Consider the following 72,089-nt stretch of genomic DNA (forward strand, 5'->3'; position numbering starts at 1 on the left):
ATGTGAAATTGTTCACTTTGGAAAGTAGAATAAGAGATTTAAAAAGGAAGGCATACATGTTTGTAACACTCCAGACGTGTAGGTTTGTAGGTTAATTGGCTTGGTAAATGTAAAAAATGTCCCTAGTGGGTGTAGGATAATGTACGGGGATCGCTGGTCGACGTGGACCCGGTGGACCAAAGGGTCTGTTTCCGCACTGTATCTCTATCTGTAAATAACTTGCCTACAACAGTAGCATAAAGAGGTTATGGAATCCTTGTACATGCAACACAGAATGTTAACATGCAAATATCACAGGCGTTTGACTTTTATCTCAAATGGGTTGGGATAAAATAAGGACATTTTATTACAACTGTACACAGCATTACTGAGATCATATCTAGAGTACTGTGAGCAGTTTATCTAAAGTTTATCCAGAGGAGGTTTACACGAATAATTCTGGGAATGAGTGTGTTAACATATGATGAGCGTTTGACGGACTGGGTCTGTACTCACTGGGGTTTACAAGAATGAGGGAGGACCTCATTGAAATGTACAGAATAGGCTTGGATAGAATGGATTTGGAGATGATGTTTCCACAAGTGGAAGAGCATCTAGGTCTCAGAATTAAAGGACATTCCTTTAGGAAGCTGAGGAATTTCTTTAGCCAGAGGGTTGCAAATCTGTGGAATTCTTTGTCACAGAATGCTAGGGAGGCCAAGTCAATGGGTCTATTTAAGGCAGATAGATTTTTGATTAGTAAGAGTGTGAGGGGTGAGGGGTTATGGGGAGAAAGGTGAGGAGATATAGATCAGCCATGGTTGAATGGCAGAGTAGACGATGGGCCAAAGGGCCTAATTCTGCTCCTATCACTTATGACCATATGCATTCAAAGGAGTTTAAAAGAATGAGATGAGTTTAAAAGAAAGAGCCCAGCACTAGCAATCAGTCTCAGAATAAAGGGAGCAGAAGTAGCAACTATTTTACATTGGAATGGGGAAGAATTTCATCTCTTCAAAGTAGTTTATGGAATTGCCTCAGAAAGCTATGGAGGTAGAACCATATTCAAAGTCGATATTGTATTTTAAACGGCAAGGGAATCAGTTATGCCAACTACAATCTTATTAAATTATGTAGATGATCCAGGGGCTCAAAAAGGCAAACTGCAAGTCTGGTACTTCCCAAACTGGGGAGCTACAATATCAAATTCAGTGGTCAGCTGTTTAAGACTGATCGATCTCCTCACCTGGAGGGCAATAAATTCTAAACTAAAGAGGGCAGTGGAGGCTCAGTCGGTGAGAGTTAAGATTCCCGAGTATTAAGAGAATGGATTTAAGAAAGCAGTGTACGGATGACTTGACCATGATCAAATTGAATGGAGAAATAGGCACGAGTTGACATATAGTCCAAGTCTACTTCTCCTACTTACAGATGAGCCAGGTCTAACATATTACCTTCCCTTTCTCCCCTAGTAGAAATTACACCAGTTTTGTTTTTACAACAGCCAATTTACAGTATATCTGCTGTACTGTAGTCAAATGGTTCTTAAGTGGCACCAACCAAATGAAGGAACTTTCTTTCCTCTCAAAATTATCTTCAGCTTTAGCAGCCTGCTTCCAAAATGGAATAAACAATTTCAATGTTTGTCCCCCTCGGTAAATATATACATTTCATTTCAGATATTATATGTCGTTACTCTTATTCTTTTTAAACAGCAAGACTAATGATTATAACATGTCCTAATTCACCTTTGCCAATTGAGTTGAGCTCAAAACATCGAAATTCAAGGATATTTAAATTTAACATCTTTCATTCCCAACCAATTATACATTAACTTTGTGAAATATTCCAATTTTTATAGGCTACATAGCAAGTGCATGCATTCATATTCCAGACCACCAGTGAAAATTCCAGAATGCCATAAAGCAGAATTTGACATTGTGTCATACCCTTATATTTTATCTTACATATCACGAACACAGTGGCCCAGAGCTCCCTCAGTTAGTTTGGCAGAGGAGCAATCCCATATGTGGCTAATTCATTAATTGCAAAAAATAAGTTAGATATCCTATTCCTGACTTGCATCTAGAAACTGTGCTGCACCAGGTATTTTAGAGTGTCTATCCTCCAAGTTATCATAATCCACCGCTCTCCATGTTATCAATGACTTGTATGCACATGCTCTCTACAAAAATTTCATGTTGCAATTTCTTGATCAAACTTTATCTCAATATCTTAATGTTACCTAATTTTTAAACTTTCACTCGTGACCTAGTCTTTTTTTTATTAAATCAGCAAGTGGTAGGGGTAACATAAACATTTGGCTGGTAGACAAAAAGCTGGAGAAAATCAGTGGGTGAGGCAGCATCTATGGAGTGAAGGAATGGGTGACGTTTCTGGTAGAAACCTTTCTTCAGAATGAAGGTCTACCGTAGATTTTTCCAGTATCTGTAGTTCTTTCTTAAACTTAACATTTTAGCTGGTAAGGTCAAATACTTAATGTTGTCTGTTATGGCTCTGGTAACGGTGATGCTGAACAGGCTTGAACCACTGCTGCTTGTATGTTGATGTACAGCAGCATTGCTGGGTAGGGAGTGGCAATATTTGGCCTCAGTAGAAACAATATTTCCAAATCTGGAAGATTTGCAACTTGGATGAGAGTTTGCAGTCCTTACTCTAAGATAAAAATTACTTAACCGAGTGGGATTGTTGAAGAACTGTTGTCTGCATATCTTGTAGGCATCTGGGATACCCATTTTGCAACAGTTCCAATGGTTGCTAATTATGCAACCCATTTGATCTTGAAAAATGGTGCTGTGATTTGTGTAGCATTGTACCGATCCACAGGTGGAAGCATTCCGTAACTCCCCTTCTGTGCTGAGTGGAAGGTGGAAAATATAAAAGCATCATGAAAAGGCCATTAATCAAAGAATCAAAGTGGGGGGGAAGCATCATCAGTTATCATGGCCCAAGACTGAATACAGGTTCAAGTGCTCCAGCATGTGAGACTACACTGTTTCACGATTTGAGGTATTGCAAACAGAACTGAGCACAGAAAGTCCCCAATTCTGATGAAGTGGCAACAACTATTAATTGATGGCAATCCCATTGACATCAGCCCATGAATAAGCTTGCTGAAAATGTCTGGTACTGGGATATTGCTTGGATGACTTGTTTCCAGCAATCTTTTCCCGAGCACTTAGTTGGACTTTAGCTTATAATGTATTCTTCAAATCTTCAATGACTTCAATTGTAGTCAGCCTTTTTAGATCCACCTTTTAAAATAGGGTTGCAAATAAACCAGACTGTTCACATTCTAAGTACATGATGATTTCTGCCGTGGGGGCACAACATTTTTTTTAGAATATTGGCCAAAGACAGTAACATGAAAGTGGTCTTCTATCAGTAGAAATTGATTCAAATGTCATTATGTAAATATTCTGTTTATCTAAATGCAATGAGCAAACAATTTAGTATGTCAATTAATTGTACAGTACAAATCTAATTCACATGGAAATCCAAGTTAACAATTACTTCCATTTTCCCTGTTAGAGCACAGGCATCAATAAGCGCATATATCACAGGCATACAAAAATACAAGAGACTTCTTTGAAATAATTAGTCTTGCGAATGGCACCATGAAACTTTGTGGAACATCAGTTGATCTGTTTTCATTGGAGGACCATGCCATTCTTACCATTCCATGCTTTTGATAGGCAGTGCATTTCCTTCCATGCAGGCCAATTCTGATCAGCTGCAATAGCCAATTTTTATTTCCTTTAAAAATAAATGGTGTGCCTAGGCTTTGTTTATCCCAGGCAAATAAAACTGAAACTCATCCATCGAAATACATTTCAACAAAGAAGCTTTGACACTTTGATCTTAATGAAGTGCTCATAAACCAAGCTGACCTTGCACCTGAAAGTTTCAAAACAATCAAAAACACATTTTCATCGAGTAGATTCAGACGTTTTCCTGAAATTACAGATTTACATTTGAAAGTTACAAGTTTTCTATGAAAAACGTCTACTAACTCAACTACATTTTAGCAACACAAGCACTTGGTCTTTGCGGTACATAATTGTCTTATCCCACCTTAATTTCAAAAGGAAAGGCGATTTCCAAGATATGGCATAAAAGTAATTCCATCTATTGGCAATTGGAATGAAAACAGAACATCTAAGCAAGAATGCTGACAGATTTTGAAGTGACTATTTACATGACAGATGCACTCTGTCGTTCAACATAACCCTTTGAGACCAAGGAAGCCTTGCTGCACAAAATAAACAACAACCATGAAAGTTAAGATTACATTTATTATGTGAATAGTGTAAATTGGTATGTTACAATTGTGTACATCCATCTACTTCAACTTTGTAGAGAACTGGAAATTTACAAAACAAAACATAATTGGTCTATAAAACAGAAAAAAAAAATGCTATTCAAAAGTGCTTTCCAATACTCAAAGGATTATGTTCAAGTAAATTTGGATTCTAATTTATGCGCTGTATAATTTGAAATTTTTGCTTGCAGATTACATGAAATTGCAATGATAAAAGATGACATTGTTTGAAGTTCAATGGAATATTCTTGTTTCAAACAGGTGGTAATCGCAGCGAGTGAGGATTGATACTCAACCTAGGAACAGGAGTTTGGCTGGAAATATGGATGCTGAGCCAATGATCAGATTCACTGCTAGAGTGCAGCATGCTTTCTAATGACAAGCCTCATTTTTTTTGAACATCCAATTTATTGAACTAAAATCTTGTTCTCATTATAAATAAAATCTGATGAAATACTGGCAATGTCATACTTTATTATGCAGAGCAGTGCCAAACTAACTGCTAAATTTTCTGGTAGAAACTGTGGACGGACATTAACTAAGGTACGATTTTTTTTTTTTTAAAAGCAACATTTGCTGAAAAGTTGCGTTAGGAACTTCAGAACAATGCTATGCATCATAAAGCATTTCTTTTCAAGTAAAACTGGGCGTAGAAAAAAATCTCGCTGGTAATAGTTGCAGCAATTCTTTTTGGAGTATGAAAGATTCATAACTCAAAGGTTACACTGATCAGTTTGTAGCAAATTATAAATGATAAACGCCTGGAACTCACCAATAGTGAGATTCTCTTTATTGAAAAGGCATGAGGCTCCTGGTATAAGTTTAAATTAACTTCTGCAGCATTATGGGCTATATAGTTTATTCCCAATTTTTTTCTATTACAGAAAACGTTTCCTAAGTTACTACTTTAAAATCTTAATGCAATACTTGTTTTTATGTTTTGATATATTCCCAATGGTTGATATACAGTATGCATCACACCATGTAACTATTTTAATAAAACTAATTTACAGTGCCTTTTAGGATCCATTTGATGATGCTGTATATGAAGTTTTTTTTTAGCTTTAGCTGATCAATTTTAAAAATTAAGATCAACAAGCAGCCATGCAAATATTTAAGTGATTTTCAATACCCTAAAATCCAGGAAAGGTTTGATGCACTAGCTTTTCTAATTAATAGGATGTGATTTGATTCCAAATTTAGGAACCCTCCATTTTCATAAGCTCACCAAATATGCATTCTTTTAAAAAATAAACATCAAATTCACATTTACCTGAATTTAAAATAATTTGGCCATCCACATTACTTGGGAGGACCCGTTAAAGTCAAAATAGCTTTCACAAATAATATTTTGAATTCACCAATGAATGTAAATTGTAACATTTGTAAATTCTTCAATAAATTATGACATAGCAGGGTTCTTACTTAAAATTAAATACACATCTATTAATTGTATTTAAACACTATAACCAAATGAACAACATTGGTGGCATCTTTGGTTTTCATATACAGCATAACTTTTTTTTTTTTTTTTAAAAAGACCTTACAATAAAACACTAAGCTCAACCAGAAAAAATGGTTCAACTTTAAATGTAGTGCACATTTTACAATCCTGTTCCCTTACTGCAGAGACTATAAGGAGGGCTCTCCTAAGAAAAACAGCAGCATCATGTCATGTAAACAGTTCACAATAAAACAATATTAACATCCCAATATGAATACATTTGCCTTGTGTTCATATATTCTCACAGTCTTTCATTTGCTGTATGTCCATTCCTGGAATAGTTATATGGTAAACTTCGCCTCTGTAGCCATCCATTCAGAGCCACTAAGATGGTCCCGTAATAGGAATGGTTATTTGATCGTCTTTCTAGACTCAAAAATCAATGGATAGGCTTGTTCCACTGCTGTAGCAACAAACTGTATACAGGGTGCTAGGAATCAGGGAAAATAAAAGTTAAAGATAAATTAGACTTCAGTTATCAGAATGTAATGTTATCAAGGATTAAGATGTTTTCTTTTAAATATATTGGTTTAATGCTGCTGATTATGACATTTCCATGAATATATCATATGTTTAGAATATCACCAGGCAGATAATCTCACGGATATAGTCTAAGTATCTCGTTTATTGGGGACTTCCAATACTGCTCAATATACCAAACAAGTACATAGCAATATGTAGTCTAAACCAGATAACGATGGTTCTGTTTATATGCCTTTAAATCCTTAAAAAACAAAAAAAACTGGACCAAAAGCAAAAAGGGTGGTGAATCTGTGGAATTCATTGTCACAGATGGCTGTGGAGGCCAAGTCAATGCATATTTTTTAAGGCGGATATTGACAGATTCTTGATTAGTACAGGTGTCAGGGATTATGGGGCAAAGGCAGGAGAATGGGGTTGAGAGAGAAAGATAAATTAGCCATGATTAACTGGCAGAGTAGACGTGATGGGCCAAATGGCCTTATGCTGCTCCGAGAACTTATGAACATTGGGTAAATGAGTGGGTGTTCCAATTAAACTGTTTAACCACACCATACCAACAAAAAGCCCAAAAATTAAATTAACCTAATTTTTCAATCATACTATAACAAAACAATTCCTATTTCTATTAAAGAATGGTGAAAACAATTGTAAGTAATAATTTATTTTGCCACACCTTTGTTTCAACATTTTGAGTGACCGCTGTTATTTATTTTAATGCTTTATACTCAGTGAAATTAGGCAACTATCAATTTCGACCTCAAGATTTCTCTGTGTAGGTTACGTTATTTTAGTGATTAGTTTAAAGATAGAGCGCAGAAACAGACCCTTCGGCCCACTGAGTCTGCATTGACCAGTGATCCATGCACGCTAACACTGCCCAACACACATCAGGGACAATCTTACATCTATATCAAGCCAATAAAACTACAAACCTGTACGTCTTTGAAGTGTAGGAGGAAACTGAAAGTTTGGGAGAAAACCCACGCAGGTCACAGGGAGAACGCACAAACTCCATGCTGACAAGCACCCGCAGTCAGGATCAAGCCTAGGTCTCCGGCTCAGTAAGGCAGCTCCTCTACCGCTACCCCGCCCACACTGCAGCCTTACCGTAATGGCAGCAGGGAATGTAGCCGGAGGTAGACAGGACGATAGGGGATGGTCAGGCAACCCAAACCACCCCCTCCCCATGTCGTTTCCTCTGCATCGCCAAAGATGCAACACCTGCTCCTTTAGACCCTCCCTCGACTCTGTCCAAGGATCTCGATAGTCCTTTCAACTGCATCTACACAATGTCCCAGATCCCAGTTGCTAAACATTAACTCCCCTCCCATACTGACCTTTCTGTCCTGGGCCTCCTCCACTGTTACGAGTGTGGCCCAATGCAAATTGGAGGAACAGATTGTATCACAGCAGTATAAATATTAATTTCTCTAGCTTCAAGTAACCTTTGCTTTCCTCCCCTATCTCCATTAGAATGATCCCAGGAATGAGTGGGTTAATATATGATGAGCATTTGACGGCACTAGGCCTGCAGTCGCTGAAGAACGAGGTGAGACCTCATTGAAACTTACCGGATATTGAAAGGCTTGGATTGTGTGAATGTGGAGAGGATGTTTCCACTAGTGGGAGAGTCTTGGACTAGAGGTCATAGCCTCAGAATTAAAGGAATTTCCTTTAGGAAGGTGTTGAGGAATTTTTTTAGTCAGTGGGTGGTGAATCAGTAGAATTCTTTGCCACAGAAGGCTGTGGAGGCAAAGGCAATGGATATTTTTAAGGCAGAGGTAGACTCTTAATTAGTACTGGTATCAGGGGTTATGGGGAGAAGGTAGGAGAATAGGATAGATCAGTCAAGATTGAATGGCGGAGTAGACTTGATGGGCTGAATGGCCTAATTCTGCTCCTATCACATGGAGAAAAATTGAGGCTCTGGTCAGGTGAAAGGAGGCGGCATGGACCACATACAGGCAGCTGGGTTCCAGTGCCTGATTAATTTTACTGATGGTATGCCTCCTCGTCACCTTCCCAATAGCTAACAATGAACCATTCTAATTTCCTTTTCATCGTCGCTTTGATCTGTCGTTTTCACACCTTACCCTTCCATAGCTCTAGACTCCCCCTCCCCTGACTGTCTGAAAAAGGATCTCGACCCAAAATGTCACCCATTCCTTCTCTCCAGAGATGCTGCCAGTCAGGCCGAGTTACTCCAGCATTTTGTGCCTGACTTCAATGTCAGTTTGAAGAAGGATCCGGGCCCTAAACATTTTCTGTCCATTTCCTCCACCCAATTCTTCCAACACTTAACAAGGGACGAGGACAACCCGGTGGACGCCGAGAACAAAGACCCAATGGACGTGCAGCGGCAGCTGGAAGCCCTGAAGACTAGAACCGAGGAGGGAACCGATGGCAGCGACGACTGAGCTAATCTCTCGTCCTCCAGGAACTCACCTGTAGCTACATTAATGACTTTATGAATCCAATTGCAAGTTTTGAAAAGGCAGTTTGCACAATAAAATAATGATTACCTGAGGGAGAGGAAGATGTAAAAGTTGGTAACAACTGTTGCTGACATAACTGTGGGATGTGCAGACATACCTGTTATTGTTATACTCCCCGTTGAAAAGATTTGAAGTGTAGCTTTTAATGCTTTAATTCTGTAAGATGCTGCCGGATGAAGTTCTGGTTCATAGCTATAAGAAAAACAAGAACTTGCATATAACTAATTAAAATTACAATGGATTAAAATGAAATCGGAACACTCAAGACCAGGAATCCTTTTTTAAAAAAAGCTTCAAAGTTTAAATATAAACAAAATCTGGAAATGTAAAATATGTCTGCCATCATTTGAATAGAAAATTGTTAATTTTGGGCGTAAAAATATTCCATCTAATTGATAAACTGAGTTGGACAGGTGGGGCCGCAGCTGGGGAGACAGGGAATGCGGCCAGAGGCCTTTATCGAGGCGCCGATGCTTCCCGAATTGCCACCTCGCGGGTCGGAGTCCAGCTCGGCAGAGCAGCCGACGGAGTCCGCAGCCCGGTTCGGCACCACGGGGGAGTAAAATGGGGCGTCGACAGCAGCGAGGCCTCACGACGATGGGACCTCAGTAGCGGCAAAGCCTCGCGGCAGCAGCGGTGCCTCGTGGGTCGACCCGCGGAAGACCACCGTGTGGGAGGGAGGGGAAGAACAATGCAGGACCCGGCGTTGGGGAAGAAACAAGGAGCTGGCATACTTTGTAACTTTGTCAGTGCCGTAGGTGGCCACCATTTATATACATTGTGTTTGCAAGCAAAGAATTTGACTTGCTGCATAGAAACATAGAAATTAGGTGCAGGAGTAGGCCATTCGGCCCTTCGAGCCTGCACCGCCATTCAATATGATCATGGCTGATCATCCAACTCAGTATCCCGTACCTGCCTTCTCTCCATACCCTCTGATCCCCTTAGCCACAAGGGCCACATCTAACTCCCTCTTAAATATAGCCAATGAACTGGCCTCGACTACCCTCTGCGGCAGAGTTCCAGAGATTCACCACTCTCTGTGTGAAAAAAGTTCTTCATCTCAGTTTTAAAGGATTTCCCCTTTATCCTTAAGCTGTGACCCCTTGTCCTGGACTTCCCCAACATCGGGAGCAATCTTCCTGCATCTAGCCTGTCCAACCCCTTAAGAATTTTGTAAGTTTCTATAAGATCCCCTCTTAATCTCCTAAATTCTAGAGAGTATAAACCAAGTCTATCCAGTCTTTCTTCATAAGACAGTCCTGACATCCCAGGAACCAGTCTGGTGAACCTTCTCTGCACTCCCTCTATGTCAATAATGTCCTTCCTCAGATTTGGAGACCAAAACTGTATGCAATACTCCAGGTGTGGTCTCACCAAGACCCTGTACAACTGCAAGTAGAACCTCCCTGCTCCTATACTCAAATCCTTTTGCTATGAAAGCTAACATACCATTCGCTTTCTTCACTGCCTGCTGCACCTGCATGTCTACTTTCAATGACTGGTGTACCATGACACCCAGGTCTCGCTGCATCCCCCCCTTTTCCTAGTCGGCCACCATTTAGATAATAGTCTGCTTTCCTGTTTTTGCCACCAAAATGGATAACCTCACATTTATCCACATTATACTGCATCTGCCAAACATTTGCCCACTCACCCAGCCTACCCAAGTCACCTTGCAGTCTCCTAGCATCCTCCTCACATGTGACAATAAAGTATTCCTATTCATATTTACTTCCTATAATTTTTTTTCTTGGTGGTTATTTTTTTTAATAACTTTTATATTCATACCTTGCAATTGGACGATTCTTTTTGGTGAATTCTGGTAGCCTTATTTCAAATGGCATTGTACATACAGCCAGAACGTTGACTACTTTATATCCAGCAAACTTTACCTTTGGAATGAAGACAAGTTTTATATTTTCATATGTTTCTCTTACATTCATGCTTGGCAATAAATTATCCAGCTACAAATGCAGTTAGTATATTTGTCATTTAGACACTGGTTTTCCACCTTTGTTCTATGCGTTAATACACAATGTGTTCTGATGAGACAGAAATCTTTTCTAATTGGAATAGGCCTGCATAACAATCATAAGGAGTGGGTCAGAGTGCACATCACAAAATTAACTTTAGTTATCTTACAAATAACAGTGATTCACCAATGATAAGAAGATTTCTTTAATATAACAAATGACTCCGAATAAATTAGCAAAAGACAGTTAAGGTTTTGGCGCAAATGTCACAGAGCGTAGACTATTGCCCCAGTGCCAGAGACCCAGGTTCGATCCTGACCTCGGGTGCTGTTTGTGGAGTTACAATGTCTCAGTGACTGCATAGGTTTCCTCCGGGTGCTCTGGTTTCTTTTGGAGGCGAAAGAAGGATAACATCGAACTAATGCGAGTGGGTGATCTATGGTCGGTGGCCTGAAGGGCCAGTTTCTATGCTGCACCTTTCAAATCAGGGTTGGACAAAATTATTCTTAGTGCAGAAATAGATGATTTGAAGGTAATTTGCTCAAATTATCCATTATCAAATCAATTTTGATGAAATCAAAATCTGTAGAAAAATGAGAAAGCTCATTTTGAAGAATATTCCCACCATCCTTGGTCCTCCACTCTTCCAATGGTGGTCCCCACCTTCAAGGTTTAGGGTCCCCATATTTATTTTAATTTCTTTAATTCTACTTCCCTCCGTGCACCCTCCAATTATCAGACATATTTTGCTAGAATCACTTTTAAATTCACGCGGCTACATCCGCATAACATTCCTCCCTTTACCAAAACTTCCATAAGACTTGAACTTAAATAATTAGTATGAAACAAAATTTTAAAATGCTGTTATTAGTATCTGTATTATTCTGAAGAGAGCTTTTTGGCAAGCAATTCCTCAGAACAGCCAAGCTGAGAACCACAAAAAACTTTACCCAAGCTGACCAGACATGATCCAAAGGCACACACTAGTTGGCAACATCCATCTGAGCTCACAGGTAGTTATACTATTACAAGAATATGAGTAGTGACAAAACAACATCGATTAGTGATTGAATATTTGATACAAGAACTAATCTAGGAAAAGTGAATAAAAGAAAGGCAGACTGAATGCAGTCAAGGTTTCTCTTCCCCACCTCATTTGGAGGATTGCATGCAAATCATCCCCTCAACTCGTTATATCCTTTGAGGTCATTATGATTGGTCTTTCCACCTTACTGTATAATTGGTCAAGACATAATAAATTTCTAGGTTATAGCAGGGTACACCACCCCCTCATCAGCATGCAAGAGGTGAGCTAACTCAGCCCTAGTGGACAGCATTGAAGAGCCCTGACAGAAGACGACAAAGTCTGCATGGACCACAGCCAGCAAAGCCCTACTTTGAGCACACTGTCCTGCGGGACACCAGTATTGAGAGTCAAGGTGGAGGAAATGTTAGGATAAATTCAAACCTTTTAATGTGTGCCGGACAGGCAATCTAGAAGCCAATTGCTGATGGGGGTTCCAATCGAAAGTTCCAGTTCAGGGAGGAGCTCATTTACTATCTGTGTTAGAGGCTCAGCTGCAGTCAATAAATTGCACCCAAGCATATATTGTCTTACTCTCAGTGATCCAGAACTGAATGAAGTACAAGTGAGATGGCATTCTCCATGGATCTATCTTTCCTACACACAAATTACAAGGGATCTAGATGGTTCAGAGGACTGGCACACGTGTGCCATTACCAATCTTTCAAAGCACTTCATTATGGTTGACGTTAGTCAGTTGTAGTCACTGTGACAAGTCATCATATTTTTCTTGGGGAATGGAATGACAAAGGTTTCCTTGAAACAGAAGAAGAAATCAATAGAATTTTGCATGGAAGAGAGACACAAAATGCTGGAGTAACTCAGCAGGACAGGCACCATCTCTGGATAGAAGGGATGGGTGACGTTTTGGGTCTCAACCCAAAACTTCACCCTTTCCTTCTATCCAGAGATGCTGCCTGACCTGCTGAGTTACTCCATCATGTTGTGTCTATCTTTGGTTTAAATCAGCATCTGCAGTTCCTTTCTACATATGTAGAATTTTGCATGTTCTAGTTTCTACCCACATCCCAAAGACATGCACGTTAGTAGGGAAATTGGCCACTGTAAGTTGCCCTTCTGTGTAGGTGAGCAGTAGAATCTTGGAACAGTTGATGAGTGGGGGTAGGGTGGGGAAGAAATTAAAAAATGACATTAATGTAGGATTACCTTATCGTTGGTTGATAATTAGTGTAGTCGAGGTGGTTAATACTCAGTTGGCTAAGAACCTGATTCTCTCTCTCTCTCTCTCTCTCTCTCTCTCTGTGACTCCAGTATCTTGCTGTCAAAAAATGTATTTCCTTTTATGCATCCAACAAATATTTGGCATGTACATACTTTTCTTAAAAAATATGTACATGTCTGTATCTTCCAAGTTCTTTATGTACTGTAGAGCAGTGATTTATTTATATCATTTTGCTGAATGAGGACTTTGCTGGTAAGGCCAGCATTCATTACCTATTCCTAATAAGGGATATATCATAAAATGAAAACCAACCAAACCTCAAGGTCTTATTTTTGTACTTCAAGGTGAAAATAAATGATAGCCAATGCTGTAACTTAACATAGAAAAACATTCGGCCGTACAAGCCAGCAAATGGATGATCACCTAAAATCTGTGACCCGTTCCTGCTTTTTTCCCCATATCCCTTAATTCCTTTAGCCCCAAGAGCTGAATCTAACTTGAAAACACCCAGTGAATTGGCCTCCACAGCCTCTGTGGCAGAGAATTCCACGGATTCACAACTCTCTGGGTGAAGATGTTTTCCCTCGTCCCAGTCCTAAATGGTTTACCCCTTATTCTTAAACTGACTCTTGGTTCTGGACTCCCCCAACATCAGGAAAATGTTTCCTGCATCTAGCCTGTCCAATCCCTTAATAATTTTATATATTTCGAAAGAATCCCCTCTCATTCTTCTGAATTCCAGCAAATACAAGCACAGTCGAACCATTCTTTCATCATAATATTGGCCAATTTAGTATGTGACAAAATGGAGGATCTCTGCCTTTGCAGAACTTGCTTGCCATCTTTCTACAAAAACTGCCAAGCCATGAGTCTCATGGCTCCAGAATGTCTGGATCCTGGGAGGAAGTTAAGCACAGGGTGATGTCCAGATGTCCCCTCAATTGTTAATATGTATGAGGGTTTAGCAGAAAGAGCTGAGCCTGGCTGCAAATGCATGATCAGGATTGGTTATAGAATGGGGGGTTGTAAAAGTATTGTTAACTATGTTGCATGGTCTGTGCACTGTTGAATATGATTGGTCAAGGAGCAGAGCCTTGCCCAAATTGTTTATGCTACCTGGGGAAATGCTTCTTTACTTTGGTGAACTGTCTTCCAACTAGAACTTTCTGTAGAAACAATGTAATGGGGTATTTTGTGATTGGGTTAGGAAGCTGTCATTAAATGTATTATATGATCTTTATTTGTGCTCCCCACACCCCACCCCATGTATTTCGCACCACGGGTCCGATACTGTATAAAAGAGGGGACACCACATGAGTCAATGTCGATCTTCTGGGGTAGCACTTGGAACTGTGCTGACTTGCTGGAGGCGTCTATTCGCATGAGGCTGAAGGGCTTGGACGAGTAGAGACAAGAATCGGACCCGCGGTGTTGGTTGGGTATTGTATAACAAGTTTGTTTATGATCGAGAATAAAGAAGTTTAGTTGATCCAGTGCTTGACTAACAGGGTGAGATTAGGAGCAGAATTACACTGCCATCCCAGGATTTAACCTGGTGAACCTACGTTGCACTCCCTCAATAGCAATAATGTCCTTCCTCAAAATTCGGAGACCAAAATTGCACACAATACGTCAGGTGCAGTCACACCAGGGCCCTATACAACTGCAGTAGGACCTCCTTGCTCTCAAACTCAAATCCTCTCACAATGAAGGCCAACATGCCATTAGCTTTCTTCACTGCCTGCTGTACATGCATGCTTACTTTCAGTGACTGATGTACAAGCACGCCCAGGTTGTGTTGCACCTCCCTTTTTCCTAATCTGACACCATTCAGATAATAATTTGCCTTCCTGTTCATGCCACCAAAGTGGATAACCTCACATTTATCCACATTATACTGCATCTGCCATGTATCTCCCCACCCACCCCACCTATCCAAGTCACCCTGCAGCCTCATCGCATCCTCATCAGAGCTCATACTTTCCATCCTAATGCAGAATTCCACCATATTATGGTCACTGTTGCCCAAGAGGCTTTGCACAACAAGATCGCCAACTAATCCTTCCTCATTACACAATACCCAGTCTAGGATGGCCTGTCCTCTAGTCGGCTCTTCTACATATTGGCTTAAAAAAACACCCCATATACATTCAAGGAAATCCTCCTCCCCAGCACTGCTACCAATTTTGTTGGCCCAATCTATATGTAAATTAAAGTCACCCATGATAGCTGATAAACATAGACAAAACATTAGAATTAGACACAAAAAGCTGAAGTAACTCAGCGGGTCAGGCCGCATCTCTTGAGAAAAGGAACAGGTGACGTTTCATAAAATGATAAGTGATAGGAGCAGTATTAGGCCATTCAGCCCACAATTCAATCATAGATAGATAAATACTTTATTAATCCCCTTTTCAGGGAAATTCAGATGTCATTGTAGCACACCGATAAAAATACAACATAACATTAAAGAAGAAATTTAACATCTATCTATATTATTAAAAGTCTGATCTTGACCGCTTTTGGCTCGCTGTGGCGTGATTTCCGAGAAAACGCCGCCACCTACGGCTGTCATTTTTGGCCACCTCGCTCAGAGCCCCACTCAGCCTTCCGGGGCCAGAGGATCTTTCCCATCGATGAAAAATCAGAGAGATATTAATGTTTTTTTTTAAAATTGCCATTCTCTCTGCTGCCCCTGCTGGTGGGATGGGGGAGGGACTATAAAACCTGGAAGTGGCGTGCCTCACAGTCTCTGCAAGATGGAGGAACTAAGAGGGGCATGTCTCTGAGCTCTGAATAACACTGAACACATGTCTACTCAGCTGTGAGTGCCCTTATTGTGATTTGAAAATGAAAATATGGTTTGTTTGAAGTAAAAATACACTGCTAATGAAGTAAAAATTCACTGCTAATGAAGTAAAAATGCACTGCTAATGAAGTAAAAATGCACTGCTAATGAAGTAAAAATGCACTGCTAATGAAGTAAAAATGCACTGCTAATGGTTGTTTGGGTTGAAGTAAAAATGCACTGCTAATGGTTGTTTGGGTTGAAGTAAAAATGCACTGCTAATGGTTGTTGGTGTTTAAAAAATGTTGAGAATCTCTCTCCTGTCAATCACACCATGAAGGCCACACCTTTTCCGGTGGAAGTGGGGAGTGATTATAAAACCGAGAAGTGTGGGTGTGGCTCAGTCTCTATATGATGGAGAGGGAGAGGTCACAACTCTGACTGAGCTGTGAATCAACTGAACACACTGAATGTCTACTGAACTGTGCGTGGTGTTTTGTGTGGCCTTGCACTCTGCTTGAAATGGAATTTCAAGGAATAGCCGTGAGTCAGCTGCCAGCCCACCAGCCGTGAGTGAGCTACCAGCACATCAGGCTTGAGTGACTGAGCTGCCACCCCAAAGAAACCATTTGGCCCACAATGTCCATACTAGCCCTCTGGAGACCAGTAGTCCCTGCAGCCAACAACACCCATACCAACTCTCCAGGAAGCACCCCCCGCCCGCCACCAATATTGGAATTGTGGGAGAGGTGGAATATTGCATTGTGGGACCAGCCCTCCCGTGTGAACATGGGACCCAACGGGTCCCACTTAGTCTAGTTAAAACATAAAAACATCCCTCCACAATGGTTCCCACTGTGGGGGAAGGCACAAAGTCCAGTCCTCTTCCACTTGTCCACCCATGATCGGGCCTGTTGAGGCATCCGCAGCCCGATGTTTTAGGCCCTCTCACCAGACGATGGTGCTCCGGCTTCGGGTGAACACTCTCAGCAGCTTGGGATACCTGGAACGGCCATTTCCTTACAGAGACCGCTGCTCCTGAAGCCAACTGGCCGCGCTGGTCAGAGCTCCAACACTGGCGATCTCGGCGAGAGATCCCAGGCTCCCAATGTTAAAGTCAGCGCCGCCGCCCAAGGCTGGCTGCTCCACAAACCCGCAGCTCCGCGATGTTCCATCGGCGGACTCAGCATTCCGAAGCTCCGCTCCGTGAAGGTGTTCCAGACCTGTGCCGCCACTGAAGCCGTAGTTCTGGCCGGTCCCCTCATGAAATGCCGCTCAAGTCCTGATGGTAGGCCGCGAGGACGGGGCGAAGATGCGGCTCGGAGGGAAGCCGCCTCTCCGCCTGGTAGGGACTGAGAAAAGCAGTTTCCCCCTTCCCCCCACCACATAAAAAGACTAGACCTCCAACAACACACTTAACGTACTAAAAATGTTTTAAAGTGAAAAGGCGGACAGCTGCAGGACAGACAGCCATATAGGATGGCGCCCCCATGGCTGATCAATCTCTACTTCCTATCTCTGCTTTAAAAATATCCATTGGCTTGGCGCCCACAGCCTTCTGTGCCGAGGAATTCCACAGATCCTCCACCTTCAGACTAAAGAAATTCCTTCTCCATCTCCTTCCTGGACCTCCAGTCCTACTCTCCCACTAGCGGAAACAGAGTTTCGTGTCGAGACCCTTCTTCAGATTGAGAGTCAGGGGAAGTGAACGAGAGATGTAGAGAGATATAGAACAAATGAATGAAAGATATGCATAAAAATAACGATGATAAAGGAAACAGGCCATTATTAGCTGTGTGTCAGGTGAGAACGAGTAAAGACAATGACACTCAACAAGATAACTTTGAAGTTAGTACGACTTGGGTGGGGGAGGGATGGAGAGGGAATGCAAGGATTACTTGAAGTTAGAGAAATTACAAAATATGTGATGCTGTTCCTCCAATTTGCGTTTGGCCTCACTCTGACAACAGAGGAGGCCTAGGACAAAAAGGTCAGTATGGTAATGGGAAGGGGAATTAAAGTGTTTGGCAATCGGGAGATCAGGTATGTCCATGCGGACTGGGAGATGGTATTCAATTAAACAATAGCCGGGTCTACTGCAGTTCCTTCTTAAACGCCGGGTCTACGTTTGGTCTCGCCGATGTACAAGAGTCCACACCTTGAACAATGGATACAATAGATGAGGTTGCAGGAGGTGCAAGTGAATCTCTGCCTAACCTTAAAGGACTATTGGGGTCTCATGACAGTGTTCAGTGAGATGGTATAGTGACAGCTGTTGCATCCCCTGTGGTTGCAGGAGAAGGTACCCGGGGAGTGGGTGGTTTGGGTGGAAAGGGATAAGTTCACTAGGGAGTTGCAAAGGGAACGGTCTCTACAGAAGGGGGAAAGGGGTGGAGATGGGAAGATGTGATTAATGGTGGGATCCTGTTGCAGCGAAAATGTCAGAGGATTATGTTGTTTTCGACGGTTGATGGGGCGAAAGGCAAGGACTAGGGGACTCTGCCCCTGTTGCGACTAAGGCGAGGGGGAGCAAGGGCAGAGCTGTGGGGTACCGAGGTGATGGCCTCATCTATGATGGATGAGGGGCACCCCTCTTGGATGTCCTGGTATGGAGCACCTCATCTTGGGTACCGATGCGGCATAGACAGAGGAATTGGGAATAGTGGATAAAGTCTTTGCGGGAGGTAGGATGGGAAGCGGTGTAGTCAAGATAGTTGTGGGAGTCAGTAGGTTTATAATAGACGTCAGTCAATAGTCTCTCGCCTGTGATAGAGACAGTGGGATCAAGAAAGGGGAGGGGGGGTGTGTGCCTTTGATTTGTAGAAAATGGGAGGAGTCAAAGGAGAAGAATGGGCAACTAGCAGCCCAGTGGTATGAATATTGATTTCTCTAACCTTGCATTCACTCTCTCCATCCCTCTCCCACCCAAGTCATACCAGCTTCAAAGTAGTCTCGAGTCTCGTTTTTTGTACTCGTTCTCGCCTAGCACACAGCTAACAATGGCCTGTTTCCTTTATCATTGTTACTTGTTTGCATATCTTATAACCACATAACAATTACAGCACGGAAACAGGCCATCTCGGCCCTACAAGTCCGTGCCGAATCTTTAATTCATTTGTTATTAATCTCTCATCACCATCTATATCTCTCATTTCCCTCTACCCTAAAGGGCCTGTCCCACTTACGTGCCCTTGGCACGCAAATTACGCGACCTCGTGGTCACGTTGAGTCGCGACGGTCCCGCGAAGTTAGCGCGCGACTTAATTCGACTACACAGCCGTCTGGAGCGCGTGACGTAATTTGAAGATGGACACAAAGCAGGAGCAACTCAGCGGGACCGACAGCATCTCTGGAGAGAATCAATGGGTGATGTTTCGGGTCGAGACCCTGCTTCAGTCAGAAAAGAAAGGTCTTGACCCGAAACATCACCCATTGCTTCTCTCCAGAGATGCTGCCGGTCCCGCTGAGTTACTCCAACATTTTGTGTCTATCTTCAATTTTCTTGGCCCTGCTCTGGGAGTAGAAGTGGGCGCGGATCCGAACCGCAACGGCCGTGAGCCCCAGGCCAAGCTCGGCGATCGTTTGCCTGCTTCTGCAGCTGTTGGAGGTGAGACGTTGCGTCGTGCCAGGGTCTTGGACCTATCCCACTTTGGTCGGCAGTTCCACGACAGGCCATTGGCGCGCGAAGATTTTGTTTGCTTCAAAAAATTCGGAGCCCCGCGCAATGTCACGCATAACTACATGCCCCTCCGTGCTTCTCAGTGGGACCGGCCCCGCGAGACTATACGATGCCCGTGCGTCTCAACGCGACCACAAGGTCGCATAATTTGCATGCAAAGGACACGCAAGTGGGACAGGCCCTTAATCACTCTGGAGGGTCTTGACCCAAAACATCACCTATTACTTTTCTCCAGAGATGTTGTCTGACCCGCTTACTTCAGATTTTAGTGCCTTTCTTCAGTTTAAACCAGCATCCGAAATTCCTTCCTACAGATTATAATTAGTTACTTCCATTTATTAGAAAGGTTTGAATTCCAGTTGAATGGAAGTGTAGATGCCAACTCATTCAAAAAACAAAAACCCAAATCCTTAACTGAAGTGACCAATAGTGATCTACAATCAGCTCAGCACTTAATATTCTACAGAAATAGCAGCAAATAAAGAGTTACCTGAAAACCCAGTTTCTGCAGAACACGGGCTAATCTTCGAGCACCAGTTTTTGCATCTTCTTCACTAAATTGTAATTTACAGAAAAAGATTGTATCACATATTAGAGCCCCAATGTACATCACTTGGGAATTCTTTGACAATAGAATGTACAAAGACACTATATTGCTGAAATCTTATGATCAAACAAAAAAAAAGACATCGTCAAATGAAACAATGGGACAGAGTCTTGTTAGGGTTCCGTTGGTCACCCATTATGAATTATTTCATAAGGAAATATGTACAAAATGCATTTTTGTCTTCACCTGCTCTATATCCTCACCAACAATGAACTTCACCCACTGTTCTTAACACCAGGAGACTGCAGACAGGAAGTATGGCGTGAACATAGCAACTAAATACCCACATCAATTACTTCATGTTAGAGCCAAAACACATATCTAACACACAATGTACCCTGTAACACTTAATGCTCCCTTGTGACTAAGTTGCTTTCACCAGAATATTAACATACACAAATTCCTGGCAAAAATGTTAGTACTCCGACAATTACTTACATATATTTGGGAGGGGCAGGTAGTAGTTCCTCTGCCCATGATGTTGAAAAAATGTAATTCAGTCAATTACAAAATTTGGGATTTTTGATACAAATGATCAAAATGAAACTACTAGATTGTTAGGGATGAAAATCTGGTATCCCATATGCAACTTCAGCAATGTTTTTTTTGTTGGTATTTATGCGATATGAGCATCACTGACAAGGACAGCTTTTGAAGCCCGAACCCAATTGCCTTTGAGGTGTTAGTTTCTTCTTGAACCAAAGGACTTTTGTACATAATATTTCCATCTAAATGAATTCAATAGCAAAATTCAGTTGTACGTAACTGTACCCCAACACGACTCTGTTCCCCTGTCTCATTTGACAATGTCGACTTTTTCAAGTAATCATTAGATGTCAGCGATTTGTTGGGTCTAGATAATTCCAAGATTTGGTCAAGGACAATGGAGGATCAGTGATATCCTAAGTCAGTACAATGAGTGACTAATGGGGTACTTATGGCATTCCAAGACCTTGCTATTCTAGTCCATGATTGTATAGGTGACAGATTTGAAAGGTGTTGCCAAAAAATAGATTAACTGATTAACTGCAATGACGTTGTTGAGCAGCAACATTAACAGTGAGTAAATATTCAGGATGGTGGCTGGGATGTTTATCACGAAGGTTGCTTTGCACTAGATCGGGTCAAGTTACTTGAGTAATGTTGGCAGGTGCAGTTCAAAGGCAAGTATTCCATCTCGCCATCGATATTGCATGCGAACGATAGAATGACTTTGAAAAGTCAGGAGATTACTACAGGATACTCAACCTCTTTTGCAGCCACAGTATTTGGTGGATGCTCCAAGTAAATTTCTGGTCAATGGGAACCTGAGTGTATCAATGGAGGACTCACGGACGGTGACACAATAAAGTTAAGGACAGGTAGATTTGATTCTTTCTTACGGGAAATGTTAATTTGCTGGAAATTGGGGAACAACACTACTTATCTGTCCATGCAACCATTCCATTTTCTAAGGATTTGCAAATGCAATTGAACATCAGCAACATCTGCTGTAGCCTTATTGAGGACAGATGAAGCAGTTAAAACTTGCTGGCTCGAACGCACACTTTGATAAGCAAGTACAGTAACGTCCTGGGATTGGGACGATAGATGTCCAACAACCACTACCATCTTTAGTAGCCGGTGTATAGTTTGACAATAGGATGTAATTAGGCTAGAGAATGCAAAAAATGTTCAAGGACAAGTTGTAAGAAGAGACTGAATAGACTGGGACTGTTCCCTGGAGCAAAGGAGGCCGAGGGTTAACCTAATAGAGGTTTATAAAATCATGAGGGCCTGAGATATGATGAATTGTTACATCTCCTTTCAAGGGTGGCAGTGTCTAAAACTGGATGACTTGGGTGAGGGGAATTATTTAAAAAGAACTCGAGGGGCAGGTTTTACCATTTAGAGGGAAGTGGGTATATAATAATAATAAATTTTATTTTCGGGCGCCTTTCAAATCTCAAGGTCACCAAGATTAAACAGAAGAGAAAAAAAAACATATAGTCGGAGAAAAATAAATAATAAGGACATCATCAATACACAAATTAAAGACAGAAATCGCTCCAAAGACACAAAAATCAAAAAAAAAACACAATGTGAATATATGGAACCAGCTTGCACAGGAAGAGATAGAGGTGGGTATCGACACCATCATATTAAATCAGACGGATATCAAATGATGAGACAGAGTACAGGGAGAAATGTCCTGGTGTTGAGACAACAACCTTTCAATGTTAGCAAGACAAAGGAGATAAAGATCAACTTCAGGAAGCGAAGCAGTACACAAACCAGTTTGTATTGATGGTGTTGAAGTAGAGATAGTAGAAAACTTCAAATTCCTAGGAGTAAATATCATCAATTATGAAAAGCTTCTTGCATGATTAGTTAACCAAAGTTTTTACCTTGTAGCTCCAGTGCATATAATTTTCCCTGAAGACCAAATTGTTGCCGTTATTCTGGGTTTCCTCAGTTTCATTAACACCTTCTGCAAACAATTATAACAAAATATTAGCGATATGGTGCCCCAGTCAAAGAATTCCTGTTAAGTTTAACGCAAACATAAATTTACACTTTAATTTAATCTGGGTCACGAGTGCACAAAACTGACATCTGCCAGTCTTGCAAGTTCTTGTGTATAACAATTCTCTAAATGTGATCTGTTTTTAACTCTGCTGAACATTTCTCATTTTATATTAAATTACCATAAATTAGTGTAATTCTGATTTATTCAATAATTTTACGCACTTAGCTATTGCCTTATTCTCAAAATGTTATTCATCTAATCATTTTTGCTGGATGCAAATTTTGCCTAATTGAGGATGGGGATTAAGGTTTCAGATTTTAATATTTTTTATTGATTCTGTTACTACAATGGACACAATTGCTAATTAAAAACAGTTAAATCAATATTTTGCATGCAAGAATCAAAACTACATGCAAAACACCTACTAAAATAATGAATACTGTAAATAATTTTTCAAAAGCTATTGAGGATCCGTGTCTGCAAAATAAACAAACAGTTCAATAGAATGAAATGGAGAAGATACTCTTGTATTGAAAAGGAAATTGAAGTAGACCACTGATCCACTCAGCCTTCAATGAAATATTTGACCCTACTTTCCAATTTATATTGCATGGCATTCTTACCATTTTAAAATGTATTCATCCATGAAACTTTCAATAGACTCAGCATGCTGAACTTCAGAGGGGTTAACAATTACAGATTACTATCATCCATGACTGAAAAATTGCTTGCCCATATTCTTCCAAAAAGCTTCAGTTGAAATTTAAAATTATATTCTCTTGTTCATGGACTTGGAGAAATCACCCATTTAATACATCAAACTCTTTATAATTTAAAAAATACAAATTAGATTATTTTCCAATCCTTAAAACGTAGAAGTTAAATATTTCCTCATAACGTAACCTTAAACCACAAGAACATTCGGATGAATTTGCCAATGTATTTTCCTGCAGCATGCTAAGATGACTGACATCGGTGGTAGGGAAAATGCCGAAGTCAATTATAAAAGATGAAATAGCCGCACATTTGGATAACAGTAACACAATCAGTCCGTCAGCATGGATTTACAAAGGGGAAATCAAGCTTGACTAACCATCTGAAATTTTTTGAGGATGTAACTAGGAAAATGGACAAGAGAGATGTAGTGTATCTGGACTTTCAGAAAGCATTTGATAAGGTCCTATATAAGAGATTAGTGGGCAAAATTAGGGCACATGATATTGGGGGTAGAGTGCCGACATGGATAGAAATTTGGTTGGCATACAGGAAACAAAAAGTAGGGATTAACGGGTAACTTTCAGAATGGCAGGCAGTGACTAGTGGGGTGCCGCAATGCTCGGTGTTGGGACCGCAGCTATTTACAATATACATCAATGATTTGGATGAAGGGATTCAAAGTAACATTAGCAAATTTGCAGATAACAAAGCTGGGTGGCAGTGTGAACTGTGAGGAGGATGCTATGAGAATTCAGGGTGACTTGGACAGGTTGGGGGAGTGAGCAGATGCATGGCAGATGAAGTTTAATGTGGATAAATGTGAGGTTATCCACTTTGGTAACAAAAAACAGAAAGGCAGATTACTATCTAAATGCGTCAAGTTTGGAAAAGGATAAGTTTACAATGGGATCTGGGGGTCCTTGTTCATCAGTCTATAAAAGTAAGCATGCAGGTACAGCAGGCAGTGAAGAAATCGAATGGCATGTTGGCCGTTATAACACGAGGAGTCGAGTATAGGAGTAAAGAGGTCCTTCTGCAGTTGTTCAGAGCCCTAGTGAGGCCGCACCTGGAGTATTGTGTGCAGTTTTGGTCCCCTAATTTGAGAAAGAACATTATTGCTATTGAGGGAGTGCAGCATAGGTTTACAAGGTTAATTCCCAGGATGGCGGGACTGTCATTTGCTGAGAGAATGGAGCGGCTGGGCTTGTACACTTGGAGTTTAGAAGGACGAGAGGGGATCTTATTGAAACATATAAGATTGTTAAGGGTTTAGACACGCTAGAGGCAGGAAACATGTTCCCGATGTTGGGGGAGTCCAGAACCAGGGGCAACAGTTTAAGAATAAGGGGTAAGCCATTTAGAACAGAGACGAGGAAACACTTTTTCTCACAGAGGGTTGCGAGTCTGGAATTCTGCCTCAGAGGGCGGTGGAGGCCAGTTCTCTGGGATACTTTCAAAAGAGAGCTAGATAGGGCTCTTGAAGATAGCAGAGTCAGGGGTATGGGGAGAAGGCAGGAACGGGGTACTGATAGGGAATGATCAGCCATGATCACATAGAATGGCGGTGCTGGCTCGAAGGGCTGAATGGCCTACTCCTGTACCTATTGTCTAAAGTAAACGTAGTTTAGATTTTCAAACTTTCTTGCTCCCTGTCTGCCCATGGGCTTGCTTGCTTTACCCTCTATAACTGATCTCCTAGAGCATCCTTTAAGAGTTTCAACATTGACACACTGGGAATAAGCACAGGATCATCCTTTTGGTGTACCTGCATAAAAGGTGTTCATTTATGATGTGGCTAGAATAGAGGAAGCAAAGAATAACTCAAATATTAAGAACCACTGATGCTACAGCATCTCTACATCTTTGTCACCTGTGTGAAGGAAGTTTCAAGTTCAGATTGGTGTAATCAGTTGCCGCTGTACACATTGCAACATGACAAACTACATGTCAGTCTTACTTGAGAACGAGTAACAAACAAAAAAAAAATCTGGTTACTAACACCCCAATCAGCCAACTCTCAATCACGCCATTTGGATTTTTCCCCAAAATGTTGCCAAGTGATATTCTGAAGAAGGGTTTCGGCCTGAAACGTTGCCTATTTCCTTCGCTCCATAGATGCTGCTGCATCCGCTGAGTTTCTCCAGCACTTTTATCTACCTTCGATTTTCCAGCATCTGCAGTTCCTTCTTATTCACATATCAGCTGTCAGGCTTATCTTTCAGCACTTCTCCCCACAACTACTAGTCTGAAGAAGAGTCTCGACCCAAAACGTCACCTATCCATGTCCTCCAGAGATGCTGCCTGGCTTGAGTTACTCCAACTCTTTGTTTTAATAAAAAAGGAATCAAGAAGCACTGGGCTAAATTTGAAGTCAATGCGCACTGCAGAAAACACTCAAATGGCTGGAGTCATAGCTCACACAATGGAAGATGACAGTGATTGTTAGAGATCAATCAATCTAGATCCAGGAGATCACAGTAGGAATTCCTCAGGGCAATGTCTGGGGACCAACCATGCTCATCCATGACCTTCCTTCCATCTCAAGGTCAGAATTTGAGATGTTTACCAAGATTACAATGTCCAACTTCATATGCAATGGTTGCAGTTTGCTTGATGCTTTTAAACACATTTTGGTCCCCGTTTTGTGGGCTGCTCTCAAATACAATGGGCCCTGTTTTGTGTGATTCCTTTAAACGCATTAGATTAACTGGAAAATGGATTGCATGTGAATTAAAAGAGTGTTGGGAGCCAAGTGATATCCAATATTCAGCGAATTAAGCAATAAATACAACCTTTACTGAAGTGATCAGTGAATTACTATGGCATTTAGAAACTTTGAAAAATAACATTAAAATATATATCAAATCCTTGTAAAGTAATATACCGCTGGTTATTGTAACATTAAGAATATCAGATGGTTTCCAGCAAGGAATACAATTGAGGATAGGCACAAACTACAACTTACCCCTACATCTCTTTTGTAGATCACGTTTGTTCCTTCCAGTGCAATCTTGCGCAGATTTAAATGGCATCTTGTTTTAAAGACACAGACCACATTTGTTATCAAAATATCCAGTGCAACATCATTGTCTGGTTCCATGGGTATGGCTTGTTATCCAACTGACCAACAGACTGCATACCATCTAGATAGTGCTGCACTAAAGTAGAACAACATGTTAATTTGACACGTTTATCAAAATGATGCACATCAAAGTAATAAACATTCACTTCTCAAAAGGCAAGAGAAATGAGGTGTTGCATTTTGGAAAGTCTAACATGGGCAGGAACTACACAGTGAATGGGTAGGGCCCTGGAGAGTGTTGTAGAACAGAGGGAACTAGGAGTGTAGGTGCATGGTTCCTTGAAAGTGGAGTCGCAGGTAGATACAGTGGTCAAAAAGGGTAGGGCAGCACATTCGCCTTCATCAGTCAAGAGTATTGAGTATTGGTCATGTTGCAGTTGTATAAGACATTGGCAAGACTGCATTTAGAATATTGTGTTCAGTTCTGGGCACGTTTTGGGAAAAATGTTGTTAAGCTGGAGAGGGTACAGAGAAGATTTACGAGGATGTTGCCAGGAGAGGTTAGGTAGGCTGGGACTATTCCTTAGAGCACAGGACAATGGGGGGGTGATATGATAGAGGTGTATAAATCATGCGAGGAATAGATTCGGTAGATACAGAGTCTCTTGCCCAGAGAAGGTGAATCAAGGACCAGAGGAAATAGATGTAAGGTGAAAGGGAAAAGATTTAATAGGAATCGGAGGGGTAACTTATTCACACAAAGGGTGGTGGGTGTATGGAACAAGCTGTCAGAGGACATGGTTGAGGCAGGGACTATCTCAACGATTAAGAAACAGTTAGACAAGCACATGGATGGGACAGGTTAGGAGGGATATGGACCACACGCTAGTATAGCTGGGACATGTTCACAGCAGCGCAAATCAAAATGATAATTTTCTGGTAATGCACTCGAGACAATGAAGAGAAAAATACTCACCATGGTCAGTTGGGCAGCCAATTCTTGATATCAGAGTGAAAGGCAAATGTAAACAATGTCCAGCAGAAAGCAAACCTGTAAATGAAATGAAGTTTTATGTCAGATAAATAAAAATGCATTCAAACTACGAAATATAAATAATGTGGCCACTTGCAGAAATCATTATAAAAATAATTTTGTTGCAATAGAGGCTTGAATACCAGTTTGAGTACCAAAAATTGTGTCCTATTGCTACGTTTAAGAAACAGGTACATGGATAGGACAGGTTTAGAGGGGTATTGGCCAAACGCAAGCATGTGGGACAAGTGCAAATGGGACATGTTGGTCGGTATGGGCAATTTAGGCCGAAGGGCCTGCTTCCACCTTGTATGACTGAGTATTAGAAATAGACATATCTTTAAACTAGCAGCGAAAAAGAAAATCAGTTAGGTAAATGCATAGAAACTAGAATAATTTGCGTTTTTTGGTAAATCATGTACTCATTTCTTGGTCCCACCCATAGGAAAAGCTGGACTAGAAAGATAGAAAATAAGTGCAGGAATAGGCCATTTGGCAATTCGAGCCAGCATCGCCATTCATTATGATCATTCAAAATCAGTATCCCTTTCCTGCTTTCTCCCCATATCCCTTGATTCCGTTAGCCTGAAGAACTATATCTAACTCTCTTGAAAACATCCAGTCAATTGGCCTCCACTGCCTTCTGTGGCGGAGAATTCCACAGATTCACAACCTTCTGGGTGAAAAAGTTTTTCCTCATCTCAGTCCTAAATGGCCTATCCCCTTATTCTTAAACTGTGACTCCTGGTTCTGGACTCCCCCCAACATTGATAATATATTTCCTGCATCTAGCCCATCCAATCGCTTAATTTTATATTGATGAAGCCGAATTTTAGTTAAAAATATAAGAAGATATTAAATTGGCTTCTGGGCTAGCTTACAGCTTATATTTAGAGTCAAATTAGGCTTGCCTTAGGTTGCGGTGGGTGAGATAATAAATCCTATAACATTGTCTCCCAAGTGAGGAAGTGACAGAGAGGAAGAGAGACATAGCTAGTCACATCTTTGTAAACAAATGGTCTATGTTTATGAGGGACCAAGTGACAGAGAGGAAGCAGCGAAAAGAGCTAGGGTGATCTCTTTGGAGATAAAATGACCTAAAGCAAATGGCCAATGTTTTTAGTATATCTTGTACCATGTAAACAAAAGGCCTTTGATGTGATGCATTCTGTGGAAACCTTTTCCTGTACCTCTGACCATGACTAATGTCTGTGGAATGTGCTAAAGGGACAAAAAAAACCCTATTTAAGGCAATGTAATTCTGTTGTTCAGAGAAGGTGGACCGAGGACAGTTGAGTGTCTACATTGGTCACTTAGCTGGAATACTCGCTCCCTTCCATCGGCCAATGTTAAGTAAAGTTTTGAACTGGTCTACCAAACAGTTTGTGTGGTGTCTGTTTATTAAGAAGCGAACCTGGTTTAGTAGTTATAAAAGTAACTTTTTCAATATGTTTCTATAAGATCCTCTCTCATCCTTCTAAATTCCGATGAATACAAGCCCAGTCGACCCATTCTACCATCATATGTCAGTCCCACCATCTCAGGAATTAACCTGGCGAACCTACGCTGGACTCCCTCAATAGCAAGAATGTTCTTCCTCAAATTAAGAGACCAAAACTGCACACAAAACTCCAGATGTGGTCTCACCAGAGCCCTGTACATCTGCAGTAGGACCTCCTTGCTCCTATACTCAAATCCTCACTATGAAGGCGAACATGCCATTTGCTTTCTTCACTGCTGGCTGTCATTGCACCTCCCCTTTTCCTAATCTGATACCATTCTGATAATAATCTGCCTTCTTATTCTTGCCACCAAAGTGGATAACCTCACATTTATCCACATTATACTGCATCTGCTATACATCTGCCCACACATCCAACCTATCCAAGTTACCCTGCAGCTTAATTGCATCCTCCTCACAGCTAACACTGCCACCCAGCTTTGCGTCAGCAGCAATCTTGGAGTCAAGTCAAGTTTATTCGTCACATACACATACGAGATGTGCAATGAAATGAAAAATGGCAATGCCTGCGGATTGTGCAAAAAACAAACAAACTACAAAACAGAATGGAACAGAAACACATATTCACATATTACATATTTGTGGGAGGAAAAAAAGAAAAAACGGCAATTAAAAAAAAACACCACACAATAAAATTGTACAGTAAAGTTAGTCCTTGGTGAGATAGCAGTTTACAATCCTAATGGCCTCTTCTCATCCTCTCCGTTTTTTCACAGCATGGCAAAGGAGGCATTTGCCTGACCGTAGCAGCTGGAATAGTCCGTTGCTGGGGCGGAAGGGGTCTCCCATGATCTTGTTGGCTCTGGAGTTGCACTACTCTCTGCAGAGCCTTCTTGTCCTGGGCAAAGCAGTTCCCAAACCAAATCGTGATGTTTCCGGACAAGATGCTTTCCACAGCAGCTGAGTAAAGCACTGGAGGATCCTCGGAGACACTCTGAATTTCCTCAATTGCCCGAGGTGGAAAAGGCGCTGCCTTGCCTTACTCACCAGTGCTGCAGCATGTGATGTCCATGTCAGATCCTCTGAGATGTGGACTCCCAGGTATTTAAAGCAGTTCACCTTATCCACAGTATCCCCTTTTATCTTCAATGGTGTGTACGTCCTCAGATGATGTGCCCTCCTAAAGTCCACGCTCAACTCCTTGGTTTTTTTGATATTCAAGAGGAGATCAGGCCCACCACCACAGTGTCATCAGCAAACTTGATTGAGTTGGAGCTGAACCTAGCTACACAGTCGCGTGTGTACAGGGAGTACAGTAGGGGGCTGAGGACGCAACCTTGGGGGAATCCTGTGTTCAGGGTGAGGGACTTCGATGTATTTCCTCCCATCTTGACTACCTGGGGCCTGGCGGTGAGAAAGTCCAGGACCCAGGCACACAGGGGGGTGTTGAGCCCCAATTCCAGCTGCTTCTCGGCAAGTCTGGTGGGGACTATCGTGTTGAAGGCTGAACTGAAGTCTATGAACAGCATCCTCACGTACCCCCCCCCTTCTGGCTGTCAAGATGATAGAGAGCGGTGTGCAGAACCTGGGAGACCGTATCGCGGGTGGATCTGTTCGGACGATATGCGAATTGTAACGGGTCCATGTTGCGAGGGAGGAAGGTGCAGATGTGTTTCTTGACCAACCTCTCAAAGCATTTCATGACTACCGAGGTGAGGGCCACCAGACGGTAGTCATTCAGACAAGCTGGGGAGGCAATTTTAGGTACAGGTACAATGATGGATCTTTTGAAGCAGGCAGGGACCACGGACGGCCAGGGAGAGGTTGAATATTGTAGTGAGCACCGGGGCTGGCTGCGTAGCACAAGACTTAAGTAAACCCCCCAAGATGCCATCTGGGCCTACAGCTTTCCTCGTGTTCACCCGTGTCAGAGCCCTCCTCACGTCGTGCTCGAACAACGAGAATGTGTGCACATCCCCAGCAATGGACCTCCCTTCAGCTTCGATAGCCAGCACGATGGCGTTGTCGTTAGTTGGCAGACCTGGGGTAACGTTTCCCGCCTCGAAACGAGCATAGGAGTTCAGGTCATCACTTCGGGAGGTGCTGGCACTTCCGGATGGGGGGGGGGGGGGGGGGGGGGGGGGGTGCTCCAGTAGTTGGTTCCGGTCCGTGGACCCTGCCACAGGCGTCTGGTGTCCCGCTGCTCCATCTGTGACTCCATCTTGTCGTTAGGACTTCACCTTGTAGATGTCCATATTTCCGGATGACAGGCCCAAGTTGTAGACAGCGGTGCGAGCATTCAAGGCAACACGAACGGACCTGTCCACCCAGGATTTTTGATTCAGAAAGGTGCTAACCCTTAGCGTGGGGACGATGTTGTCGGCTATTGTTGCAATGAAGTCTGTGACTGCTTCCGTGAACTCACTGGCGTCAATGGAACTTGCTTGGAACATATTCCAGTCGACATCTTTTAGTGCATCCTGCAGCATGGCCTCTGGTTCGTCGGACCACCGCTTTACATCCCTCATCACTATCCTTTGTTTATACACCGGCAGCAGGAAAATGGCAGCGTGGTCAGATTTTCCCAAGGGGGGGGGGGGGGGGGGGGGTGGGGAGTGAAATGGCCTTGTAGCCCTTCCAGAACAGCTTATAGCAGTGGTCCAATGTTCTCTCCCCCCTGGTGGCAGACGTGATGTGTTGGTAGAAGTTTGGCATGACCTTCTTGAGATTTGATTTATTAAAATCTCCAGCCACCACCATAGCTGCATCCGGGTTCTTGTTTTGGTGTCGACATAGCACATAGTGTAGGGCCGATAGTGGCATGTTGGTGTCCGCCTGCGGTGGAATGTAGACTGCTGTGATGATCACCGAGCCAAACTCCCAGGGAAGATAGAATGGGCGGCATGAGATCGTCAGAACGGGAAAGCCTCTTAATATTTCCAGTTGTTATAGGTTATGAAGCAGACTCCTCCACCCTTGGATTTCCCAGATTCTTCTGTCCTGTCAACACGGTAGACAGTGAAGGACTCGGTTGGGCAGATTACCCGATCCAGAATCAGCGAGGTCAGCCATGTTTCGGTCAGGCAGAGGATGTTGCAGTCCCTTATGTCCCGCTGGAATCTGACCCTCGCCCTGAGGTCATCCAGCTTGTTTTCCAGGGACTGGACTAGCGCCAGAAGAATGCTATGCAGAGGGGGACGAAAGGCTTGGGCTCTCAGCCTATTCCAAATCCCCCCCCCCCCCCCCCAAAGTTTTCTCCGGGTTTTCCTTCGAGCCGCGCTCTCATTGTTGTTGCTGCGGAGCTCTCTGTTGATCTCTGCTGGCCACGCTGGATCGGTATGTACAGCGTTTAAAAAGTCTCCGTTTACGCTAGAGTTTAGATTTAAGAGTTTCCCTGCCATACTTTGTTAGTATTAGGGAGCTAGAACTTAAAAATAAGTTCAAAAAGAACATGAATGTTAAAAATACGCAGTTTCCACGGAGCTGCCACGACGGCGACTGGACAGGGCCCAGGGCTCGAAATTAGCAGTTGCCCGGTTGCCAATGGCAACCACAGTCCTGCCGGGCAACCTAAAAACCATGCCATTTTGTCCGGCTTGGCAAGCACCCGGGACACCTAGCGTTTAATTCTGAGCGGGCCCCCTCTTCATCTTTCTCTCTCTCACTCTCTCTCTCTGTCACTCTCCACCTGCCACCTGTATCCGTGTCCATGTCTCGGGTCTCCGCCCGCTGCTCATCCGCCAGCACGGCCGGCCGCTTTACACATGCGCACAACCACGGCCAGCAGCAAAGATCCTATAGCGAGGATCTTTGGCCAGCACATCATCGGCAGTGGTTGTGCGCATGTGCCCCCTTGCACATGCGCACTGCAATTGGTCGGCATCGGCCACTTTCTCCCTCCGTTTGCATGATGGGCGATCTGGCTGCCATTGCTGTCCACTCGCCGCGACCGTTGAAAACCAACACAGAATCACTGCTGGAGCTGGAGTAACTGCCTGGAGTAACTCTTGCTTCTTGGTTTCCTGGTTTAAATGCAATTTAAACAGAATTTACACACCACCACCAAACCACGACATACACATGGCTATCTGGACTACACGTCTTCCCACCCTGCCCCCTGTAAAGACTTCATCCCCTACTCCCAATTCCTCCGCCTACGCCGTATCTGTTCCCAGGATGAGACGTTCCACACTAGGGCATCGGAAATGTCCTCGTTCTTCAGGGAACGGGGATTTACCTCCGCCACCATAGATGAGGCTCGCACCAGGGTCTCATCCATACCCCGTAACACTGCTCTCTCTCCCCATCCCCGCACTCACAACAAGAGCAGAGTCCCCCTAGTCTTCATCTTTCACCCCACCAGCCGGCGAATACAACAAATAATCCTCTGCCATTTCCGCCACCTCCAACGTGACCCCACCACTCGCCATATCTTCCGCTTCCTCCGCAACTCTCTTGTCAATTCTTCCCTTCCCTCCCGTACCACCCCCTCCCTGGACACTTTCCGTTGCAACCGCAAGAAATGCAACACCTGTCCCTTCACCTCCCCCCTCGACTCCATTCAAGGACCCAAGCAGTCGTTCCAGGTGCGACAAAGGTCCACCTGTATCTCCTCCAACCTCATCTACTACATCCGCTGCTCTAGATGTCAGCTGATTTACATCGGGGAGACTAAGCGGAGGTTGGGCGATCGTTTCGCCGAACACCTCCGCTCAGTCCGCAATAACCTACCTGAACTCCTGGTGGCTCAGCACTTCAGCTCCCCCTCCCATTCCCAATCCGACCTCTCTGTCCTGGGTCTCCTCCATTGCCCGAGTGAGCAACACCGGAAATTGGAGGAACAGCACATCATATTCCGCCTGGGTTGCTTGCGTCCGGTTGGCATGAACGTTGAATTCTCCCAGTTTTGCTAGCCTTGCTGTCTCCTCCCCTTTCTTAACCCTCGAGCTGTCTCCTCCCATCCCCCCCGCCCTCGGGCTCCTCCTCCTCCTTCTCCCCCCCCCCCCCACCCCCCATCAGTCTGAAGAAGGGTTATGGCCCGAAATGTCGCCTATTTCCTTCGCTCCATAGATGCTGCTGCACCCGCTGAATTTCTCCAGCATTTTTTTGTATCCACGAAAAATAACAGCCTATTGCATTTGATCTGTTTATTTATTGTGTATATACATATGGTCTATGGTATATAGACACAATGAACTTTTATCTCCTGTTCTGTATTATGTTTACATATTCTGTTGTGCTGCAGCAAGTAAGAATTTCATTGTCCTACCTGGGACACATGACAATAAAACTCTCGACTTGGACTTAAACAAAAAAGGGTTCTTGCGGAAAAAAAGAGCTACCTTAAATGTGATTGCTTCTGGTTGGGTAACTATAGTAGGGTGAAGGCTATTCCATGCTTTAATTGTGCGGCGTAACTCCATGGAGCAACCAGCATCTCTGCGTAGAAGAAATTGGGTGACGTTTCAGGTAGAGACACTTCTTTAGATTTCCTAGTGTTTTAGTTTAATTTAAACATACAGCGTGGAAATAGGCCCTTCAGCCCACCGAGTCCACACCGACCACCAATCACCCGTACACTAGTTCTATCCCACACATTAGCAACGCAAGTCAAGAGTGTTTTATTCTCTCATGTCCCAATGAAATCCTTACTTGCAGCAGCACAACAGAATATGTAAACATATTCTGTAAACAATGTTATAAACGAGAAAACAAAACAGTGTATATTTATATATGAATATAACTATACATAAATATATAACTATACACACACACACACACAATTTCCCTCCTGGGATTAATAAAGTTCTATCGTATAGTATCGTGTGTGTAGGAAAGAACTGCAGATGCTGGTTTAAACTGAAGATAAGACACAAAAAGCTGGAGTGACTCAACAGGTCAGACAGAATCTCTGGACAAAAGGAAAATATTACGTTTTGGGTTAGGTCTGAAAAGGGTTCCTGCACACCTTTGGAATGTGAAAAGAAACAAGAGCACCCGGAGAAATCCCATGTGGTCAAAGGGAAAAGGAGCAAACTCCATACAGACAGCACCCATATTCAGGATCAATTCCAGATCTCGGGCAAGTTTAGGCAGCAACTTTATGGCTAATGTACTGTCCCATAGTCTTGAACTGAATTAAATCATACAGTAGCTGTAAAGGGCATCACTTAAAGATTTAAGACTGAAAATAGATAGTTTCTTTTTTTTAGTAACCAAAGTTATGAGCATATAATTTTTTGTGTGCTGGAAAATAAAATAAAGTGGCACAGCTGCTAGACTTGCTGCCTCACACGCCAGGGATCCGTGTACAATTGGAGTGAGACAGGGTAGTGGAGAAGTTGAGGCGGTTGATGTCGCGACGGTAGTTTTGGATAAAAAGTTCTAAAGCCGGAAGGCCATGAGGGGGGGTCCACGAGGAGGGGGTTTGTTGGAGACGGGAAAAGTGATCATCAATAGGGGGCGAGGACTCCTTCCCTGGAAGAACGCTGTGAGGTGGAGATGACAGTAGAAGAGCTCCAAGTCGTGGTGGCCGCGGAACTCATTGAGGTGGGGACGGAGGGGGACAAAGGTAAGACCTCTGCTGAGGACCGACCGTTCGGTGTTGGAGACGGGGAGGTCAGGGGGGGGATGGTGAACACACGGCAGGGATGGAGGTTGGGGCCGGAGGAAGGCAGGTACTGGACTGAGGCCGGGGCGATGTCTGGCGGAGGGGTGGGTAGTCAGGGGGTACGAGGACTGTAGTGTGGGTGGGGGAAGAGCAGGGGGTTACATAGTTTGAGGGGGATGGGGAAGACCCAGTGGAACAGCCACAGAGGTTACCAGGGTTAGGGAGACTAGCACTAGGACCCAGTGCAGTCAAACCCCGGGGAGTGGGAGTTAGCAGCGTGGAGGCTTCAGGCCCAGTGTTTTCCTTTAAACTGGTTTTGATTTGCATACCAAACATACAAAACTAATTAATGTAGCAGGAATCTTGCTATAATTCAATTACAAGTTTGTTATGAGATATAGAAGCAAAGGCTATGCTACAGCATACAAGAAGCCCGTTTGATTTGCTTCTATATCAATTCATTCCTGGAAAGATCCAAATTTAATTTCACTGTTCTGCACAAGCGTAAGACTTGATTCCAACAACTTGTGTGTGGATGGCTTAAATTTGCCACAGTGAAATCCAATCTCTTAATCCATTGACGACATCAGAATTTGCATTTCTGCAGAAACACTGGGATTTCTGCCATTAGTCTATCATATCTGCAGAGACAGCATATAAGGAAGCAAAAAAAGTTTTAACGGAGACAAGGAATTGCAAATGCTGGAATCCTGTGTAGAGTAACTCTGTGCACCATGCTAAGTAAAGGAAGCATATATACAGGATTTATGTAAAAGCTGAAATGACATGTTTGAAAATTATTCATGTGGTATTTACAATGCACATATAATTAAATGCGCTAAACACAAAGTGCTGGAGGATGCCCGACTCACTAAGTTCCTCCAGGACTGCTTTACTCCAGATTGTAGCATCTGCAGTTCCTGGTGTCTCCATACACAATTTGTTATTTTTCTGAATAGAATTATTTATCAAGCGATAATAGTGGTTTAGCACACATCTAAAATGCGGACGCATCTTACAATAAAGCAGACAATTCTGAGTATGTTTAGTGCACAAGTCATGTCAGTTCATGCTATTTCCCCATAATAGATCGGAAAGTTGCTAACAGACTGAAGAAATCTGAATAACTACAACAGAGCTGTCTGTATTAAAACAACTGAAATACAAATTTTACAATCAATCTCGAGTAATAATGCTGCTATATGTACTTTCACAATGGGTCTGTATTTCTGTCATTTAATGTTTCAAACTGCACTGCTTACAATACTGTCTCAACTTTTCACATTGCAAATTTTGGATATTGGACCCCTCGTCCCACTACCCGACTGCCTTATAGCAATTCATTCTAAGCCAACATAGATATTCAAATTATAGTAATGTCCTAAGATTCAACTATCATCCCTATTGTCTCACAAATAGATCAATAATTTGTATTAAATTGCATGTGTTTCAGCATTAGCTAACAATAAGAAGCTACAAGTATCTTCTGGAAATACATGGACATTACTTCCATGGCCACATTCTTGTTCAGCGTCTTATTGAATTGAAAAATACAGTTTGGAAACAGGCACTTGGACGATTAATCACATAAGGATAAGTGCAGCGTATGTGTAGGAAAGAACTGTAGATGCTGGTTTAAATCAAAGGTAGGCACAAAATGCTGGAGGAACTCAGCAGGACAGGCAGCATCTCTGTAGAGGAATGGGTGACGTTTTGGGTCAATAGACAATAGGTGCAGGAGTAGGCCATTTGGCCCTTCAAGCCTGCACTGCAATTCAATGTAATCTTGGCTGATCATCCCCAATCAGTACCCCGTTCCTGCCTTCTCCCCATATCCCCTGACTCCGCTATCTCTAAGAGCCCTATCTAGCTCTCTTGAAAGTATCCAGAGAACTGGCCTCCACCGCCCTCCGAGGCAGTGAATTCCACAGGTCAAGACCATTCTTCAGACTGATGTCTTTTCAGTGTATGTCTTTGTTATAAACAGAGACTTGTGGGTATGTAGATCCCACCACCAGGGGTAGTGGTGGTGGCAGCAGATAAGATATTGGCATTTAAGAGGCTTTTAGATAGGTCTATGGATATTGCTGGAAATATAAGAAAATAGATCAGGCAGAAGAGATTAGTTTACCTAGCTTGGCATCATGTGGACCAAAGGTATGTTCCTGTGCTTTGCTGTTCAATGCTCTAGTTCATGCAAATGCATCTTTCTCAACTATTTTGCAAACTAAGCCATCCTATTTTAAGCATTTGCTTTATTTTAGTGCTATTGTTTTGTTTATTTCTAATATTTTGCTTAATTTAATATTTCATACATATTCTTGCAGTTATTTTATTTAATATTGATATCAAATATAGATGACACATCTCTTACAATTGCTTGATGCCGGAAGAGGTAGAAATTGGAAAGTATGCTATTGAGAAATTTGGGTAAATGCAATGAGACAGGAAGATGATGCAGTAAAATCGCAGACAAATCCCTCAAAAGTCTGTCAAGCATGTAGTGGTAGGATTATTTTATGTGGCATAAGAGTGAAAAGTGGGTCTGATTGATAATGTGAAACCTAGCCATTAATACCAAGAGAATTTAGTTTTGTGGGGTTCCAACAGATTCCTTTAAATTATTAGACTATATCAGATGAAAAGAGATGATTATTCCTTTACTTTATTAACTAGGCCTTCAGATTAAAATGTTGATTCTGACATTAAACAATGAATCCAATGATTAAACTTTAAAACTTGAAAGACTAGTATTGACATATGTTTTTAATTATTTTATCAGACGGCCCCAAAACACTTAAAAGTTAATGATGCACTTTTTGATGCAGCACAGGCAGATAATTTGCCCAGAACAGCCACTCTTGGGCAATAAACACTCAAGTATTAATACAAAAATCAATATGAAATGCTTACATGTGTTCTCATTCCAGAGATGCTCTAGCATTGCCAACATTGTAAAGGCATTTGACAAGGTAGGCCACTCTGGAAGGTTAGATCGCATTGGATCCAAGGAGAGATAGCTGTCTGGATAGAAAATTGAAATTCATTGAAGGAAGCGGGTGATTGTGGCGGGTTGCTTTTCAGACTGAAAGCCTGTGACTGTGGGTATGCCTCAGAGTTTGGTGCTGGGCTTATTACTGTTTGTCAATGATTTGGATGAGAACGTACATGGCACGATTAGCAAGTTTGCGGAGGACACTAAAGTGGGTGGTATTGTAGATTCTGAGGATGGTTGTCAAAAATTGCAGCAGGATCGTGATCGGATGGGCAGATGGGCTAAGGAATGGTTGATGGAAGAAGAAGTACGAGGTGTTGCATTTTGGGATGTCTAACAGGGGCAGGACCTCCACAGTGAATGGCAGGACACTGGAGAGTATTGCAGAGCAGAGGGATCATAAGATCATGTGATAGGAGTTGAATTAGGCCATTTGGCCCATCAAGTCTACTCCACCATTCAATCATGGCTGATCTATCTCTCCTAACCCAATTCTCCTCCCCTCTCCCCATAACCTCTGACATATATCGGATCTAGGAGTAGAGGTACATAATTCCATGAAAGTTCCATCACAGGTAGATAGGGTGGTTTAAAAGGCTTTTGGCCTTCATCTGTCAGAGTATTCAGTATAAGTTGGAAGGTCATGTTACAGTTATACAAGACATTGGTGAAGCCACCGGTAGAGAATTGTGTTCAGTTTTGGTCACCATGTTATAGGGAAAATTTTGTCAAGATGTATGTTGATAGGAATTGAGGGCTGGGGCTATAGGGTGATTTCACGAAAGGTCACTGGATCATAGATCCTCACCCACGTGACCGCAAAATCCAACTGGGGTACAAACGTCACTTCCGGTACGTTATTGATGCTGGAGACGCGTACTTTCAAACCTGTTAAAAACCGCGAAAACGGCCCGTTTTTGAGCTGTAAATAACTGTGCCAGTCGGGGTGACCGCGAGGCACAGCTATCTTACTTTAGAGTCCAGAAGATAAAGAAAAACAAAGGTAAAGACAAGAGAGCGCTGAAGGGAAAATAACAGCAGAAGTTGTTGGCCGTGCAGATATAAAGATCGAAAATATCGGGATTTTATTGCGTTTGCTCACCGCATTTCATCAAAACATCAATAATGCCTTAGTTTTGATGAAATGCAGAGGGCAAACGCGATAATTCCCGATATTTTCGATCTTTATATCTGCGGTCACGTGGGTGAGGATCTATGATCCAGTGACCTTTCGTGAAATCACCCTATAGAGTGGTTGAGCAGGCTTATTCCTTGGAGCTCAGGAGGAAGAGGGGTGATGTTATAGAAGTGTACAAGATCATGAGAGGGATAGATTATGTAAACACAGAGTCTTTGGCCCAGAGAAGGAGAATCAAGAAATTAAATTTAAGGTGAGGGGGGGGGAAAGATTCAACGGGAATCCGAGGGACAACTTTTTTGTTTACACCAAGGATGGTAGGTATAGGGAACAAGCCGCTGGAGAAGGTAGTTAGGGCAGGTATTACCATAACACTTAAGAGACTTTTGTAAAGGTACATGGATAGGATGGGTTTAGTGCAATATGGGTCAAGCGAGGGCAAGGGGGACTGGTCTAGATGGACCACGTTGGTTGGCAAGTTTGACTGTAGGGCCTGCTTCCATGTTGTATGACTCTGACTCTCTAACATCAGGCTGCCAGCACCGTCAGGCTTTCTTCACTTCTGGTGTACTTAAGGTACATTTGACCACGGTTTAATTTCTGTATATAATGTGTCAAGTTGCATACAATACTGTGGATTTATCATGTCTTGCCTAGATTGACAGCTGACCATTACTCCCCATGTATAGAAATATAGATGTGCATATATTCATATAAAAGCATCAGCCATCCTTGATAATGTTGAAGGCCCAGCACATGTTGTTAACATGTCACATGAAATAATTCAAAATTCCGTAACAATCATCCACGCTTGCTGTGTAGTAACAAAACAAGCACAATTATGGCATGGAAACATTGTAAATCAAAATGTTAATTTAAAAATTAGATGACTTTCTGAAGCAAATTTGTCTCAGCAATGGACAAGAAAACAAAATAAATGTAAATCGAAGGTACACAAAATTGCTGGAGAAACTCAGCCAGTGCAGCAGCATCTATGGAGCGAAGAAAATAGGCGATGAAGGCCGAAACCCTTCTTCAGACTGATGGGGGGTGAGAGGGAAGGAAGGAAAAAGGGGAGGAGGAGGAGCCCGAGGGTGGGGGGGGATGGGAGGAGACAGCTCGAGGGTTAAGGAAAGGGAGGAGGCAGCAAAATTGGGAGAATTCAACATTCATGCCATCTGGATGTAAGCTGCCCAGGCGGAATATGAGGTGCTGTTCCTCCAATTTCCAGTGTTGCTCACTCTGGCAATGGAGGAGACCCAGGACAGAGAGGTCGGATTGGGAATGGGAGGGGGAGTTGAAGTGCTGAGCCACCGGGAGTTCAGGTAGGTTATTGCGGACTGAGCGGAGGTGTTCGGCGAAACGATCGTCCAACCGCCGCTTAGTCTCCCCGTGTAAATTGAAACTGAATCCCAACACACACAACAGTTCCATTCAAAATAAAGATATCAGCTTAGGATAGATAGGATGTGATGGGCCAGATGCATATTTTGTATTTCATAAATAAATACCCATGTCATTTGACATGGCTATTAAAAACAGTCACTACTACCACCTAACAACTCAAATCATTTTAAATTGTCACCAATTACAAAATGACTTGAGATGCCTGTACAAGTCCAAAGTATATGTTAAACTGCTGATAATAATCACCTCACAACAGAGGGACCATTCCCACACGATGTACACATGGACAAATGCTTTCATATAGCAAGTTATTCCATCAATAAACTCATGAAAAGGGAAAAAATATTATGGTAATCGATTTCACTTGTTTGAATTACCTACAGCACAAGACTTGCAGGTGGAGCACTTTTATCAGCCATACATCAACCGCCGATTGGTGTTTCCATTATTTTTAAAGTGCAAGTACTCTTAATCAGCAACTTTATCCGGTGCAACTAAGATCGACTTCAAGACAATCAACTCTAACATGGCTTTAGTGTCCTGCACACATCAACTAGATTAAGTCATTTAGCCATCAACTCCATTAAGTCATTTAGCCTTCACGCTAAGATAATAACCATAGAGACGATGCAAACTAGGCAGTGTCGTTCATTGGGAGCTATCGTCTACTGGCTTCCTGATGCAATACAACAGAAACGCGCCCAACCCATCACATCACATCAATAAGCAAACATTCATTTCTCGAAAGAAGCACCCTCACATATTTTACCCCGCGATCTCATGCAAAAAAAGAACTGCAAGGTTACACGGCGGGGACACGAAAGGGCGAAGTAACAAGGCTGGGCCACAACAAAGAGGCCGGGTCGGTTACAACATGCGGCGTGGGTGCACGGTCCAGCTCCCCGGCAAAGGGGTCAACAGATCAGCCGGCGAGTCCGGTGAAGCATCGCTGCAGACGACCATGCAACACCCCCCTTCCCCCGCCCGCCACGGTAACTACCCGACAACTCACCGGCAAGCGGCGACGCGGGGGGCCGAGCCGAGCCGAGGTCCTCGACGGCGGACAGAGGGAGGGGAAGGAAAGAATGGGGCGAGGGGACGAATGCAGACTCCAGCCGGAGGGCTCGGCGCCGCTCTCCCTCTCCAGCCCGGTCCGAGGATGGCGGACAAGCGAGCTATTGCCACAAAAGTACCTAACTAAGAAGGCCTCGGCCCGGCCTGAGCTGAGCTGAGTTGGCCCAGCCCCCGGGGGGGGAGGGGGGAGACTCGGTAGAGTGTCAGGTAGGGGAGTGGGTGGGTGGAGGGCACCGCTCGGTTCGGGCTGGACTCTGCTGTTGTTGCTGGCAGTGGCGATGAGACAGACAGACAGACGGGAGGGAGGGAAGGTCGAGGGAACGAGTCGCCGCTTGGGCCGTTTAACGGTCGGCCGCCAGCGTTCCGACTCTTGTTACTCTTAAAGCACGCAGCGGGACCCGGAAGCGCCAAGGCACCGTCTGACTGGCAGCTCGCTCCGCCAATCGGGCGAGGAGGCCGGGCCGCGGGGCCAATGGCAGCAGCCGGTGGGCGGTACTTCCGGGAAGGGACTAGGGTTTGGCGGGTGGACGCTCGCGCCCCCACGGCAGTCGGGCGCTGCTGGCGAGCGGAGCGGAGCGGAGCGGAGGCAGAAGTGGAAAGCGATTCCCAGGCACAACAGTGAAGCGGAGCAGAAGATCTCTGGATAGGCAGGTTAGCCCCCTAGTGTCCTTCCAAGATAAAATTGCATCTAACCAATGCAATGAGTGTGAGGGACAGCGAAGCGGAGCATTTGGACCCCTTGAGGCATGCCTCTGGATACACAACATATTTACTTGCATATCGCTGGACAGCACTCCACCCACTCTTGATCAGAGCAAAGTCCCCCAGGCTGGCGATGGCGATTGTCCCGCGGCCATTCCAAGGTCGCACACCGGGGCTTGGTGTTGCCGTGCGCTCTACATTCCAAGCCGCGCGGGGCGGTGATCAGGCCCCGCTGCATCTAACCAGATGCAATGAGCTTGTGAGGGACAGCAGCACGCAGCAAGAGCTCCACCCGCCCCGGACTCGGCAGCGGTGTAGTTGCGGGAGAGATTTAAAAAGTTTTCCCCCCCCCTCCACCCCACCCCCACCCCCACCCCCCCCACACACACACCCCACAAAAAATAACCCTCTTGCAGACTGGTTACCTCCGCGAACAGATCCAAACCTACCCGTTTAAGAGTCGATGACCCCCTCGCTGGTTTCCAAAGATTGAAGTCCTAGCTTGCCCAACCTCCCTCAATAGCTCATCTCAAGTCCTGGCAATCTTACCTACACTTTTCAGCTTAATGACATACTATAGCAAGGTGACCAAACCCTGAACACAGTATCCAACACCTCCAAAAACACCTCATCAATGTAATTTGTGCAGACTGCAACAGAATGATAAGTCGCGCCGCCCCCAACTTCTTGCATACTCAAGATCCTGACCCTGAAGAGTCGAAGGCCTATATGCCAAAAGCCTTCCCCTTGACCACCCCTCAACGATCTGCTACCCAAAGATTTTTCAGCTTGCCCAACCCCTCAATAGCTCACTAAGCACCTACACTTTTCTGAACTATAGAAGGTCGAACACTGTATCCAAGGCTCTAACACCTCATCAATGTCTTGTTCAGAAGACCAACTGCCATATCCTGACATAAAGGCCTAGTCCCGGACCCCTGCTATCTGACCTTTTTCATCTACCATCAACTAAATGAAAATGCCTTGCACTTATTCACATTAAACTCTATTGTCCAGCTGATCAAGAGTGTGCTGTAATTTTTGATAACCATCTTCACTACAATACCGCCACTTTAGTGTCATCTTCAAACTTACTAATCATGGCTTGTACATTCTTTTCCGAATCATTGCTATAAAACACAAACAGCAATGGGTCCAGCACCACCCCCTGAGGCTCACCACTCAATATAGGCCTCCAGTCCAAGAAGTACCCTTCAAGCAACACCTTCTACTTACTTTCATGCAGCACATTTTCTATCCAGTCGACTTGTTCTCCCTCGATCCTATGTGATCTAACCTATGCAGCCTACCATGTGGAACCTTATCAAAGGCCTTGCTGAAGTCTATATAGACAACGCGTATGGCCTTGCCCTGATCAACCTATTTGGTTACCTCTTCAAAAAAAGCTAAATATGTAAAACAAGATCTTCCACGTACAAATCCGTGCTATCTTTGATCAGCGTCTGTCTATCCACATCCATCTATATCTTATCCCTGAGAATCCTCTACAGTAATCTACCTACTACAGCTCTGATTTATTATTATGACGATTTTCCTTTGCAGCCCTTCTTAAAGAGTGGCAAAACATTAGCGACCGTTGACTCATCTTGCACCTCACCCATATCTAACAATTCATATATCACAGCTAAGGTTTCTGCCATTCCTTTTTTATCTTCCCACAGCATCCTTGAATATATATGATCAAACCCGGGAGATTAATCTAACTTCTTACAGTCTAGGACATCCAGTACTTCCTTGATCATAATCCCATCTGTGCCCAAGACTTTCCATTAACTGTCCCAACTTCATGTTTTTCTCCACAGTAAATACAGCGGAAAATACTCATTGAGGACCTGGCTCATCTGCGAACTCCACATATTGATTTCTGAGTAACCCATCTTCCCTTAGTGTACATAACATCTTTTTAAATACTTTAATTTTATCTGCTAGTGTTATCTCCCGCCCTCTTAATTTCCTTCTTAAACATGCTCATCAGTCCTATGGTACACAAAAATGCTGGAGAAACTCAGCGGGTGCAGTAGCATCTATGGAGCGAAGGAAATAGGTGACGTTTCAGGCCGAAACCCTTCTTCAGACAGACTCATCAGTCCTATAATCTCCAGGGATACACTTGAACCCAGCTGTCCATATCTGGCCTATGCCTCCTTCTTGTACTTAACCAGAGCCCCAATTTATCTTGTCTTCCATGGTTCCTTACTCCCAGCTGCCTTGCCCTTCACTCTAGCAGGAACATGCATGCCTTGAACTCTCAGCATCACTCTTTTAAAATCATCCCATTTTCCAATGTCCTTTTGGCTGTGAACATCCTACTCCAATCAACTCAACAAGTTCCTGTGGTGTAGTAAATGCCTACTATGTTCTGTTGTGCTGAAGCAAAGCAAGAATTTCATTGTCCTATCAGGGACACATGACAATAAACTCACTTGATCTTGAACAAAGTGAAACTCGGGCGATTAAGGTCAGGCCCGTACGAAACTTTTCAAAAAGGGGGGTGGCATGACAGGATTACAAAAAACACATCACGTGCGCGAAGCGTGGTCCCTCGATGCCAGGGTTTTTAGATGCTCTCTGATGCATTCTGAGCCTTATTTTGGAACATTTTTGCACCAAATCTATGACCAATATTTCAGAAATTAACAGGAACCTGAGAGGTAGCTTTTTCACACAAAGGGTGCTAGGTGTATGTAACGAGCTGCCAGAGGAGGTAGTTAAGGCTGGGACTATCCTACTGTTTAAGAGACATTTGGACACGTACATGGATAGGACAGATTTAGATCGATATGGGCCAGACGCGTGTGAGTGGGACTAATTTAGATGGGACATGTCGGTCGGTGTGGGCAAGTTGGGCTGAAGGGCCTGTTTCCACACTGCATCATTCTATGATTAAAAAGTGAAGAAGAAAAATGCATGTAGATAAGTAGGGCAGATTTGAAAGTGCAGTGAAATGTAAAGGCAGAGAGGTTTATGGGTGGAAAGGAACAAAGGAAAGGAGGGGGAAGAGTGGGCTTGGGGCTTGGGCTGATGGGTGAAGGGAAAATAGTCACAAAATGCTGGAGTAACTCAGTGGGTCAGGCAGCATCTGCGGAGAATATGAATAGGTGACGTTTCACAGAGTGCTGGAGTAACTCAGTGGGTCAGGCAGCATCTCTGGAGAAATGGTATAGATTATATTTCAGGTCAATGGTATAGATTAAATTTCAAGACCGTTCTTCAGTAATATTCATGATATGACATGCATAGACATTCCTGAATGTTACCCAAACCATCGTGAGCTACTTTGTTACGGTGCTTGCCCTCTCCTATAACATCTCTGCTGCCTTGGGTGATGCAGGACAGGACACAAGCTTTGGGACACAGTGTGAAGCTGTTGCCGTCTGTCCCAGCATGGTAAAAACCTGGATGGAGTGGATTTAGAGAGGATGTTTCCACTAGTGGGAGAGTCTAGGACCAGTGGCCACAGCCTCAGAATTAAAATACATTCTTTTAGGAAGGAGATGAGCAGGAATTTCTTAAGTCAGAGGGTGGTGAACTGTGGGATTCATTGCCACAGACAGCTGTGGAGGTCGTCAATGGACATTTTTCAGGAGGAGATTGATAGATTCTTGATTGATACGGGTGTCAGAGGTAATGGGGAGAAGGCAGGAGAATGGGTTTGAGAGGGAAAGATAGTCATAGAGTGATACAGTGTGGAAACAGGTCCTTCGGCCCAGCATGCCCCATCTGCACTAGTCCCACCTGCCCACGTTTGATCCATATCCCTCCAAACCTGTCCTATCCATGTACCTGACTAACTTTCTTAAATGTTGCGATAGTCCCTGCCTCAACTACCTCCTCTGGCAGTTTGTTCCATACACCTACCACCCTTTGTGTGAGAAACATACCCCACGGGTTCCTATTAAATCTTTTGCCCTTCACCTTAAACTTATGTCCTCTGCTCCTCGATTCACTTACTCTGGGCAAAAGACTCACCCATATCTATTCAAATCATGATTTTATACACCTCTATTAGATCATCCCTCATCCTCCTGTGCTTCATGAAATAGACCCAGCCTACTCAACCTCTCCCTATAGCTCTGGCTCTCTAGCTCTGGCAACATCCTCATAAATCTTCACTGTATCCTTTCCAGTTTGATGACATATTTCTTATAACATGGTGCCCAGAACTGAACACAATACTCTGAATGCGGCCTCACCAACTTCTTATGCAACTACAACATGACCTCCCAACTTCTATACTCAGCCTGGTCAGCTGAGTTACTCCAGCACTCTGTGAAACGTCACAGAACAGGGCAAGATTAGCAAGTTTGCTGATGATACAGAAGTGAGTGGTTTTGCAGATAGTGAAGATGGTTGTGAAAGATTACAGCAGGATCTGGATCAATTTGCCAGGTGGGCAGAGGAATGGTTGATGGTTGCATGGTTCCTTGAAGGTCGTATCGCAGGTATATCAGGTGGTCAAAATGTATTTTGGCACTTTGGCCTTCATCAGTCAGAGTATTGAGTATAGAAGTTGGGAAGTCATGTTGCAGTTGTATAAGACTTTGGTGAGACCGCATTTGGAATATTGTGTTCAGTTCTGGGCACCATGTTATAGGAAAAATGTCAAACTGAAAAGAGTACAGAGATCCCATCCTGGATCAGTCCAATCAGAGTTGTGTCATCCGCAAACCTGAGAAGCTTGACAGAGGTGTATGTGGAAGTGCAGTCATTGGTGTGGCGAGAGGATAGGAGAGGGGAGAGTACGCATCTTGCGGTGCTCCTATGCTGAGCGTTTGCAGGTCCGAGATATGCTTTCCCGCCTCACATGCTGCTTCCTGTCTGTCAGAAAGCTGGTGATCCACCGACAGAGGGGTTCAGTCAACTCAGAAAGTTTGGAGCGTAGTAGCTCTGGCACAATGGTGTTGAATGCAGAGCTAAAATCAATAAAACAAAATCCTCGCATAGGTTCCCTGGCGGTCTAGCTGCTGGAGGATGAAGTGCAGGCCCAGACTGACTGCATCATCCACAGATCAATTGGCCCAATATGCAAAATGCAGAGGGTCCAGCAGGGGGATTGTGATATTTTTCAGCTTGGCCAGCACAAACCTTTCAACGATCTTCATGACTACAGAGGTCAGTGCGACAGGCAAGTTTTGTCGTCATTAAGACCAGTAATCCTTACCTTTTTGGGTACAATAGTGGAGACTTTGAAGCAGGCAGAGACTGGTTAAAAATTAGTAATTGGGTGTGAAGTGGTGATTGGAGTGGGATGGGTGTAGAAGGGCCCAGTCTTTGCAGACTGAGGTTAGGCTGTGAGTCGGTGTGAAGTGTTGGGTAGGGTGGGAAAGGGTCCACTCTTTTCATACTGGATGGTGAATGGGAAGGAGAGGGTGCAGGGTCCATTCTTTGCAGACTGGCGTCTGGCTGTGTTTGTTGGGGAAGGGGTACCAGGGTTACGTTTCTGATTTTCAAACCTGCAGTAAAACTCATTCAGGTCGTTCATCAGCTGACGATTGTCCAAAGAGCGGGGGGGCTTTCCTCTTATAGCTGGTGATTTCTTGCATGCCCTTTCAAACTGAAGAAGAGTCATTAGCTGAGAACTTGCTCCTCAACTTCTCAGAGTACCTTTCCTTGGCAGCTCTGATTCCTCTTCTCAGCTCTTTATTGATTAGGCTATCTTTTAACTTTAACGATTAGGCTATCGGCTTGACGCATATTTGCCCCCAACAACCCCCACCTCCCTCCAATCTCGAAATTGAAATGTTACCTCTGATGATCCCATTAAAATGTGTATTTATGTCACAAACTATGGAATTCATATTTTTCAGCATTGTTATCAAGGAAAAGAAAGCAGTTCCAATTGTTGATATTATTTGATATTGTTTAATATTATTCATATGGAGGAGAAAATATAATAGCTCTAAAACCTACCTTAATTTTGCAATCTCACTAAAGATAATCCCACTTTCCCTCTCCCCTCCCCCATCTCTCTCTCCCCTCCCTTCCCCTCTCTCTCTCTCCCCCTCCCCCCTTCACATCCCCCCCTCTTTCTTGGGGGGGGGGGCGAAGATGAAGGTGGCGCGGGCCCAACGGGAGCCCAGCGGGCGGGGGGATGAAGGTCGCGTGAGCCCAGCGGGTGTGGCGGGGGCACTGCGGGGGTAGCGTGGACCCAGTGGAGGTCAGCTGTGGGTGGGCCCAGCGGGGGGGGTGGGCCCAGCGGGGGTGGCGTGGGCCCAGCGGGGGTGGCGCGGGGCCCAGCGTGGGTGGCATGAGCCCAGCGGGGGTGGCATGAGCCCAGCGGGGGTGGCATGAGCCCAGCGGGGGTGGCGTGGGCCCGGCAGGGGTCAGCGGGGTTGGTGTGGGGGAAGATGGCTTGGGCCCCGGCGGCGGCAAGGGGAGCGGGCTCTGCTGCAGCGGCGTCTGGTGTTGGGGTTACAGCCGTTGGGTTCAGATTCAGCCACTCTTGCCCGGCGACGGGAGAACAGAGAAGTGGCCGTTTCCAAAGTGGAAACATTTTTTTCCCCGATTTAAAAAAAAAATTTTGGCCATTGTTTCTTAGGGGGAAAAAAAGGGGGGGGGGGTGCGGTCGCATCCAACGCACCCCACCTTCGGATGGCCATGAAGGTGTACACATCAGGATGGAAGCAAAACTGGCTGCGGGACAAAAAGCAGAGAGCATGAGTGAACAATCGTTCAGAGAAGACAGAAAATGAGGAAGAGAGCAAGGAGGTCCTACTGTAGTTGTACAGGACCCTGGTGAGACCGCACCTGGAGTATCGTGTGCAATTTTGGAAGGACATTATTGCTATTGTGGGAGTACAGCGTAGGTTCTTGGTTCTTCTCGGTTCTTGGTCTTCCAAAATATTCCAAATGGAATTTAAACTGGAGGTTCACTGGGTTCATTCCGTGAATGGCGGGACTGGTATATGATGAAGGAATGGGTCGACTGGGCTTACATTCACTGGAATTTAGAAAGATGAGAGGGTATCTTATAGAAACATATTAAATTCTTAAAGGTTTGGACAAGCTAGATGCAGGAAAAAAATTCCCGATGTTGGGGGAGAGCAGAACCAGGGGGGTCACAGTTTAATAATAAGAGGTAGGCCAATTAGGACAGATGAGGAAAAACGTTTTTCACCCAGAGAGTTGAGAATCTGTGGAATTCTCTGCTACAGAAGGCAGTGGAGGCCAATTTGCTGGATAATTTCAATAGAGTTAGATTTAGCTCTTATGGCCAAAGGAATCAAGGGATATGGGGAAATAGCTGGAACGGAATGCTGATTTTAGGTGATCAGCCATGATCACATTGAATGGCGGTGCTGGCTCGAAGGGCCGAATGGCCTACTCCTGCACCTATTTTTCAATGTTTCTACATATGTTGGACCTTATGAAGTGTTGCTCTTGAGGCAATTTGCTTTGCAACATATTAATAACTAAGACATAATGAGCTTAAAGTGCTTGATTTCAATTTTTGCAGACTAAATAAAGCTTGGAAATGTAGGAGAGGAGGATATATGAACTCATGAAGTAACCAGACATATGGCAAAGTAATTTAATACAAGGAAGTGTGAAGTGATTCATTTCAATCAGAAGAATAAATTAAATGATACAGTTTTCAAAGACATGTAGGAACTTGGAAAACCCGGGTTGATATATATAAATCTATGTATGTGGTAGGACAAACTAATGAAGTCAACCCCATGAATGAAGTATCCTGAGCATAAATACACAAGAGATAAATTACCTCACACACGATAAAGATCAGTGAGAGTCTAAATAAATCCTCTCTCCTAACAACTAGACCACTGGCCTCGTATACTATTCTATTACTTGTCTCACAACAATTCATATCAATCAGCATTTCTCCAAAACAACCATTTGTGCCGCCACACTTACCATTATTTCAATACCTATTTGCACATCATCTATCAGTTCATATGATGTAGCAGCAGAATTAGGCCATTCAGCCCATCGAGTCTACTCCGCCATTCAATCATGGCTGATCTATCTTTCCCTCTCAACCCCATTCTGCTCCTTTCTCCCCTTAACCTTTAACACCTTTACATATTAATAACCTGTTAATCTTCGCTTTGAAAATACCCTCAGACCTGGCTTCCACAGCTATCTGTGGCTATGAATTCCAAAGATTCACCATCCTCTGGCTAAAGAAATTCCTCCTCATCTCCTTCCTAAAGGTACATCATTTTATTCTGAGGCTGTGCCCTCTGTTCCCAGAGTACTGGAGTAACTCAGTGGGTCGGGCAGCATCACAGTAGATCATAGATATGCAATGTTTTGAGTCGGCACGCTTCTTCAGACTGATTGTGGGGAGATGGAAGGGGAAAGACTGTTGCTGCTAAGGATCCTTACAGGAAGTGGTGATTCATTGGAGCGCACCATCACATTTACTTCCTTAAAAGGCTTAGGAAGTTTGGCATGTCCCCAATAACGCTCACCAACATCTACAGAGGACGAGTTAAATCCTGGCCATTCTTCTCTCCTCTCCCATCTGGCAAAAGGTATAGAAGTGTGAAAACGCACACCTCCAGATTCACGGACAGTTTCTACCCAGCTGTTATCAGGCAACTGAATCATCCTACCACAGCTAGAGAGCATTCCTGAACTACTATCTACCTCATTGGTGACCCTTGGACTATCTTTGATTGGACTTTACTGGCTTTACCTTGTACCTTGATCGCTGGTCCTTACACGATCAAATGGCTCGTAAATGGCTCAATGGCTCAATTGTAATCATGTTCTGTTTTTTCACTACCTTGGTGCATGTGACAAACTAAACTGAAACTGAAGCTCGAGGGACTTTTGAGATCACTACTTCTATTGATCCTTTTCCTTTGCCTCCTTAACAGCCCTTTTCTTTGTTTTCTGTTTTGGGAGCAGCCCTGTCAGCAGCGCGTTAGTCTTTTCAATTTTTAGTATGTTTTAAAGTTTGTTTTAATGTTCCTTTGTGTGTTTTGTGTGGGGGGTGGTGTGGGGGGGGTAAGGGGGAAACCGCTTTGGTCGCCTCCTCCACAGAGAGGCGACTTTTTCCAGGTGGCCTCTCCCCGTGGCCTAACAACAAGGATTGGCGCGGCCTTTCCACGGAGACGCGGCTGGGACTTCAGTGGCGGGCGCAGCGTGGACTCCCGGCGCGGAGCGGGTGAGCCCTCGCTGGGGCTCGCCGGAGGGGAGCGCTCCGTTTCACTGGCCCGCGGCAGCCTGAAGCCGCAGTCTGCAGAGTTTCAGCTGGCGCGGCGTCTACAGCTCGTGGGGGACCCGGGGGAAGAAGAAGCCATCACTGCTGGCCCGCGGCCAACTTCTACTGCGGGTCCGGCATGGACTTACCATCAACCCTGGAGGGGAGCTTCGACCATCGGCCCTGCAATCTGCGGTGCTTCTGGCTGCGGCGCGGTGGGAACCTTAAATCTTCGACCGCCGGCCTGCGGCTTACACCAGCCTGAAGCCGCGGTCTCCGGTGGGGAAGAGCCGATCCTGGACTTACCTTGACTTTGACTTTGTCCCTTACCATCTGGAGGGTGGAGGTCCCGACCACGGGGGGAAATGGAGGAGGACTGGCCAAGTTCTGTGCCTTCCACCACAGTGACGAATGCTGTGGTGGATGTTTGTGTTACATTTTTATTGTGGTTGTGTGTTCTTTATTATTGTACCGCTGCTGACAACCCAAATACACCAACCCTGGTTGTGTGGCAAATAAATTATATCTATCTATCTATCTATCTCTTGCAGTGTTTCGGTGGGTAAAGTGCATCACTCAATTGCTTAGTTACACATGATACAGCCAATACACTTCCTATTGATCCCAGGCATGCAATTTTCAGCATTCCATTTGCCAGTTCTATTAAAAATCCAATTGTGTATCTTGTTTCTCTTATTTTGGAAAGTGAATTTTGATATGTCCAACTTTTGGCTATAACAAGATTTTACTTTACTTTGGAGAAAAAGTGTGAAAACTGGCCCTTAACCCAAAAGGGACTGCCAAAGAAAAGAATAACATGAAATTAATGGTAGACAAAAATGCTGGGAAATAGGCAATGTTTCGGGTCGAAACCCTTCTTCAGACTGAAGAAGGGTTTCGACCCGAAATGTTGCCTATTTCCTTCGCTCCATAGATGCTGCCTTACCCGCTGAGTTTCTCCAGCATTTTTGTCCACGTTTGATTTTCCAGCATCTGCAGTTCCTTCTTAAACATGAAATTAATGTTCATAACCCCAAGATGGCAGTAGTGAATAAGGAATAAGTGCAAACGTGGGAGATCAATGTAGTTTGAGTTCCAAGGTAGACACAAAATGCTGGAGTAACTCAGCGGGACAGGCAGCATCTCTGGAGAGAAGGAATAAGTGACGTTTCGGGTCGAGACACTTCTTCGGACATACATAGTTTGAGTTCCAATTGTACAGGTGCACAACCTTTTATCCGAAAGCCTTGGGACCAGACACTTCGTAATTCAGAATTTTTCGGCTTTCGGAATGGAAGATTTTTAGCGTAGATTTTAACGGCTGGCGCAGTGGTAGAGTGCTCGGCTCATATCCGCAAGGTCGCGAGTTTGCGCCTCGATCCTGGCAGTTACTCGATCGCGAGTTTGAGTCTACAATGTAGTTTTTTCTTGCAGAATAGGAGAGAATAGGGAGGGTTAGGCTGGGATCATTCTCTGCGAGATAATCTTAGTGCGGGAGACAAGTGTAGGAGAGGTGTACTGACTGTGTGGGCAGAACTTTGGAAGTGATTGCCCACCATTCTCAAAAGCCGCTGTGTCTCCCTGTCCCTCCAACTCCAGAGGAATCCGCTCCCCGATGGGCCGCTATGGCGACAAGTGGCAGTTCGCCCAGAGCCCGAGCTGCGCCCCCTCATCCGCAACCCGGGTTCCTCTGGAGTTGGAGCGGGGCTGGGCTAGAGTTGTTGCTGGCTGTGAGTCTCTGGGATCTCCGTGCTTGCAGTGGGCCTGGGGGTCGGTGTCCCGATGAGGGGGCGCAGCTCGGGCTGTGGGCGAACTGCCACTTGTCGCTGTAGCGGCGCATCGGGGAGCGGCTTCTGGTGGTCCTGACGTCTCTCAGCTCCTGTCCAGGGGAACGGCCGGAGACGTCAGGACCAACAGGAACCCGCTCCCCGATGCGCCGCTACAGCGACAAGTGGCAGTTCGCCCACAACTCGAGCTGCGCCCCCTCATCCGCAACCCGGTTTCCTCTGGAGTTGGAGCGGGGCGGGGCTAAAGTTGCTGCTGGCTGTGAGTCTCTGGGATCTCCGTGCTTGCAGTCGGTGTCCCGTTGGTCCTGACGTCTCCGGTCACCCCCCTGGACTGGAGCTGAGACTGGGAACTGTACCGCCCTTGCCCCCTCCCTCTGCAACTGCAAACAACTCCACAGTTCCCAGTCTCAGCTCCTGTACAGGGGGGTGGCCGGAGACGTCACAGCCCGAGCTGCGCCCCCTCATCCGCAACCCCAAGACCAAGACGTACCTTGCACACCATCAGCTTCTGTCCCTACGGGGAGCGTGTTCCTCTGGAGTTGGAACGGGGCTGGGCTGCTGCTGGCTGTGGGTCTCTGGGATCTCCGTGCTTGCAGTGGGCCTGGGGGCCGGTGTCCCGTTGGTCCTGACGTCTCCAGTGATTGGCACTGACCTGCTGGCAACTCCGACGTGAAGACAGTGCAAAGCCCCCGCGCCGGTGCAATGGGCGGGGAGCTGGAGAGGGGAGGGAAGGGGTCACACACATGGCCGGGAAGCAGAGGGGTGTAGGTGGGGTGAAACTGAAGGGAGCGACAATTTGCTGCTGCCTGCCCGCTGAGTTTAAAAGTTCTCATGCAAGACTCACGATACACTGTGTATCGTGAGTCTACCGTGGGAACTTTGTAACTCAGCGGGCAGGCAGCAGCAGATTGTCAATTATTAACCCTCCCGCGCAATATACCCTCACCTTCTCTTTTATGAATGGGGATTTAGTTCCCCTTTCTTCGAAGACCGACCGGAGGTTCCGCTGTCACCTCTGCGGGCCGCCCTCGGTGAACGTTTTCAAGGACCTTTCTTCAAGGACTGAAAAAATGTCGCTATTCGGAGGTTTTCGTTATTTGGATCGTCGGATAAAAGGTTGTGCACCTGTATTAAGCATTTTCATGCATCAAAACATCACTGATAATTCACTAATCCAACAATCTCAATCAAACTTCTATCAAACAATCACAATCAAATCTTAGTATAGGAGTGAATTTATGTAACTATGTGGTTTGAAGTTTCTTTCTTTTGAATTCCTGAGCAAGCACTTTGGACTTTAGAGAAACAGCATGCAAACAGGCCCTCCGGCCCACCAAGTCCACGCCAACCAATGATCACCACATACATTAACGCAATCCTACACACCAGGGACAATTTATAATATTACCTTAGCCAATTAACCTATAAACCTGTATGTCTTTGGAATGTGGGAAGAGAATGCCATCTTTGGGTAGACCCACAAGTGATGGGGGAAGATATTAAATGAAAACTTCATGTTTGTTTTAACTAAGGAGAACATTGTGGATCGTTTGGAGCACAAAGCACTGGAGAAACTTGGCAAGTCAGGCAGCATCTCTGGAGGACATGGACCCATCTCTGGACCCATGTTTCAGGTCAGGACATCAAGGAATTGAGACTTGTGTTATGATGTCTTTGATCTACACAAATTACCTAAGAAGATATATTGGCAGTTTCAAAGCTCACCCAGGGCCTGACCGAGTGCATTCTTGGACTATGTAGGAATCTAGGGAGGAATTTGTGGAGACTCTTATACAGACATTTGCATCACCTATAGTCACAAGTGATGTTTTGGAGGTCTGGAGGGTGACAAAAAATGGTAAGATAAAAACTGCAAAAACAAGCCTGGGAACTACATGCCAATGAGCCTGACATCAGTGGTGGGAAAGTTGTTGTAGGGGATTCTCAGAGACATGATCTACTGCCATTTGGAGTGACACGGACTGGTTAAGGATCGTCAGCATGACTTTCTGCATAAATCTTACAGAGCTTTTTGTAGAGGTTACTAAGAAGATACATGAGGGCAGAGTAATGGATGTTGTCTACATGGACTTTAGCAAGACCATTGACAAAGTCCTGCATGGTAGGCAAGCCTGGAAGATTAGAGCGCATGACATTTTCAGTGAACTAGGCATTTGGATTCAAAATTGGCTTTGAGGGGTTGCTGCAGGGATGGTGATGTGACCACTGTTGTATGTTATCTACGTTAACATTGCAGATGGCTCCAAAATTGGTGGGAGAGTGAAAAGTGAAGAAGTATATCCAAGTTTACAGCAGGATCTAAATCAGTTGGGAATGTGAGCCAAGGAATGGCAAATGGAATTTAACTCTGACAAGTGTGAGGTATTGCACTTTGGTACGTTAAACCAAGGCAGGACATACAAAGTAAATGGTAGAGCCCTGGAAAGTGTTGCGTAACGGACAGATCTAACAGTAATGGTGCGCGGTTCCCTGGAAATGGCGAGTCAGATGGACAGTATGGTGTGACACACTTGTCCTCATTGAGAAGGGTTTTGAGTACAATATTTGTGATGTCACGATGCAGCAGTACAAGCCTGTTGGTGAGACCACGGTTGGTAGTTCTGAGTGCCATTCGGCTTACCCAGCTAAAGGAAGGCTGTCTAAGTTGGAAAGGGTGCAGAAGAGATTCACCAGAATGTTATCTGGTCTTGTGGGGTTGAGTTATAGGGAGAGGTTGGATAATCTTTGGAGCATTGGATGAGTGGTGACAATATTGGGATAAAGAAACATTGTGTTCGTACAACTATGAAGAGTATGCGTATTTCAATCTGGGATGAAATTGTGGAATGATTTGGATGTCGAACTCAAGCAAAGCACAAACATTACTCAGTTTAAGAAGAAGTGCAAAAAAAAATATTTTCCAGAGGTACCTGTATAAGAATGGGGAAGGGCTGTGATGACGGTTAAGTTTTAGTTTATTGACACAGTGTGATATTCGCATTGTACATAATTGTTTATAAACTATATATATGTATGTTTGCGCGCATGCATATGCATGTATATATGTATTATGTGTGTGGCTTATGTATGGATATATGTATGTATATGTTTGTATATATATATATATAATATGTAGATGATATAAAGTTTGTGAATTAAATGATGAGTAGCGGAGATGTAGGAATAAATATATACTTCCTCCTACTTTTCGAACATGTAAGATTTAATTTGTGATGTTTATGAAACGTTATTAAATGAGTTGTGTATAGGTTTATTGTATATTTCATTTTATTGTTATTTTGCTGTGTTTCTAACTTTTTTTGTTTTACATGTTCGAAATAAATAAATACTACTATTTTAGATCTTGAGGGATCTAATCAATGTGCTTTCACTATCTGGTCATTATCGTCCTCCTGATTACCACAGTTGACAAGGAACCATAGCAGAATTTGCATGATGTTATATCACCAATTATAATCTGCTGAAAGTCAGAATGCTAGTTGATCCTGGTTACACTTTCTGTGGTTCAGGACATTTATAAAGTTGCATCATATTCCAATTTATAACATGACTAAATACAAAATTGAATGATATATCTTATTCAATTAAAAACCACATGCAGAGTGAAGACGAAAAGAGATAAACTACATCTGAATAACTGGGTTGTAAGTAAAGAATGATCTATATTTTCCCACTGTCTTATCCTCTCCCTACACACTAGCGGCAATTTTCAGAGGCAATGAACCTTCAAACCCGCACATCTTTGGGATGTGGGAGGAAACTGAAGCACCTGGAGAAATCCCACGTGGTCACAGGTATGAAAATAGTAGGACAAGGAATCCAGATAGTGAGGTAAAGCCTTGGTTGGAACCATCAATGGTAAAGTTAGTCTTCTGGGTCTCAGGTACTGGGGTCAGGATCTGGGAGGCATATTGTGCAGAATCACAGTGAGGTTGGTCTCAATGATTGGATTCCATTTGGAGTCCAATGGTGAGGGAACTGACAGGCTCAAATTTGTTTCCTCAAATCTAAATTTAACACTTTTACTATTAAGAGAATGACTCGAATGGCATCTTGCCAGCAAGATTTAGTCGATTAACTCAATAAAAGTGAAATCAAAAGCTTTTTCTACAAAATATTTAAACCAATGTTTATTAATAATATGTAGGATTTTAAAAAGTAGCTACTTTCATTAAATGTGGACACTTTTATATTCAGTTAGTGAGATATTGCCCGTTCATTGTATGTTGAATCTTTCAACTGTTAAAAAGACCTAAATCAACGGTTCAGTAGTGACATTTACTTTATAAGTATAAAGTTAAATAAATCTATCAAATGTTCGGCAGGGTTCTGAATAATTTAGTGGGAATTGGAAATTTTCCATCTGCTCAATGCAACTCCACGGGAGGTCCATAAGAGGAGTAGTTTTTTTAAATGATGGAAATAATCATTTTATTTGTGAGGGGAAAATAAATTCCTTTTGTGCAACATTATATTCTGAAAATGCTCCAGATACACAGAATATGCAAACTGCGGGTAGTTGGGGAGAAAGCAGGAGAATGGGCTTCAGAGGGAGAGATTGATCAGCCATGATTGAATGGTGGGGTAGACTCGATGGGACAAATGGCCTAATTTTGCTCCTCTGATTTATGAAATTATGATGTAAACAAATCCATTTATACGCATGGAGAAACAAGGAACTACAGATGCTGGTTTATAACTAAAGGCACAAAGTTATGATGTACTTAGTGGGTCCAGCAGGATCTCTGGAGAACATTGATAGGTTTAGGATCGGAACCCTTCTTATGATGTTTCGCGTTAGGACCCCAGCAGTCTTTCCAGGTGAGACAGAGGTTCACATATACCTCCAACTCCATCAGCTGCATCGGTATTCCCTGACATGGACGAAACCAATTGTAAACTCGGTTTCGCCAAACATTTGCGCTCAGTCTGCCAAGCCCTACTGGATCTCCCAGTTGCTAACCATTTTAACTCCTCTTCCCATTTCCAAACTGATCATTCTCTCCTGGGCCTCATCCGTTGACAGAGGTAGGTCACACGCAAACTGGAGGAACAACACCTCATATTCAGCTTGGGTAGCTTACAACCCAACGGTATGAACAATGAATTCTCATGAGCATTGAACTTAAGTAACTACAAAATCCTCCCCTTCTCACTTAGTCATAGAGTGATACAGCATTGAAACAGGTCCTTTGGCCCAACTTGCCCACACCGGCCAGCATGTCCCAGCTACACTAATCCCACGCCTGCATTTGGTCCATATCCCTCTAAACCTGTCCTATCCATGTACCTGTCTAATTGTTTCTTAAATGTTGAGATAGTCCCAGCCTCAACTACTTCCTCTGGCAGCTTGTTCCATACACCCAACACCCTTTGTGTGAAAAAATTACCCCGCAGATTCCTATCAAATCTTTTCCCCTTCACCTTAATCCTATGTCCTCAGGTTCTTAATTCATCTACTCTGGGCAAGAGACTGTGCATCTATCTGATCTATTCCTCCCATGATTTTATATACCTCTTTAAGATCAGCTTGCATCCTCCTGCACTCCAAGGAATAGAGTCCCCATCTACTTAACCTCTCTCTATAGCTCAGACCCTCTAGTCCTGGCAACATCCTCGTAAATCTTCTCTGAACACTTTCCATCTTGACAACATCTTTCCTATAACGGTGCCTAGATCTGAACACAATACACTAAATGTGGTCTCACCAACGTCTTATACAACTGCAACATGACCTCCCAACTTCTATACTCAATACTCTGACTGATACCCAACGTGCCAAAAGCCTTGTTGACCGCCTTATCTACCAGCGACTCGACTTTCAAAGAACTATGCACCTGTAGTCCTAGATCCCTCTGCTCTACAAGACTCCCCAAAGCCCAAACATTCAATGTGTGGGTCCTGCCCATGTTAGACTTCCCAAAATTTAACACCTCACATTTCTCTGTATTAAATTCCGTCAACCATTCCTCAGGCCACCTGACCAATCGATCAAGATCCTGCTGCAATGTTTCACAACCATCTTGACTATCAGCAAAACCGCCCACTTTTGTGTCAGCAAACTTGCTAATCTTGCCGTGAATGTTCCCATCCAACTCATTGAAGTAGATGACAAACAGTAATGGGGCTCAGCACCGAACCCTGATGCACACCATTACTCACAGCCACTTCCCGCTCCTCCCTCTCCGCTGTCGCCCACCTGGACTTGCACCTATTCACCTCCTCCATCCCCCCTTCCACCTACATTCCTTCCTCTAGATTCCCAATTCACAACTCTTCAATCGTTTTGACACATCTTCTGTCTTTTCATCTCTGGAGTTTGCCCTCCAACTGCCAGTCAAAACTCCCTCACATCTGTATTAATCTATTACCTGCCAGGATTTTCCTGCCTCCTCTTTTCCAGCAACCCCCACCCCGTGATCTGTCTGAAGAATGGTCCTGACCCAAAATGTCACCTTTCTATGTCCACCATTGACACTGCCTCACCCACTGAGTTACTCCAGCAATTTGTGCTGTTTGTACACATTATTCGATACCAGCATTAATTCCAAAGAGACCGAAAGTTATGGTGAATGAGCTCTTAAAACCAATATAAAAACCCAGAATAGAAACCATGTACCTGGGTATTTGACACACTTTTGTGCGCTTATTTTCATTATCACAGTTATTCCTTTGACATTAACTTTGGTTCTTGTCCTTAATTCAGTTCTTGAGGATGTCCAGAGGTTATTTATTTATCATTTAGTCAACTCATCACTGACACACCACTCTGGAACATAGAACTGTACAGAACAAGAACCTTTGGCCCACAATGTCTGTGCGAAGTTAAAATAAACTCCTCTGCCTGGACATAATCCATATTCTTCTATTCCTCTCACCCATTCCTTCTCTCCAGAGATGCTGCTAAGTTACTCCAGCATTTTGTGTCTACCTTCGATTTAATTCAGCATCTGCATTTCTTTCCTACACATTCTTCCATTCCTTGATTGCTTGTGCACTCCCATTTTTTTGCAAACCTCTGGGTTTACTTTGTGGACCATTTATGGTTCAATTAAAAGTTCTGGGATTTTACAGGAAGCCATAAAACACCTTAATACTTTATATTGGAATTAGTGTTTATTTTTTTACTCCTTATAGTGATAGCGGTGGAAATAAACAGTTGAAGAATAAATAAATGAAACATCTGGTCACAATGCAATATCTAATTACATAAAACATAGAACAGTCGAGCACAGGAACAAGCCCATTGGCCCACAATAATTGTTCCGAACATAATGCCTACTTCTTGAATAGTAACAGTTTAAGCTGAGTAATCAACCTGATATTACTAGTGCACATCAGATTTGTGATTTAATAGTTTAGTTTATTTAGTTTGTTGTTTAGTTTATTGTCATGAGTACCGAGGTACTGTGAAATTCTTTGTTGTATGCTAACGTCAGCGGAAAGACACTAGATGTTTACAGTCGAGTCATTCACAATATACAGATACATGATAAAGGGAATAAGGCGAATAACGTTTAGTGCGATCAAAGATAGTGGAGGGTCTCCAATGAGGTAGATAGTAGTTCTGGTCTGCCCTCTAGTTGTGGTAGGATGATGGTTCAGTTGCCTGGTAAAAGTTGGGAAGAAACTGTCCCTGAATGGTGTGTGTTTTCACACTTCTATACCTTGTGCCTGATGGTAGGAGAAGAGGGAGTGGCCAGGGTGCGACGCGTCCTTGCGTAGGCTGCGTGAAGTATAAATTGAGTCAATGGAAGGGAGGTTGGTTTGTGTGATAGTCTAGGCTACGTCCACAACTCTCTGCCATTTCTTGGGGTCTTGGATGGAGCTGTTCCCAAACCATGTTGTGATGCATCCCAATAAAATGCTTTCTACGGCGCATCTGTAGAAGTTGTCGAGAGTTATTGGGGACATGCCGGACTTCCAAAGCCTTCTAAGGAAGTAGAGGTGTTGGTGTGCTTTCCAAGACATTACTTCAATATGGGTGGTCCAGGAGAAGTTGTTGCTGAAATATTACAAGCGCAAAGTTTGGCTGAGGATGTGCCTGCACTGTATTTAGTTGAACACTGATTAGGTGGTGATGTATTAGGCCAAATGGCCTGATTCTGCTACTAGAACTTATGAACTCTTTGATTTTTATGCACCACTAAATGTCCTCCCATTGATTTATTCCATTCACGGAATAATTCAGTTTATAAAATTACTTAACCCGCGTCCTGTTCTTTAATTTGGGTCCGAGCCTACATTAGAATCTTGAAGTGTTCAGTGGAACTTCAGGAAGAACATTCGAAAACTAGCTGGGTAAGAGAGCAGAGCCGGATTTCGATGAAGAGAGGCCCTAGACTATTCCACTTGTGAGGCCCTTCCCAATCCCCCACCCCCACGACGAGAGGAAGATGGAAGAGTCCACCAGATTAACACCGATGTGCGGCCGAGCGTGGCCAATGAGATAAGGGCTGGAGAGCTGCGCTTTTTATTTATTGCCAGTGCTAGTGTCGAGTTATCGGCTTAAAACACTATTATTCTGAAATGAAGGGCAAGGAAAAGTACTGAAGTGTTGTTTGTTTATTGAGACAGTATATGTAAGAAACGCCTATGACAGTGTCGAAAATATTATACACCAGGCCCGTACAAAGCTTTTCAAAAAGGGGGGTGGCATGGCAGGATTACACAAAATGTATGTGAAATAAGTGCACGCAGCGCATATCACAAGCGCGAATCTCAAAGACCCTTGCAGCTGGGGTTTTAGATGCTCTTTGGTGCATTCTGCCTTATTTTGGAGCATTTTTGCACCAAATTTATGACCAATATTTCAGAAATAAGTTTGGTTGAGACAAGAATAATGAGTGGTTGGAATGGGATGATTGGGATCATTGTTGTATAGATTTTTAAAAATCAAGAATTGAAGCTGTCCTTGTTTTAATAATCAAGCTGTACTGTAAAATGTTATGTAAAATGTTATAAAGGAGCTTGCAAACACTGCAAATAAAATACTGTAAGTTTTTGCAGTAAATAAAACCTTTTTTTAGAAAATGTTTTGTGTGTTGATTTGATTGCCTGTTACTGTTCGACTATGTTAGTGTGTGCACATTAAAAATATGCTGCAAAATGAAAGTCGCAAACTATGGAATATATATTTTTCAGTATTGTTATCAAGGAAAAGAAAGCAGTTCCAATTGTTTGATATTATTCATATGAAGGAGAAAATATAATTGCTCTAAAACCTACCTTAATTTTGCAATCTCATTAAAGATAATCCCCCTTTCCCTCTCCCGCCTCCTCCTTCCCCCTCCCTCTGCCTCCACCTCTCTCTCTCTCCCCCTCCCCTCCCTCTCTCTCCCCCCTCTGTCTCAACCCCCCCCTTTCTCCCTCTCACATCCCCGCCTCTCTCTCTCTCCCCCCCCCCCTCTCCCTCCCACGCAGCGAGGCAGGCACCGCATTCCCCCCCTCCCCCGCGCAGGCGTGGATGGTCGCAATTTTTTCCCCTAAAACTTCCAGCGGGCCGGAACCAGAATTTTGGGTAATTACCGTCAAAGTGGAAACGCTGATAGCGCTCCAATTTTTTTTTACTCTGGGGAAAAAACACCTTGGCCGGAGGCCCCCTAGAATTTGAGGCCCTAGACTTCAGGTTATGAAGCCTATAGGTAAATCCGGGCCTGCCGAGGCCCCCCTAGATCTTGAGGCCCTGAGCTGAAGCTTATACGTAAATCCGGCCCTGTAAGAAAGGGAGGGAGAACCAGAAGAGATTAGTCCTTGTAGAAACAGGGGGAGAGGATCATTAACATTAGTCCGTGTTACTGAAGCTCAGTATATAGGGAGGGCTTGTTGCATTGTGAGTTGAGCAGGTCATCAGCTTGTGCTTTGAACTGAAAGCCTTTGCACAAGTTAAAATGACGACACAAGTACAGGGCGATAATAAAGGTGAAACATAAGGAAAGCAAATGAAGTATTTAAATCATGGTTAGGCAAAGCTATTTTCACCATTGAGCATTAAAGTTTTGCCAGGAGAAAACTATAACTTGTGGTGGACTTCAGGAAAGAGGGGAGGTATGGCAGAGGCAAGGGGCTGGGGATGGTAAAATTACATATGTATAAATTGAAAGAAAGTCAAATATATCTTAAAATGTAGATTTATATGGAAATGTTATTGTTGAAATCATCTCATCTGGAACTGATTTAATTTTCATCAAAATATAATCATAAATTTGCTGGAATTTATTTACTTCACTGATATTAGTTTTACAGCTATATGTTTGTAGAGATTTGCAAAGCCACATTTGTTTTGAGGGGTAATACCTAAACAGAAATATAACAGTTTTCACAGTAAGGTATAGTCACAGAGCTGTACAGCACAGAAATGTGCCCTACAGCCCACCACGCCCATGCCGGCTTTTGTGACTGCCCAAGATTTTTTTTTCCTTGGATTCTTTCTGATCTCCATCCACTCTATCTCTGAGATGTCCTGGACCATGAGTTGCATCATTCATCCTTTCCCCCATTACTTCCAAAGCAATAATTGGCAAATTTTCCTTCCTAGCCCTTGCAGATGAAAACATTATGGTCTCCTCCTGCGACACGTCCATCTTACCCGGAAGGTCCTCGACCTGAAACTTCACCCATTCCTTGCATCCAGAGATGTTGCCTGTCCCACTGAGTTACTCCAGCATTTTGTGTCTATCTTCACCATATCTACCATTTTCATTGACAATTTTAAAAAGTGCAGGAAAGTGGAATTCTGAAATAAAAGCAAAATGCTGGAAACACTCTGCAGAATCTGTGGAGATTTAGTTTTAGTTTAGAGATACTAAATGGAAAATGCCCCTCAGCCCACTGTGTCCTTGCCGACCATCGATTAACCGTTCACACTAGTTCTAAGTTATCCTACTTTCCCATCCACTCCCTACACACAAGAGCCAATTTCCAGAGGCCAACTAACTTACAAACCTGCACATCTTTCGGATATGGTAGGAAACTGGAGGAATAAAGTCAACAACTGATGAGCAGCAACAAGGCAAGCTGAAGGGCCTGTTTCCACGCTGTATGCCTCTAGAAACAAATCTGTTTACGAGAAGGATCCCAGCGATGATTGGGCCAATGTATGATCAGTGTATGGAGGTTCCAGGCCCATACTCACTGGAGTTTAGAAGAATGAGGGTAGATTTCATTGAAACTTACCGAATAATGAAAGACATAGATAGAGTGAATGTGGACAGGATCTTTCCACTAGTGTGTGAGTCTAGGACCAGAGGGCACAGCCTCATAATAGGATGTTTGAAAGGAAATGAGGGGGAATTTCTTTAGCCAGAGGATGGTGAATCTGTGGAATTCATAGTCACAGACAGCTGTTGAGGTTAAGTGGGTATTTTTTAAAGCATAGACAATAGGCAGGAGTAGGCCATTCGGCCCTTCAAGCCAGCACCACATTCAATGTGATCATGGCTGATCATCCCCAATCAGTACCCCGTTCCTTCCTTCTCCCTATATCCCCTATCTTTAAGAGCCCTATCTAGCTCTCTCTTGAAAATAACCAGAGAAACAGCGTCCACGCCCTCTGAGGCAGAACATTTCACACTCACAACTCTCTGCGTGAAAAAATGTTTCCTTGTTCTAAATGGCTTACCTCTTATTCTTAAACTGTGGCCAATAGTTCTGGACTCCCCCAACATCGGGAACATGTTTCCTGCCTCTAGCGTGTCCAAACGCTTAATAATCTTATATGTTTCAATAAGATTCCCTCTCATCCTTCTAAATTCCAGACTACACAAGCCCAGCCGCTCCATTATCTCAGCATATGACAGTCCCGCCATCCCGTGAATTAATCTTGTAAGATTAAGATTTGTAGATTCTTGATTAGTACGGGTGTCAAAGGTTATGGCGAGAAGGCAAAGAATGGGGTTGTGAGGGAAAGATATATCAGCCTTGATTGAATGGCAGAGCAGAATTGATTGGCCGAATGGTTGAATTTTGCACCTCTGTCTTATGAACACAGATTGGGTGAGTGGTCTGCACAACACTGCCTGTCATTTCACTTCTCCGTCCCACTCTGATCACTCTTTATTTGGCCTCCTACACTGTTTGGAGTAGTAATTCATGTTCTTACAGAGCATGTTACAGCTTTCCAGAATCAATATTGATTTACTACTATTTTAGATAATGAGATTTTCAGTTTGCATCTAAACAGTTCATTTCAAATATTATTTTAAATTTCAAACAAGGCAAACAAAATTACTGATGAGGAAAGTTGTTTATTAGTTCGGAACCACTTTCTTTTGTTTTGATAAGTGTTCAGTTTTGATTTCCACGTCCACAAACCGCGGACATGTGGGAGTGGGTCGAAAGGGAATGGATATTTTTGGGAAACTATTTGGGTTGTTCTCAATCCTTCTCTCTAGCCATCATCACCCCATTTCCCTATTGCCTGGAGCTCCCAGTAGACAGGGAAACATCTGCAAAGTTCCCCTACTCTTGGTGTACAAATTACATTTGACTGCAATTTGGGAATTGGACTTAAAACATAGCAAAGACCCCATTAGGATTGAACAGACCTCCATTGGTTTGGTTGCTTTCTGCCTTCATTTCATATCCTCACAAATAACGGGATTATTATTTCAAGTTATTCCATGGACCGAAAAAGTCACCTATCCATTTTCTTCACAGATGCTGCCTGACCTGCTGAGTTACTCTAACACTTTGTGTCTATCTTTCCACAATCACTATAATACTTTATTAGCCAAGTATGTTTTGCAACATACGAGGAATTTTTTTTCCAAGTCAGTCATACAAATAAAAAGCAATGGACACACAAAATACATTTTAACATAAACATCCATCTCAGAGACTCCACCACACTCCTCTTTGTGATGGAAGTTGAAAAAAAGTTCAATTTCCTCCCTTTGCTCTCCCGTGGTCTGGGGCCTCGAGCCCTCCGTCGAGGGGACGATCTTGACGATCTGCATCGGAGGGGATGTCGGGGGATGTCAGCTCCCCTGCGCCAGACAATCGAACCTCGCGTCAGGGATGGTCAAAGCTTCCGCGACATTGCAGCTCCCGACATTCACATCCTCTCCCGAGACTGCAAGCTCCTGATGTAAAATGACGTGTTTCTTCTTTGTTATGTCTTTGGTCAGTGTTTATCTAGTGCCATTTGGATTGAAGACAGATAAAGGAGAAATTAATCTTAAAAGATTGTTAAATAAAGTGACAGACAAAATAATTAGCCAGCATTCAACCATGAATGAATTAGGTGGTGTGACCAAGTGGAAGACACTTGAACTAATCTGCCAATAATAAACGTTGCTTTATTTATTCTACTTTATTTTTTCAAGATTTTGTATAATTCCATATAATGTCCTTTCAATCTTTGAAAAATCAATAATTAGAAGTATGAAATTAATACAGAATTTAGTACAGAAAATGCACTTTCCTTGATGGAAAGTGCAGAAATTAGGATGTTTCCAGGATTTGAGGGCCTGAGCTATGAGATGTTGGACAGTCTCGGACTTCATTCCTTCGAGTGCAGGAGGATGAGGGGTGATCTTATAAGGTGGATATGACCATGGGGGGAATAGATAGAGTATTTTACAGAGAAACCTGAGTCTTGTACTTAGAGAAACCTGAGGGGGACCTTTTTCACATTGAGGGTGGTGGGTATACGGAACGAGCTGCCAGAGGAGGTAGTTGAGGCAGGTACTTTAGCAACATTTAAAATACATATGGACATTGAAGGTTTAGAGAGATCTGAGCCAATCTGGGAAGGTGCGATTAGTTTAGATGTTCATAAACATTTAGTTGATGGATTAGTGAGGGAAATTAGAGAGAAGGATGTCGAGCTTCTGCTGTTGGAATAACTTAGGTCACACACAGTAATTAAGATCCAAAGAATTTATTAGCGTTACAGCACGGGTAACTTCATCATAATACATAACTCAAGTCTGGGGGAGAAAGGGCTGAGAAGCTTTCTGTTAAACTAGTGGGCGGAGCTACAAAGTATGACTCATAACATGAGTGACACTGATCTACATCCTCCCTCTTGAAGGATTAAATGTCAGTACAAAACCATTGACTAAATAAGGCATGCATAGCAATTGATAATAAGCTGGAGGAAAGTCAAACATAGCCAGGGTACTTCACGGTCGGCTAGCAAACACGTCCAGCATGTGTGCGATAAAAAACCATTTTCTCTACCAGGTACAGAGCTGGTGGCTTCACGGGTGACGGAGATTGAACCAGCATTCCCGGTGATGAAACAGGGCACCGCAGGCAGAGGGGCCGTTGCCATTGGCAAAGCAGCCGTTCCCGAAGTGGGTTGCTGTGCTGGTGTAGGTGGACCGATGCCGCTGGGCATGAACGGCAGTACATTTGTATGGTCTGGATAATACGGAGGTGAAGTTGGCTTATTCACAGGCAGGATATGTTGTCAGTAACACCTGTGGGTGCCCCCATCAGCACTGACCAGATATGAGCGTGGCTCAGAAGCAGTTCCAGAAATTACATCGATATGGTCATGGCCTTTGTCAGTTTGCAAACGAACCACCTGCCCCTTGGTTAATAATAATTAATAATAATAATATTAATAATAATAATAATAATAATAATAATAATAATATATTTTATTGTCATTGCACACCAGTGCAACGAGATTTAGTATGCAGCTTCCAACCGATGTAAAAGAAAAGCAAAATAAATAAATAATGGTGGCAGCGGCCTACTTGTCTTGTCATACCGCTGTTTTTGAATGTCACACTTTTGTTGTAACCTGGACTGGACTTCCGCCGGTGGAACCACCTGTGGGATCAATGCCTGATCCACCACGGGCACCGTGGCTCGGGTCTGCCTTGACAATAAACGTTGAGCGGGTGAACCCAAAATGGGGTTGCGGGAGATGTTGCGTAGGTTGAGCAGATCCAGGTACACGTCGGAATTAGCTCTGTATGATCGTTCCATGAGCTGTTTGGCATTCTTGGCAGCCCGCTCAGCTAGTCCATTCGACTGGATATTCAGGGCTGCTGGTGATGTGGCGAAAACCCCAGCGTGCAGCAAATTCCTTGAAGTGTTGGCTGGTAAATTGACTGCCGTTATCAGATAACAGTATGCACAGAGCTCCGTGGTCTGCAAAATGGCGAGCAAACTTCGAAACTACCCCGCGAGAAGTGGGGCTGCTCAGAAAATCAATGTCAAACCATCCAGAATACGAATCGACAAGTACCAGGTACTGCTTGCCATGCCATTCAAATATGTCAGTTGTCACTCTAGACCACGGGAGAGCAGGAGCCGGATGTGAAAGAAGTGGTTGCTTTTGTTGATGAGGTGCTAAGCTGTTACACACTGCACAGGACACCACAATCTCGGTAATGTATTTGGCCATGCCAAGCCAGTAAAACATGTTTCTTGCCCGTAGGATGGTGGCATCAGCGCCTGGGTGCCCTGCATGGACAGCGTCAAAATATTTGCTGTGCAGCGAAGCAGGGACCACAGCCTTGTGTCCTTTCAAAATAATGCCATCCTGCAGCACTAGCTCATCGTGGACGGCCAAAGAAAGGCCGAACTGGCAGCGGAACGTTGTAGTGTTTGTCTGGCCAGCAGCGCTTTATGATGGAGGTGAGCGACCGTAAGGTACTGTCAGCAGCAGTGTGGGCAACCAAGTCCTCTACACAAGACAAGGGAATAAAGGACACAGTCATTACGATAAAGTCATCATCCGGCGAGGACGGACCCTCACAGGTCTTTCGGGGTGCATGCGAGAGAGTGTCAGCCAGGTGCATATCCTTACCACGTTTGTAGGGCAGAACAATGTCATATTTTTGAAGTTGTAGCAGCATCCGCTGTAAGCGTGCTGGAGAGGCATGAATCGGTTTGTTAAAGATGCTGATCAGAGGTTGGTGGTCAGTTTCAATCATGACCGTACGTCCAAAGATAAAGTCGTTAGATTTCTTGCAGGCGAAAACAACCGCCAGTAGCTCTTTCTCAATTTGGGCATAGCGTTGTTCTGTGTCAGTCATAGTGCGCGAGGCTTAGGCAACAGGCTTATTGCCGCTACCATCATTTTGAAGACATGCTGCGCCTAGTCCATGTTGTGAAGCATCACAAGTCAGTGTAACTGGTCATTTAGGATCAAAATAAGCAAGAGTAGGAGCACAAGACATCTGTTGCTTATGAGTGTCGAACGCCCTCTGCTGTTGCTCGTGCCATGTCCAAACAGTGTCTTTGTGTGTAAGTTGGCGCAACGGGGCTGATATTTCACTGAAGTCCGGAATAAATTTACTCAAGTAGTTAGTTCACCATGCCAAATAAATTTTGTAGACTGAACACGTCTGTGGGTGCTGGGAGCTCGTTGATGGCACTGGTTTTTGCCGGATCAGTTTTTAGGCCATCCTTAGTGAACACATGACCTATGTATTTCAACTCTCTTACCCTGAAGTTGCATTTTTGAGGGTTTAGCTAGAGGTTAATGGCCTTGGCGTGATCCAGGACCTTTGTCAGATTAGCATCATGTTCTTCGACAGTTTATCCAGCAATGAGGATGTCATCCACTACAATGCAGCATGGGTAACCCGCAATCAACTGCTCCATAGCTTGTTGAAATACTTCACTAGCAGAGCTTATGCCAAAAGGCATGTGAAGAAATCTGTATCGCTCGAACGGTGTGCTGAAGGTGGTTAAAAAACTTGGAGGAGTTGTGTTCCAGAAAAATCTGCCAGAATGATCTCTTGGCACCTAGTACAGTGAATACAGTTGCCTCAGCCATCTGCGCTGCAATCTCGTCCACAGTGCGCATGGGATAGTGAGGTTGTTTAATGGCTGTGTTTAAGTCCTTAGGATTGATACAAATCCGTATTTCGTCTTTATTCTTGTTCGTTGCCACAACCATGGTGGAGACCCAATCCGAGGGGTCAGTGACAGGAGCAATCACACCTGGAGACACCATTCTGTTGAAGGTACACAAAAATGCTGGAGAAACTCAGCGGGTGCAGCAGCATCATTAGGTTCACTTTGAACACGGACCCGCATAGCAAGGGGAATCTTGTGTGCTGGACGGACAATTGGGATTTTGTATTGTGTCAGGATTTGTTGGCTAAAGTCACAGGTTGTTGTAAAAGGACAAACAGAAGGGCTGAAAGAGACACGTCCCAGGTCGTGACAAGCGCTGGCACCCAGCAGAGATGGCACATCCTCACGAACAACATAGAAACTCAGGTTGTGGACACGTGAATTAAGACAGCAGCGTAAGTCGACTTGACCGATAGGGTGAACTGGACCTCCTGCAAATGGGAGAAGGGAGGCAGTCGTACGAGTGACAGTCTCTGTTTTTCGTAACTTTTTCAACACAGCTAGACATATCACATTACTCCTGGCCCCTGAGTCAACTTTCAGATGAAAGTACTTGCCATTAACGAGCAAAGCGACCTTGGGATCTAGTTGTTTGTGTATTGAGTCAGACAGGGAATGCACATCCAAGTCAAAACCTTCGCTAGCAGCCTGAAAATCCGTGGGAGCTGGTTGAGAGCATTCCAAGAGCAAATTCTCATGGCCAAGTGAATAAACAGATTGCCTTGTTTGACGTCTGTTGCTAGGTGAGCGGCAGCATTTGAAGAAATGATTCCTTTTGTTACAAAATCAACATAATTTTCCATACGCAGGACAACGGTAATGAGCGGCTGCATGCGAACCCCCACAGTTAAAACAATTGTCTATTAGTCTCACGATAGAGTTGTCGGGCACTCGAGGAGAAAGGCGAGAGATTTGATAAGACATGCTGGCAACATTAATTTCAGCAGAGTGCCCTAAAATGTTTGTATGACCGTCAGCCATTTCAGCAATGCAACAGCGGTTTTCAGCAGTCTCTAGAGTAAGCTCAGCATCCCGCAGTAACTTGTCGTGTAATTTATCATTGCGGACACCATAGACCAAATGGTCACGAACTAGGCTATCACATATATCCCTGAAATCACATCGACTGGCAATGTGCTTCAAGGTACTGACATACATCTCCACAGGTTCACCCTGTCTCTGGCTTCGGGAAAAGAACAAATTCCAAGTTAGTACGTAACTCACATAACTGTCGGAATTTGTGTGGTAGCCAATCAGGGTCACTGATTACCACTTTCAATGAATTATGTACCTGCACTCCTAGATCCAGCTGCTTTACAATGATGTGGCTAGTGGTGGGATCCTGTTGAAATTGACAAACATGTTGGAGAATTATGTGCTATATGCGATGGCTGATGGGGGTGAAAGGGTCACCTTTCACATTTTCGCCACCTCCAATGGGATCCCACCACTAGGCACATCTTTCTATCTCC

At 43.8% G+C, this 72,089-nt stretch overlaps 1 protein-coding gene across 1 annotated transcript; it reads right to left on the reverse strand.

Moving 5' to 3' along the window:
• Positions 1–4,275: 4,275 nt before the first annotated feature.
• Positions 4,276–42,455, reverse strand: tbpl1 (TBP-like 1). The gene is made up of 8 exons (XM_055635972.1): positions 42,026–42,455; positions 27,345–27,419; positions 26,312–26,504; positions 22,508–22,590; positions 20,004–20,067; positions 10,595–10,698; positions 8,901–8,995; positions 4,276–6,255 (listed from the first exon to the last, which is right to left on the reverse strand). The coding sequence occupies exons 3-8, from the start codon at positions 26,444–26,446 to the stop codon at positions 6,176–6,178; spliced, it is 561 nt and encodes a 186-aa protein (XP_055491947.1). The 5' UTR covers positions 26,447–26,504; positions 27,345–27,419; positions 42,026–42,455; the 3' UTR covers positions 4,276–6,175.
• Between the last annotated feature and the right edge of the window lie 29,634 nt (positions 42,456–72,089).

The sequence above is a fragment of the Leucoraja erinacea genome, chromosome 5, assembly GCF_028641065.1.
Source record: "Leucoraja erinacea ecotype New England chromosome 5, Leri_hhj_1, whole genome shotgun sequence".
NCBI lineage: Eukaryota > Metazoa > Chordata > Chondrichthyes > Rajiformes > Rajidae > Leucoraja > Leucoraja erinaceus.

Excerpts from the sequence above, each read along its gene's own strand:
- tbpl1 (XM_055635972.1), bottom strand. The coding sequence starts at position 26,446 with ATGGAACCAGACAATGATGTTGCACTGGATATTTTGATAACAAATGTG. Across the intron at positions 22,591-26,311 it reads TCTACAAAAGAGATGTAGGG|AAGGTGTTAATGAAACTGAG; the intron begins GTAAGTTGTAGT and ends AATTGTTTGCAG. Across the intron at positions 6,256-8,900 it reads GGGGAGTATAACAATAACAG|CACCCTGTATACAGTTTGTT; the intron begins GTATGTCTGCAC and ends CCTGATTCCTAG.